This window comes from Adiantum capillus-veneris, chromosome 20, assembly GCF_014529385.1.
Source record: "Adiantum capillus-veneris isolate H3 chromosome 20, ASM1452938v2, whole genome shotgun sequence".
NCBI lineage: Eukaryota > Viridiplantae > Streptophyta > Polypodiopsida > Polypodiales > Pteridaceae > Adiantum > Adiantum capillus-veneris.
In genome coordinates this window covers 149,363,569-149,435,657 of record NC_140950.1, presented here as the reverse complement: position 1 = coordinate 149,435,657, position 72,089 = coordinate 149,363,569, and positions in this window count along the sequence as shown.

The window sequence follows — 72,089 nt, the reverse complement described above, 5'->3', positions numbered from 1 at the left end:
CAATTATTCTTGAAATTCCCTGGATGCGGACATACAAGGCAGTACCAAATTGGGATACGAATCAGCTCAAGCTATCACCTAAAAGCGGACAATTCATTATTCCAATTGCACCAAGCAAGGAGGAATGGAAAGACAATTACCAGCAAAGCAAACCACAAAGTAAACAATCTTCTTGATCCTATCGACAAGTAGCATGCAAGGAGTTAGGAAAATTTGGGTACCAAAATCACAGCTTAAGGACAAGCCGAATCAAATCTAGGTGCCCAAAACGTCATCGACAATATGAAAGACAGTTCCAAAGGTCAAAACCCAGAGACGAGCATCTCTGAGCAACGAACCTAACACAAAATGGTTTGGAAGAAAAAAGAGCACTTATCTATCCACAAACTAAAAAACCAATCAAGCAATGGAAAGCTAAGTCTCAGAAACCTCAACCACATCATTCTGACCAAGCCAAACCAAGATACCAATGGTGGGTAAAAGCTCGACAACAGTCATTCCTAATACCAAAAGATTAGGAAATCAGCTTGCTAATCCTTATGGCACAATCAAGCAAATAGCACATAGGCTACAAGATTTTCTCTTTGGAAGATAGCATCAGCAAGCCTCGACATCAGAAACCCTTGAGCTAATCACTCAAGACCCAACGCTTGCACAGCATAATGGTTTGAACTGCAATGATCTTTAAAGCATGATAGAGTCAACCAAGGCTATGCATAGACACGATTGTTAAACCCATGCACACAGTCGTCCCGTAGTATGCCATCTAGGAGGGGTGGAAGAATACTAAAGAATTAAGGGCAATGGTTGAAGAGGGAGGAAAAAAGTTTGATGTTAACGTGTGATTTTTTTGTAGAATTACCTAATAATGACCTTATAATTCATCAACATGGAAAATTTATGTGATAATATCTCCCCGATGAGTGTAAAGAGTGTATATACTATCAAAAAATACTCCTTTTTTGTTAATTTTCATCATTTTTCTTGATATTGAGACTTAAAAATGGAGAAATCCAGCAAAAAACAATAAATTTGTGTTTTTCAATGGATTTTTTTAATTACTGGATTTTCACTTTGCTTTTTTAGCGTATTTTGTTATTTTCTTTGATTTTGTCAATAAACAGGTCAAAAGTTAATAATAAATAGCAATGGAGCTCATATGGAAAAATTGAAGACACGGTGCTAATCAAAAAGACAAGGCAGACAAGCACAAAAAATTCAAATCAAATCGGAAGATGAAAGCGGGAAGCCTAAATTAGGCGGACATACCTACTTTTGCAGAATTCTTGCAGAATGAGCTACAGGAATCCGATTGGGGAAATTTTTGAGTCTAGCATAGATTTCATGGCCTAGTAGTGATTACAAGGAAATCTAGGAAAAATTGGTTCGGGAAGCCTGAGTATAGATACCCAAGGTAGGCTAAAATCACCTCATTTCCACTTGTTGTCTTTGAAGAGAGACCTTTCAACCCTCTTCGCACGTATTTTCCGTAGTCCACAGTCACCTGTTTTCAGCGCCGTCTCACATGAGACATGAGGGTAAGTTCTTTACTCATCAATGATCCATTTTGTATGGCCGGTAGCTAGTCTAAACCCCTAAAAAAAACCCTAGAATCCGAGCAGTGAACGAAGACGTACGACCAAAAATCGACCATAGCGGCCTGTTAGCTCAACCAAATCGGATGAGATTTGAACTGTAGCATGCCCCAACATAATAGAACACTTCTACATCAATAGTTGACCATTTGGCAAGGGTCAAGGGGGTCCCAAGTAGAAAATCTAAGTTTTTGGTAGATGCCAGAATTGGATTCTGACTCCACAGACAGCTTACCTATGAGGTCTATATACAATGTATATGATTGGTTTCGTAAAATCAATCAAGCAAAGCCCTCGAAAAGCAAAAAACGACTCGAAGGCTACAAAGCGTCAAATTCGACATACGAGGTCAAATTAACTCCAAATGGGTCAAAATTGGATGAGTTGCTTCACGACTATATTGCAGATAAGTCCATAGCCTCAAAAGTGACTAACCAACTCTACACGTAGTGTAGTCAGAGAAATCGGTGATTTCAGAGTCGACAAAGCACAAAGAGATGCCAGTAAGACCAAAACTTTACCAAATTCAAACTAGAACTTGTTTTAGGTGTATAGAATGTGTTTAAGTCAAAGTTTACAAGTTTTGTAAGAAAATGTTGACTGCTATAAATAATCACTATTTTTTACTTTTGCACTATTTTGGCTTGAAAATTCCATCATCACCTCACTATCACTTGTACACACCTACTACATGCCAAATTTCAAGTATAAGCCAAAATGATCAAATATAACTTGAAAAATTGCCAAAAAATGCAAAGAAGTCCTTGCAAGCCCACATTTTCTGATCCAAATCACCTCATATCACATACACAGGTCTATGCCATGCTTAGAACCAAGTTGTACCAAAAAATGTTTATTTTGGTAGAAAAATTAATAATCACGATTATTTTCTTTTTGGCCAAGATGAAGGAAATTTGCAACTTTGCCATCATAGATCCAAAGTACATGATTTCCTAATCCCACTAGCCATGTTTGAACAAATTTGGAGCTCAAAATCTCAAAAACTCTTTACATCTGTGGTTTTAGAGACCTAAAGCCCAAATCTGGCCCCATTTTCACCCTGTGCATCCAAATGAGCCCATATTTCACTCAGACTATCTATTTGGTATATACTTCAAGCCTGTAATACCAAATTTGTAAAAAGTTAAAAAAATTACTTAGCTGTAAATAATCGCAAATCCATAGCCTCAAGGGCAACAGCAACCAACCACCATGACGTAGCCGAAAGATACACAAGAGGCTGCAAAAACATCAAGGCAGCTAGCAAGAAATGAAGATTGGCAATCGAACGATGAAGTGATCCTGCAAGTCAACGCGTATGCCAAGCAAATGCAGGACATGACGAAAAGACTCTAAACAGCCGCACTTAGTCGTAGCACAAGGGCCAAAGAATTAGAGATGGGGATTGACACACTCTAAGGGGGAGCTAGATGATAGATTAAACGTCATCACCAATCTACAAAGGCAAGTGCAGGAGTTGAAAGCTGAAGCTGAACAACATCATCTAGCAAGGGATAAATAGCAAAAAGAGATGGAGGAGCTCGGTGATCTGCTTATAAAGTTGTCAGATGCTTGCAAAGTAAAAGATGAACAACTGATGGAATTTACCAACAAACTTCTAACAACAACCTTGTCAAATGGAGACACAGCCATCAGAAGAGCTAAGTGGCGAGGAGGAATTTCAAGTACACACAACCGAAACGGATACATTGCCAATGGTCCAGCTCTCAAAGGCTGAGGAAGATGCACTGAAAGGAAAGATTACACAAGAGATAGATGAGCAGTGGAAGGTAGCAATGGATTGCGAGCTAAGAGTTCTTCACTCTGTCAACGTTACACAAATCACTCCCAATCAAATCAATACGCAATGGCATTAGCAATCCCTGCCCTATCCTTTGATAAAGGTAGAGTTGCTCCAAGTCAAAGAGAGACTTTACAAAGACATGCAGGCAGAAGGCGTAGATCAAGACCACCCAAAGTGGAGGCTCATCTGGTTGAACAAGAATCCAAGGTATTTTATTATGTTCACAAGAGCACCTGCGGCCCTACAAAAGGACCCTAATTTCTATCATGTACCAAGAGTAAGGACCTGGCAAGCACATGAGGCACTAACAAAGAAGCAGCCAACTTGGCTGAACTACCTCAGATTGCCTCCTCCAGAAAAGGGACCATTGACAGAAGAGTACATGGTAAAAACTCTAACGGGTGCCATGTGCTTCTTCAAAAGTCTTCTGAATCTATTATGTGCAATGTTATATAAAATCTACCGAATGTTTCTCACTTGCGTCAAAGTTTTCCATGAGCTAGAGCAAGCAGGCACCCCGTGGATGTCATTCCTCGAGGGTAATAAAGGATTATGCTACAATATCAGTGGTCAACCTTTTGAAGAAGTCCTCTATGGCTTCTACGCCCGGTGCATGTTCTTACCATCACATAATATGCTAGCATTTGAGGAAGCATTCTACACAGTGTTCTTCACTTGGCGAACGAAGATATTTGGGCCAGTGATCAGCAACTTGATATCAAGATTTGTAGGCTACTCAACAGTGGAGCTGAAAAACAGAGTCACTATGTAGTTCTTGCAAGTGCTAGATAAAGAGAGCAAAATCAGATACCAAAAGGCACTAAATGCGTTTAAAGACCGCCTGGCCAGCCGTCAACCTAAAGACTACTTCAGTCCATAAAGTTGTCTCAAGGGACGACACACGCGAGGAGGGAGGGAATATTAGCAGTAAGCTAACACAGATACCATTTTTTGGAGATCTTATTGTAAAAATACATTATTTTTTATAAATTGAGAATATTGTAACTCCTATTTTTTGGATGAACCTTGTAATTGATGAGCCGGGGCTACAAGCTTTCAGATTGTATAAACCTGTCATTACCTATCTTTAGTTAGAGCTCCCAAATTACTAGTTTTGACCACCAAAAACCTTGGCTAAGGTATAAAAGCCAATTTTTGTAAGTTATTATTAAGTTTTGGATAATAAAATACATGTACAATGTGAGCTAACGGTGCTCACTTCTCTCCTTCTCGCGCTCCTAATCCCTCTCTGGTTGTCACATTGCAGTCACATTTATTGCATTGCAACCGTAGGTAAGAGCTCTACGCACTGAAGTAAACACTTCACGGTATTTTATAGCTTTTGGCATCGCCGATCATTTCATCATAAGTAGTGATTTACACTTCAAAATCAAAAACTAAGCATAAGCAGGGTATTGGGACATCATTCCTAAGCATTTAGATGCATTCTAGGTCGAAAACGACTAGGTCAAAAATCCACTGTTGTTAATAATCTCAATTTTTTTAGTTGACCTAAAGTGGAATTTGAGACCATTAGCATGTGTGCTTAGGTCTTGTATACATGTCCTAGAAGTTTCGTTACATTTAGATGTCATTTGATGCTCTAACGGATGTGATTTGTTTGTCGATGAGCGATTGGCTTTTGGTGATTTCATTCATTGAGTGTAGCTTGAGTGAGATGGGAGTTGTTTGGTGTTTTCTAAGAGTGACAACCTCTTGTAGCCTCTATGTACTAGTCGAGTCAACTTCGTCCCATGGATTGACAATTTAATTGTGGTTCTCACTAAATCTGCAATAAGATAGGATAGTGAGGTTACACGTTTCACAGTAACATACTCTCAGTTGTGTTCCTTGAGCTTCCTTCATCTTCTCCAAGTTGTGTGTGTTTTTCTACAGCCCTAATTCCAACAATTGGTATCAGAGTAGATTGCGTCCTCCCAGGCTTAGTTGCTAGCAGCTCCAGCACACGCCTACTCACTTTCTCCAATTTTTGTGAGCTTTGGCGAGCGTTCACAGGTCGTCAAAACTTTTAGGAATACTCGTAGAGCTGAGACTGCTCAGATTTTTGATTCGGACTCATTTCAACCTCCCTTTCCACTACAGCCAGGCATGCACAGGTAATTTTTTCATTTTGTACATAATTTTTGTTAGTGTCAAATACTGTATAAGAGGTCCCATACAGTCTGCTGCGGGTTGTGTTATATAGAACGTGATAGTCTCACTCAATTTCTCCTCATTTCAAGCAGTTTTCACATCAAGTGCATTTTCTATGGCTGACAACAACACAGATGTGTTCAAGATGTTTGCTGCTGAGGACAGATTGTATGGAGACAATTACCCTATGTGGGCTTACATGACATGTTCTTGTGTCAAAGGGCATCTAGAATATTGTGCAGGGCATTGATGTACATCCTGGTTTTGAGAATGTAGGTGATGTTGAGGATGTTGCAGGTCTTGTTGCAAGTATTGCTGCTATTAGAGTTGTTTTGCCTACGGCAGAACAAGCTCATTGGGATGTAAAGGATGCGCAATCTCATGCATTGATTGCATTTTTTGTGAAGTGCACAATTACTCCTCACATTCGTTCAACAAAATCTACAAAACAAGCTTGGGATATTATAGCAGGTCTTTATGCAAGCCACAATGAGGCTAAAATTGCTTTGCTGCGTAAAGAGTTAGAATCAAAGATTATGCATGAGGAAGATGATATGGACAATTTCCTTGCTGGTGTCAAGGATATCAATGATCAACTTATTTTTGCAGGTGAAGTCATTTCACACAGTTCCCTTGTGCATACTGTTCTTGATGCCTTACCAGATTCTTACCAGACTTTTGCTAGTACTTGGAGACTTATGACCCAAGGAAATACTGAAGTTTTCAAGTTTGATGCATTATGCACATTACTGTTGCAAGAGTCACTTTCCAAAAAAAACAGGACTAGACAGCATGCAGTTGAACTGGCTTTTATTGCTTCTCAAAGAAAGGGTGGTAACAACAATGCAGCCAGTTCTTATGGTTCTACTATGAGTGGCAAAACTTCTGTTCATAATGCTTCTGCAGGTAGTAATTTGTCTGGAAATTCTTGTGATAAGGTCAAAAAGAAGATTTGTTGTCATTATTGTAAAGCTAATGATCACTTGATCAAGCAGTGTCCTCAGTTGAAGGCCACAAATGCAGCCATTGTTGTTGAGTCTTCTGTGAAAGGAGATTGTGATGCTGATGTTGATGCAAAATGGGCTTTTAGTGCACAGTGCACTTACAATCCTCTTGTCATGATGCATGCATGTCAACTGCTACATATTCACATGTGTGGTATTTTGACGGTGGTGCTACAAATCACATTACCTCACATTGTGAATTGTTCACCTCTCTTGAGTCTGTCCCTCATGGGAATCCAGTCACTTGTGCCAACAATGCCTCTTATCCGCTTCACGGGGTTGGAAAGATTGTGCTTACTGCTGCAAACGAAACTTCTTTCACACATGTTGATGCACTTTATGTACCTGGGATCAAGAAGAATCTTTTTTCTGTATATGAACTTGCTAGACTTGGGCTTGTAATCAGATTTGTGGATGACAGATGTACAGTTCATGATCTCAATTTTTGTGATGAAATTGTTGCATATGTCCTTTTGTGCCATGGGCTATATAAGCTCACTTTGTATGACAAGTTTGGACAAAATTTTGCAAATATAGTTGCAGATTCAAGGGCTATTTCAAATGCGAAACTATGGCATGCACGTTTTGGGCATCTGAATTTTGCCAGTTTGCTGCGTTTGTAGAAATCTGATATGGTTGCTTCTTTCCTGCCTCTTGAATCACCTGTCAAACATGATTTTGAAGGCTGTATTTTGGGTAAGATGCAACGTTCTAAGTTTCCAAAGGATGGTTCAGTTAGGGCCACATGCAGGTTGCAGCTTGTGCATAGTGATGTTTGTGGGCCCATGAAAACTCCATCCTTGGGAAATTACCTTTACTTCATGACTTTCATTGATGATTACTCCAAGCATACATGAGTATTTCTGCTTAAAGCGAAGTCCGAAGTTTTTATGTGCTTCAAACAATTTCTAGCTATGGCTGAAAATGTATCAAAATGTATTATGGTCACCCTCCGTTCTGATCGAGGGGGGAGTATATGTCTCATGAATTTAATGCATTTCTGGCTAGTCATGGGATAAAACACCAATGTACAGTGCCTTCTACGCCTCAGCAAAATGGTGTTACTGAGAGGAAAAACATGTCACTTACGGAGATGGCATGATGTATGGTCAAAATTCAAGCTTTGCCGCATTTTTTTTGGCTTGAGGCCATCATGTGTGCTAGCAAGTTTCCTACAAAATCTTTGCAGTTTATTACTCCATATGAAGCATGGCATGATAGAAAGCCTTCTATTGAGCACATGCGTGTTTTCGGTTGTTTGGCATATGCTTTGGTGCCACAAACACAACACAAAAAATTGGATGATAAGGCTGTCAAATATATTTTTGCTGGTTATAGTGCTGAAAGCAAAGGTTATAGGTTGTATCATCCACAAACAAATCATATTTTGGTTTCACGGGATATAGTGTTTGTGGAAGATTTTGTTCAGCTCTTGCTATCATGTACTAGAGATAGCAATGTAAGCTCATAGGACATTTATGACACTTTGTTGCCTCTTTTCAGTGGTAGAAGTTCAAATGTTAATTCCAATGAGGCAAATGAATAGCCTATGGGGGTTTCCTGAAAATGTTACATAGCAGCCTATTACTGATGTAGATGTACATGATGTACTTGATGAGGTAAGGGCTGAAAATGAGCAGGCTAGAGGTATGCCAAAATGGTTGGTGCATACATTGTGTGATAGTAAATTGGATGCACCTTTTTCTAATTGTACTCATTCAGGCTCTTGCCATGCATCTTATGCATCAGATTGTTATGCTTTGGTTGTGTCTAGATTACATGTTGAGGAACCTCTATCTTTTGATGAAGCACATAACTCAAAACATTGGATGGCTGCCATCATGCAATCAGAATATGATGCACTTATAGAAAATGACACATGGACTTTATGTGATTTGCCTCATGGCAAAAAGGCCATTGGTACGAAATGGATTTACAAGTTGAAACACAAACCGGATGGCGAGATTGATCGCCATAAGGCTGGACTTGTTGCAAATGGTTATGCACAGCAAAAAGGCATAGATTATAGAGAGACTTTTTGTAAAGAATGAGGATGCAAGAGAGCTACACAAGACAAGCACAAAGCACACAGAGATGGAAAGCTTCTTCTTCTTCTTCACAGAAAAGAGAGTACAAAATGACTAAGTGCTAAAGCTGAAAAGTAGCACATATGTACATGCGGTCATTGAGTGTGAACTCGCTAGAAGCGTACTAGGCTGGCACTATAAGTGTAGTCCAGCTGTAGAATCACTGGCAGAGATCCTCCGTGTCGGTCACCTAACGCGCCAGTGAGTAAATGTCGTAAGCGGCCAAGATCCATAGTGGATGCCAGCTCAAGGTGTAGAGCTCGACATCTCAACACTCCCCCTCGAGCTCTGCATGTCGCAGAGTCCAAGCATAGTCCGGAAACGTCGAAGCTTCTCAGCTCCGAGGGCCTTGGTAAAGATATCCGCTATCTGCTCCTCTATGCTGACGTAGACCAAGTCGATGTCGCCCGCCAACACTCGCTCTCGAACGTAGTGGTAATGGACCTCTATGTGTTTGGTCCTGGCATGGAACACTGGGTTCCTAGCCAACTGCATGCTGCTGAGGTTGTCACAATGGATGAAAATCTACTGGTCCACCTGCACTCCCAAGTCCTCAAGTAATGTGCGTAGCCAAGCTACCTCGCACGCCGCAACTGCTGCACCTCTATACTCGGCCTCTGTGCTCGATAAAGCAACCGTAGGCTGCTTTTTGCTGCTCCAAGTAACAGCAGCACTCCCAAAAGAGAACATGAAGCCACTCGTAGATCTCCTATCAACAATGCTACCTGCCCAATCTGCATCTGTATACCCATACAATGCTAATGGTGCATCTGCTGCATAGAACAATGCGTAGTCAAGAGTCCTTTGCACATACCTAAGTGTGCGTCGTACTCCATCCAAATGTGGCTTCCTTGGAAGCTGCATGAACTGACTCTCCAAGCCTACTGTGTAGCTCAAGTCTGGCCTTGTGATAGTCAAGTAGATTAGACTACCCACCATCTTCCTGTACATATTGACATCCTCAACAACATCACCCTTCTCTGCACTCAGCTTTGCATTCACATCCAAGGGAATGGAAATCGGCTTACAATCAGCCATACCATACTTTGACAACATGTCCAAAGCATATTGTCTCTGTGACAGCCATACACCCTCTGGAGTCCTGATCACCTCAATGCCAAGAAAGTAGCGCAACTTGCCCAAATCTTTCATTTCAAACTCCTGTTTGAGAAGACCCTTCACATGGTCAATCTCCATAGCATTGTCACCAACAATAATAAGGTCATCTACATATATGGTAATGACCACAATCCCCACATCACTCTCACGTACATAGAGTGAATGATCAGCATGAGCTCTCCTAAAACCAATACTGACAAGATACTTGGCAATCCTGTCATACCATGCTCTAGAGCCCTGCTTCAAACCATACAAAGCTTTGAGAAGTCTGCATACATAATCTGGGTAACCTGGATCGACATAACCAGGTGGCTGATCCATATACACTTCCTCTTGCAACTCACCATTCAAGAAGGCATTCTTTACATCCATTTGATGCATAATCCATCCTCTAGATACAGCCACTGCTATGACAGCTCTCACAGTCGTCATCTTTGCCACTGGAGCAAAGGTCTCCTCATAGTCTATGCCATACGTTTGTGCATAACCCTTTGCGACCAGCCTTGCCTTGTGACGCTCAATGTTACCATCAGCCTTATGCTTGGTTTTATACACCCATTTACAGCCAATAGCTTTCTTGCCACTTGGCAATGGCACCAACTCCCATGTGTCATTTGCTTCCAATGCAGCCATCTCTTCATTCATTGAATCATCCCAATGCACATTTCCAACTGCATCCTCAAAACATGTGGGCTCCACATCCTGTATCACCTTAGCCATGTAGGCTTGGTGATGCGCTAGATACCCATCATAAGTCAATTTCTGAACTGGATTTCTGACTCTATTAGATCTGCGCGGTCCTTGGTCACTCCTTTGCCCTCTAGCATCTTCTTGTACTTTCCTTACACCAGGTGTCCTGACAGCCGGAATTCCAAATTCCTCATCAAGACTTTGTTCAGAACCATCTGAATCCATGTCTACATGTGAAAAACCTGATGATGCATCAACCATAAAGGGAGGTTCATCAACCTTTTCCTTTCCTTTTCGAGATACATTCCCTGTACCTGTTGGTGGAGTAACCTGCGTACGTAGTCTACCATTCCATGGTTTCTCAATAGAGCCACGAGAAGAGGACTCTTGTGGTCCACTCAAAACCTGTGACTGTGGCCTCACATTTTGTACAACCACATCATCTTTTACATCAGCCCCAATAGTGCCATGTGCATTACTGTACCAGCTGCTCATCTCGTCAAAGACTACATCTATGCTCACTCGTAATTCTCGTGTAGTAGGATTGTAGCACCTGTACCCCTTTTGTTCAAGGGAATATCCCACAAGAATACATTTCTCTGCTTTAGGATCCAATTTCCTACGCAACTCATCTGGTACATGCACGTAAGCTATGCAGCCAAACACTTTCAAGTGTGCCAAATCAGGCTTTGTACCTATAAACTTTTCCTCAGGTGTTACATCATGCACCGCAGCTGTAGGTGTCCTGTTCATAATGTACACAGCTGTATTTACAGCTTCAGCCCAGAAATGATGAGGCATGTTCTTCTCATTCATCAATGCACGTGCAACCTCTGCAATGTGCCTGTTTTTCCTTTCTACGACCCCATTCTGCTGTGGAGTATATCTGCATGTAAACTGCCTGTGTATACCATGCATTCGCAGAAAATCTGAAAAATCATTGGAGAAGTACTCTCCCCCTCCATCTGACCTCAATGTCTTGATTTGCATAGCTGTCTCCTTCTCAATCATGACTTTGAAGTCTTGAAAGTGACCAAACACTTCACTTTTGTTACGCATGAAGTAGACCCATACTTTCCTTGTATGGTCATCAATGAAAGAGACATAATACCTGCAACCATGTATACTTGCAGTATCGGTTGGACCCCAAACATCTGTGTGCACCACCTCAAGTGGATTTTTACATACATTACGCTCATGTGGAAATGAGCCCTTTGATTGTTTTCCAAACTGGCATGCTGCACACACTTTATGCATACCATCCACCTTGAATTTGGGCAAACCTTTTACAATCTGTTTTGATTGCATGCTGCGCAATCTCTGCTCATTGACATGGCCAATGCGTTTGTGCCAAATGTCAACATCAGCCACAACACCTGTGCCCTGTGCAAATAATGCAGCTTTTACCTCAGGCATGTCTACATTCAGTGTAAACATTCTGCCCACACATTTGCCCTCTGTGATCAGCTTACAGCCATTCTGGAAATCTTCTACATAACAGCCATTTGGATTGAAGCGAACCTGCAAACCCTGCTCAACCATTTGTCCAACAGAAACAAGATTCTTTGTAATGTTTGGGACATGAAGTACATCTGCTAAGTACTTTGATTTCCCACTCTTTGTATTTAGAGGTATGTCCCCTACATGAGCAATGGGGTGAGTTGTGTCATCTCCTGTCTGCACATAGCCTGACACATCTGGTTTGCGCATATCTCTAAACCACTCTCCACGAGACGTCATGTGATTAGAGGCACCTGAATCCACATACCAAACATCATCTTGGGTGGAATTCTCTGCAGTCATTGTATTCATTACATGTTGCATAACAAACATGCGCTCGTTTTTGTTGTCATCTGCATCTCTGCTAGTAGATGCATAGTTTCCCTGTTCTCTCTTTCTACTTGCTTTTCCCTTTGGACAGTCACGTGACATGTGACCTCTTTCACCACAAGTCCAACATTCTCTACTATCTGGAGTATGTTGCTACCTGCTTGATCCTGCACCACGAACTCTTTGACTCCCCCTGCCTTGAGACTGGTTTCCCCTGCCACTTGTATTGTTTTGATTTGATTGACCTTCCAGAAATTGGCCCCTGCAACCCCTTGGGCCTCGACCACGACCTCTACCTCTACCTCTGTTGGAGTTAGAATAGAAGGCCTGTTCAGAATTATTTCTGCCATGAGAAGAAGATGTGTCAAGGTTCTTCTCCTCAAGAATAAGCATAGAAATCAAATCTTGGAACACGGGGATGTCGTCTCTTGTATTCATGGAAGACCTAAAATGTACATACTCATCTCCTAGACCATCCAAGCATGCACGTACAATGTCATCATCTTCCACTGAGACTTTAATAGATCCAAGAGCCTCAATGATACTCTTGATCTTCAAGGCATAATCATTGATTGAGAGGTTGTTCCTCTTAACCTGATTTAGCTCCGACTTTAGTTGAAGCTTCCTGGACTTGGTGTTCACCTCGAACACTCTGCCTAAATTTCTCCATGCAATGGCGGGGGTTTCAGCATCCTGTAGATAGCCCATCATGCCATCTGTGATGCTCATAGAAAGCCAATACATCACTTTGCTCTGGCCTTGTTGCCAGTCCCTCAAAGCTTTCCTTTGTTCTGCTGTAGTATTTGCCTCGGGAATCTCTGGTTCCTTTTCATTGTCTCCTTCTACATAGTCCCAATAACCTTTTCCTTTTAGGAAATTTGTTATTCTGAACTTCCATGCAGGGTAGTTATTTTTCTCAAGCTTCTCAGTAACAATCTGACTGAAACCGTCAGACATCTTGAAGCAGTAAGACAAAATAGCTGCAATCTGCAAAAACCTGCAAATCTGCTGAACCTGCTATCGTGGTACCTGTAACGCTTTCTACACTCAACGAGTGTCCACAATCAAGCGTACATACAACCACTGTACTTGTACAATAAATCTCTGTATACTGCACTTTGGAGACCTATTCAGAAACTTGTGCGAAAAACCCCTAAATCTGGTCGTGATTTGCGAACGAAGGGATTGTGATGCTCTTGCTCTCTTAGCCTCTCTTGCCTGCACCAGGATCTGATACCATGTAAAGAATGAGGATGCAAGAGAGCTACACAAGACAAGCACAAAGCACACAGAGATGGAAAGCTTCTTCTTCTTCTTCACAGAAAAGAGAGTACAAAATGACTAAGTGCTAAAGCTGAAAAGTAGCACATACGTACATGCGGTCACTGAGTGTGAACTTGCTAGAAGCGTACTAGGCTGGCACTATAAGTGTAGTCCAGCTGTAGAATCACTGGCAGAGATCCTCCGTGTCGGTCACCTAACGCGCCAGTGAGTAAATGCCGTAAGCGGCCAAGATCCGTAGTGGATGCCAGCTCAAGGTGTAGAGCTCGACATCTCAACACTTTTGCTCCCACTTGCCGTATGACTACTCTGTATTTTCTATGTACATTGGAAGCTCATTCTGGTTGGGATGTACATCAATCAGACATTGTTACTGCTTTCTTGAATGGTGACATATTTGAGGAAGTCTATGTAACACAGCCTCGTGGTTTTGTCATATAAGGACAAGAGGACAAAGTGTGCAGATGTAAGAAGTCTTTGTATGGGTTGAAGCAATCTCCTCGTGCTTGGTATGAGAAAGCTGACACTCATTTGGTTAAACGAGGCTTTCGTAACAATCCAACAGAAAGCACATTGTATGTAAAGCATGAGGATGATGTACTTCTCATTGTGGTTCTTTATGATAACGATTTGCTGATCACTAGACCAAATGAGAGACATATTGCTGAATTTAAGTCTAATTTGAATGCTACTTTCAAGATGAAAGATTTGGGGTTGTTCCATCATTACTTGGGTATACAATTTAAGCAGTGTGATGGTGGTATTGCCTTGTGTCAGAAAAGTTACATAGAGACATTGCTATGTAAGTTTGGACTTGAGGATTACAAACCTATTGCCACTCCCATGGAAACAGGTTTGAATTTGAGTCTACATGATGCTGGCAATCCTGCTGATGTCACTCTTTACCAAACTGTTGTTGGTTGTCTCATATATGTATGCATTAGGAGGCCAGATATTAAGTTTGCAGCTTCACAGGTCAGCAAATTTATGCATATCCCAGGGTCTAAGCATTGGCAGGCTGTCAAGAGGATTTTTGGCTACCTTAGTGGCACTTTACATCTTGGCTTGTTTTATCCCAAAGGGGGATCATCGCCGCTAGACTTACATGCTTTTTCGAACTCTGATTGGACTGGTTGTTTTGACACGTGAGTGTCCACAAGTGGTTTTTGTTTCATGCTTGGCAGTTCATGTATATAATGGTTAATCAAGAAGCAACCTATTGTGGCCACTTCGAGTTGTGAGGCTAAGTGCAGGGCAATCTTCACAGCTACGGTTCAGTGTGTATGGCTCAGATACCTTATGGTTGATTTGGGTGTTGGACAGGACACTGCCAACACTATCTACACTAACAGTCAGAGCACATTGGCAGTTTGCAAGGAACCCAGTTTTTCATGCTCGCACAAAGCACATTGAGGTGCATTACCACTATGTCAGGGAGAGGCTCTCAGCATGAGAGATCAGGTTGGCTTATGTGCCAACACATGACAACCTTGCATATCTTTTTACAAAGTCATTGTCTCGTGAGAGAACTTTGAATCTTTCTGCAAAGCTTTGGACTGATTATGTCCTCGGGGCATGGCACTTCCCTTTACTCATGTGCCAACTCTTGTTCACCGCATCACTCCAAGGGGGATTTGTTACCATACATATACATGTGGTAGTAATGTGCGTGAACACACTAGGAACTTTGGGGCATTTTTCCCCTCTTTAGGAGGTTTTTTCCCGTGTGCATTGTATATACACCCATCACTCTAGGGCTATCTATCTTACCATTGCACACTAAGTAACATACTCTCAGTTGTGTGGCTTGAGCTTCCTTCGTCTTCTCCAAGATGTGTGCGTTTCTCTGCAACCCTAATTCCAACATTGGTCATGTGAAGCTTCAGATGCATAATGGCACTACTTTTGGGTTGTAGAATGTCCGACATGTGTCCAAGCTTATGAAGAGTTTTCTTTCTATAAAGAAATTGTATGACCTTGGTTACATCACAGTATTTGATAATCATTCTTGTTGATCTGCAAGAACAACCTTGTCATGATGAAAGGTCTTAAATACGGATTCATGTACTCTAAGTTTGTATCGAGTGTCAACGGACACTCTATCTATGTTGTCAAGATGCCTTCTACTGAGTTGTGGCATAGCCAGCTAGGGCATATTAGCCAAAAGGGAATGAAAAAACTTCAACATTTTGGCTACTTACTTACACGGATTTTCCATTGTGTGAGCATTGTCTATACGGCAAACATACTAGGTCCTCCATTGAACAAGAAACTAGGCAAACCCCTAGACTTAGTGCACAGTGATTTGTGTGGTACAATGCTACATAAGACTCTAGGGGGGGCATACTACTTTCTCACATTCATAGATGATTCTAAAAGATGTGGGTGTATCTCCTTAAGCATGAGGAAGAAGTCTTTTCTACGTTTCAAAAATTCCTCACCATGGTTGAGAACCAATCAGGAAAAAAGCTCAAAGATTGTTTCACAGACAATGGTGGAGAATATGTCTTCATGGAGTTCAAGGATTTTTGCAATTGAAGAGGCACTTGTAGGCAGTTTTCTACTCCGTACACACGTGCATAAAATGGGATAGCTGAAAGCATGAATCACACAATTCAAGAGCGAGTTATCTCTATGATTTCTATGGCAAAGCTTACTTGAGAGTTTTGGGGGGAAGCTGTTCTGATAGCATTGCACATTATCAATAGGTCGCCTAGCTCTGCTTTGATTTTCAATATTTTAGAGGAGTTATGGACTAGGAAAACACCAAGCTATGAGCATTTACGTGTGTTTGGATGTGAGGCATATGCACATGTGCCCAAAGAACTTCATCCCAAGTTGGATCCCAGGTTACACAAATGCATTTCTATCGGCTATGGTGCAGGTGGAGCAATGGGCAATCGTCTCTAGCATCCAGAATCCCGTGAAGTCATTTGGGAGCTCTCATGTGATTTTCAATGAATCAAAGATGCACAAGAAGGCCATTAAATAAATTGAGTACAAACGTGTTCGATTTGAGGATGTAGCCTCTAAACCAACGCAGTTTAGTAGTGATGTACCTAATCCTCAAGTGCAAGATATTACTATTGCTTTAGAGAGATCAGAGTCTAGCAGTCAGGCACCGAGACTCTATGAGAGAGTATCACTTGCTCTCGAGCGGTTTCAGCCAGGTATACACCACATTTTGGTCACTGACGCTGGAGAGACAACTTTCTACAAAGAAGCTATATAGATGGATGATATCATTAAGTGAGAGAAGGCTATGAAATCAGAATAAAATTTTATTGTGGCTAATGAGACATGGGATTTGGTTGAACTACCACAAGGAAAACATGCTTTAACTTGCAAGTGGGTATACAAGAATAAGTATACAGCGAAAGATCCCGAGCCTAGGTACAAGGATCGTCTAGTTGCCAAGGGTTTCAAGCAACAAAAAGGTGTTGATTTTGACAAGGTTTTTTCTCCAATAGTCAAGATGACTACACTTTGCACCGTGCTTGTTTTGTTTTCTACAAAGTGTAGTCATGATGACTACACTTTGCACCGTGCTTGTTTTGGTTTCTATTAAGGACATGGAACGTGTCCAAATGGACGTGAAAATTGCATTTCTTGACGGGGATCTAGATGAAGATGTCTACATGAAACAGTCAGAGGGTTTCGTATCTGAAACTCAAAAGCCAACAATAGTAGAATTTGTTTGTAGACTTGAAAAGGCACTCTATGGCCTCAAGCAATGTAGATCTAATGTGTGGAGAGTGCAAGAGAGGGATGGAGAGAAGGGGAAGGGGATGAGCATACACAGATCTTTGGTGGAGGTGTGAGAGGAAGAAACCATCTCACTCCTTATTCTTCATATAACCAATAAGAATAGATGGGATGCTGGCCATTACCTTTAGGCGGCCACTTGGACTAAAACCCTTACAATCTCCCACTTGAAGGCCAACGTGGCCCAAGTGGCTAAAATAATGTAAATACTATTATGTGCAATTGTACAAAACATGAAGCATGACCATAGCTTCACCCTACGCCCATCATCTCTATGCAATGTGTGAACCACTCTGAGGCTAAGCTCTTGGTAAGAGCATCCACTGGTTTTTCATCCGTGCGAACTTTAACTAGCTCAATGTGTTTGCTAGCCAAAATATCCCGTACCACATGATACCTGACCTCTATGTGTTTCGACTTGGAGTGAAACACGAGGTTCTTTGCTAACACAATCGCACTCTGGCTGTCATAATGTAGTACTAGAGTCTAGTGTATACCAAGGTCTCCCACTAGACAAGATAACCACACAACCTTGTTACTGGAACTGGAAGCTACAACATACTCTGGCTCAGTGGTGGAAGATAAAGTGCAATTTTGGATACATGATGTCCAAGAAACTGCCGCTCCAGCAAACAAGAAAACATGGGCCAGATGTGGATCGCTTTGTCCACACATCCCACATAATCCGCATCAGTGTATCCAACTATGGATGCATCACTTCTAAGCCCTTGATATATCTCAAGATGTGCTTCACTACGTCCCAATGCTTTCTACCTCGGATGTCCATTTCTTGCTGAAATCAAAGATATCAATAAGCAATTCATTGCTATAGGTGAAGTTATTATCGTCCATTCACTTACGTAGATTGTTTTGAATGCATTATTATATTTGTATGATACTATGTTTCTACTTGGAGGCTTGTTGCATAGAGCAATGATAATGTTGTTAAGTTTGATGTGTTGTTTACTTTGCTATTATGAGAGGCTATTTCAAGAGAAGACAAGGTTAAGCAATGTAAAATTGATCAGGTTTTTGTTGTTGCACAAAGAAGAGATAGCAATAATAGTGATGCTACTTCTAATGTTCTTTCTTTGCGTAGAAAATCATTTGTGACAAATGTCTCCCATAACAAGAAATGCATGTGATAGATCTATTGAAAGAGAAAAGAAAAAGTTATTGGTCATCTAATAAAGATATTTCCTAAACTAAAGGCTAGAGAGGCACATAAGAAAGAAAGTAATTCTTCTTCAAAAGTGGCCATTGTATAATCCTTTAAGCTTCCATTCATTTCCATTAGCAGTTTTGACACCAACTGTACCTTTGTTGACAGTTTCATAAGCTTCATCATCTCCCAAGTATACATACCAAAAATTAACGTTGGTGTAATGTTGGAAGTGATGCTTGTGCGATGTCACATGGAATGAATCCCCGGAGTCTACTATCCACAGAAATTAGACACATTGTGTAATGAGAGAATTAGAGGGTCTTGATCTACTTTACCTTCCACATTGACCTCCTATGTTGGCTTATTGTCTTGAGACTCCGACTCTTTCTTCTTCTTGGACCAACAATCCTTCTTGACATGGCCCTTCTTGATACAGTTCCAACATTCTAGAACTGACTTTGTCTGTGACTTGCTTTGCCTTGAGCGATCACGACCCTTTTGGTGTTTGAACCTCTCCTTCAATCTTCCCCTTGATTCCACTAACAATGCAGCACTTGATGATTCACATGTGCTTCTCCTTTGCATTTCCTTACTTAGGAGAACACCCACAACATCATCAAACATGAGAGTCTTTGTGTCCGAGATAGAGTTACTTACAACCATGACAAGGTTATCCCAATTATCCGGTAGAGACAAAATTGACCTTCACTGTTAGCCGAAGACGGGCAACCACACTCAACTGAAGACTGACGAAATGATAAAAGAAGAAAATCCTATGTAGTCATTCGCTGATTAAGAAAACCCATAAATTCACTTGTAAATACTTGGGGCTTGCAGAAGTTTCCAATTTTGTATATTATTTTTGCCATTAGACTAAGTAGGATTTCACTTTGGAATATGAGGTTTTGTATTGGGAAGGTATATATACTAAATTCTAACCTTAATAAAGAGGATCCTTTTGTTCATTCTATGAAGTGTCTGTGAGAAGCGTATTCTATGTACAAGAGAAAGTGAGATCTTATATTGAGGCTACGTGCACTGGTGGTTGGAATCAAGTACGGAGAAGTGCAGTGTATTGCCCCCGGAGAAAGCTACACGCCAATACCCACACTGCACGTGTACGACCCGGCTTTGCGAGATTGATCCGCAAGCTATTTCTAGGGATTCGGTAAGCAAACGGTGTCTGTTTTTGCATTTCAGCATATCCACGCGTTTGTATTGAGTAGAGATGCACATTAGGCACCTTAGTTTTTAGAAACGTTGACCTACAAAAACCTGTCAGACATCCTATGTGATTCTGCACTGGGTGTTTATGGGTAGGGTTTTGGGTCACGGACCTTAGGGAGAGTGGCCTATTGGTGTTAATAGGATATCCCTCAAGTTTTGTAGTGTTTCAAGAATATCTAATGGGTATTTGGCTCGTGGAAGCGTTGTAGGAAATCTCCTCCTGTGCACAATAGTAGGTTGTAACTTAGACATTGGGTAGAGACCTCTGTAGGAAGTAGTCAACAGTCGGTTGAGTGTAGGTTGACACCCTATGTTTGCTTCCACGTACCTACGAGTTGAGCTTCATCCTTAGCTGACAATTCTTGTTAGGTGAGTTCTCGTTGTGCTGATGTTCGTCGCGGCCTATCCGCCAACATTGGCGCCGCTGCCAGGGACAAAAATCCTAGGTAGGTGACCGAGACTAGTCCTTAAGGATAGGTATTCTTAGGCTTGCCAGAGTCTTATTTGACATTTAGATAGGATCAGAGGGTGGTGGACTCGCTAGGTCTTAGGAGGAGTCTAGGGAGCGTATGGCTGGCCTGGATCGTTCGTCTTAGGTAGTGCTAGATAGGAGTTAGATTGTGGTGTGGAGAGTAGGAGAAGGAGTGGTAGATGCGGTGAGAAGATAGCTTGAGAGTCCGTGAGAGGCCAGGAAGCAACCGAGGCACCAAAATCCCCATCTCACATGATGAGTAGGAGTAGGGTAAGTAGGACATCATGATTTCTGATCTAGAGCACTTCATGCATGTTATATTTGTTGTTACGCTCATCGAAGAAATATAAAAGATGGTAAATTGTGTTTAGAAGCTGAATTGAAGTCCAAAAGTTCATGTGATTATTGTTGAGAGGCCTGCAGAGCATAGGAAAGTCCACTCGCAAAAAAAACTAAATTCTAAGACAAAAGACATCCTACACGTAGGATGTCTACAGGGTGATTTGGAAGGAATTTTGAGAATCTGAGTTGACCAGAGTGTTTAGAAGGTAGGTTTTACCCTATTTTCACGTGGAAAGTGGAAGATTGACTATATCTTGACAGATTGTGACCAAAAGATATGAATTGCCAAACATGCTACCCAAATTGTGCCAAGGAATAATTTTGAGGCCAAAACCATAGGATGTCTTCATGTGCATGATCTACTTGATTTATTGAGTGCATGTGAAAGGTTTCATCTCAATTGAGTGAGAAAATTGGGGTTTAAACAGACTTTAGAGTTTTTTTTTTACAAAAAAAAGACTAGAATAGCTAAGTTTGGAGTCTTTTGACATTCAAACATAAATCTAAACACACCAAGGTGATCATCAAATCAAGGAAAAGCTGTGGGCCAAGTTGGGTTAAATTTTGATACAAAAGACATCCTATGCGTAGGATGTCTAATGCATGATTAAAAGGCCAAAATTATATTTGAGATGTACCAGGCTCTCGTATAGCCTTAGACAAACCTCCTAGTCAAGTTTGGTCCAATTTGGAGTTGAATTGACTGGTGAATTCATCAGAATAGACATTGGGCTTCTGGAACAGATTTCTGATTAGTGACCAGCTTATAGGTGTCCAAACCAAAAAGTGAGAACAGTTGTGAGCTCAGTATATCAAGGGAAAGCTACAGTGCAAATTTTATTTGAAACAGAGCAACAAGACATCCTACACGTAGGATGTCTACAAGGTCATTTTTAGGACAATATTAAAGTGTGGACATACAAGGAGGTTCTAGTTGACTTAAGGGTTCCAGAAGTGAAATTGGACTTTGTTTGACCTATTTATGGAGCAAAGACGAGAATTAAGACGTTACCTCTAGACTGACAAACACGTAGGTGGTGTACAGTTCAAGATTAATGGACCTAATCAAGAACATCAGAAGTGTATAGAGTACAGTAGTGGTTGGGATTAACACTCCAGTTATACCGATCATTACTAAGACCACCTCTAGCAGTTAAATTCTTTCATTTGATTGCCAAAATGAAACGCTTGTGTACAAGTATATTCAACAGCAAAGCAAGAAGTTGTGCAGAAATTAATCCCTTGCCAGGTGAGTGGTTGGATTTGTGATAAATTGCATTGCTAAGTTTGATAAATTTAAGATCAAGAAGACACATTCCAAGAGAACAAAAAGTGGCATGTGAGCAGAATAGCTTAGTATCCACTGAGGAGAGTGTAACTTAGGCAAGGATAGATCCATTAGCCCCAATCATTGAGGAAGTCAGTGATACTGAAACTTCATCAGACAAGTCCTTCTTCATGATGGGTAGTCAATAGCCAGGAGGCTTCTCCGCTGAAGGACCAATGCTAGGAGGAAGTACCTCCCAAAACCCTTTGAACAAGGCCAAGTTCACTATAATCTTCTTAGAAGGAACAAACCCTCGGGGAGCCCTAGTTTATTCTGGCCATCGGGGACGCAAGTGTATTTGTATAGAGGAACAACCTTCTCAAAGACTGGAGATAATTCAAGTCTATGATGATGGAGATAGATTCCGAGATGAAAGGGGGAACCACTATCTGATAGTTAGGAACCGTGAGGATTACAACAGGTATGGAGCTAATGTGGCAAAAAGAAAAATGGTCTCAGAAACTCAAGAGCCCCCTCCTCAAAATTGATTGACATGGAGCTCATTTTATGTATGATAAAAAAACAACCAGAGTCTCTACCTATAATGAGAATGTAGGAATTTACAAGCATGAGAGCGAGGGAGTAGTCTCTTATGTTTGATGCAAAGAACCCTAGCCAAATGAATTAAGTGATGACAAGGTTATTTACTTGTTCTCTTATGAAATTGCTATGGGGAAGGATATCATTTTTGTTGACAGGTACGAGCGAGAATACAAACGAATTCTGCGAGAGGAGGTAGATAAGGCAACAGTTCCAGAAACATCAACATATGCCCCCGAAGAAGTACCAAGGTCCACCTATACCCCTAGCAAGTCTACAAATCCATTTTCAGAAGAGTACAATGCAACATCACATTCTAACCGGCAACATACTTTCAACTATCAGAACCAGCAGGCAACCCAACCATCATTGCAGACATGGCTTCAACAAATACAACATTCGAACAAGACCTAAACAGAGGTGGTTATCCAGCCACACGAGGACTAAGATATTTACATGAACCACCACTCCATTCACATTACCAAGGCGAGAGTAAGCAGAAAACTCAAGAGTCAATAGAGCTCGGAAGACAACACATAGAACGAGAACAAAGAGAACAAGTTTGGAGAGATGAACCACCTCTTGTAAGAACCATCAAAAATTATGGCTTAGGAGCACCTCTGGCAGAGGAACCCTCCCACTACCGAAGGCCAGAAGAGTCATATTGAGGAGGACGAGGAGAACCAATGATGAGATTTGTAGACCATCGTAGAATTAGACCTTCTCAGGTGCAAAAATGGGTAAACAAGAAATACTCGGGAAACAGAGATCCTACGGATCATGTAGCAGCCTTTGTGCGTGTAATTAGAGCTAAAGTAGTTTTGGATTTTCCTACTCAATTTGTAGGGTTTGGACTTACCCTAGAAGGGATGCAACCACTTGGTTTGATTCGGTGGAGCGTAGAGATTTTGAGTCTATGGAGGAGGTTTTTGACGATTTTATTGAGGAATTCTCACAAAAGGGGATAGCTCATAATACACTCTCACAAATATATAAATTCAAACAAAAGAAAGGGGAATCTATGTGAAAGGTATCCCTACGACTAAAGATATATGTTAAGTTCTACCCAGTGGAAGAACTACCAACCCAGTCCAGACTTATGCTTATATTTATTCAAGGACTAAGAAACGCAAATCTCCAGAAGGACTTACATATGAAGAGGAGCACAACGTTAGATGAGTTAACTAAGGAAGATCTTTACCTTGTAGATAATTGTGTGGTCTACAAGGATCTTGATGACGACTCATCCTCACAACAAAGTGGAAGCAAGTCCACTAAGTCAGCATAGAAAGGAGAAGTAGCTGTAAGCCAAGAGCAACTGGTGGAAGAAGTGAGAAAAAAATTACTATGTATGCCAAGCCTCAGGCCAAGATGCTAGCTAAAGCAGACACCACATCGTTTGGGTGAATTCTGTCACAAGTTTGTACGTGCACCGTCTCAATCATCCGAAATGTTGAATTGCAATCAATTCATTCCACTGGAGGAATAGACAAGGACAGCCTCCCTCACCGCACAATTTGCCATTTCCATCCACCGCAAAAATCGTGGTCTGATAATCTGTCCTCCCATTAATGGTTGAATGCTGCCTCAGGCTAAGCAGACAAAGTGGTGTGCAATTGAACAAAAATGGACAAACCATTTGACGGAGGAATGTTATTATAACAAGGGATATGTGAGAGAGTGACCTTATGCTCCCCAAGCTCAAGTAGCATCTCCTCAAATCCCACCGATGCCTAGGTATCAAACAGGTAACCTACAGGACCTGTAGGAGTTGAAAGACCACAACCAGTATTAGGGCAACAACCACCCCTACCAGGAGTAAGATCGCTCAGCATAAGGTATGTACCGATGGTAAAGGAACCAGAAGAAAAGGCTTTGGTACCCATACATGCATATTACGAAGATCCCAATGGATATGCAGAAAATCATGTCTATTATCCACCTGAAGAGCCTAAGATGCAAGAACCTGGGAGCATGATTGGAAGTATGGGACCACCATCAGCTGCCCAGGCTGTAGGAGAAGAAAGATACAGCTTGGATGAACGAACAATGTTGTTTATAGCCAACGGAGGCATGGGCGGGCAGAGGCATGCTTACCAATAGAGAGGAGCTCAAGGAGAACCTCAACAGCCTAAGGGACCCTGCTACAAGTGTGGCGGAGATCACTGGCTAAGAGACTATCCCCACGATGACATCATTAGAGTCAATGCGTATTGCACCGAGTGTGGAATTACTCACTTGATTCCTGAATGCCCTAAGAACCCAAGCAAAGGAGCAAAAACTACTTTAAACATGCTGGAAGCAGTGCCATCCCAGCGGGGGGTCAGAAAATGAACAGTAATACCTATTCAGGTAGTCACATGGGCACAAGCTCAAAGAAGGAAAAACAAACCCATAATTGAAGATCCAAAGACCAATGCCCCTAGTGAAGAAATGAAAAATCAACGAAGCACTTGGAAAGCTACAAAGGTTCGTATGAAAGCCAGGAAGGAACGAGAGCAACTGGCTCTATTTGAGGAGCTAAAACGCACAAAGGATAGATTGGAGCGATTAGAGGATCTAACTAGTTTAAGTTCACCCACTGCTGCAACCATAGGCCCCAAGGAAATAGTGGAACTCCAAAGGGCAGGATTGGGAGGATCAGTACTAGTAGAAAAAGTAAATGAGCAGCTTGACGCACTTTTAAAAGAATACGAAGCCAGACTCAAAACCAACCATAACCAAGAGAAAAGATGGATGACTTATCCATATGCAGAACTAGAAAAACAGAGGTTGAAAATGTTTCATTAAATAATTGAAACAGCCCAATCCTTGATAGAAAACCCACCTAGTAAACCTCCAAGTTGGCACGAGGTGCCAGCTCCAACCCCTATCACACCAACTCTAGAGAAACAAGCAGACACAAAGGAGGAACTCACGACTGCCTCAGAGTCTAAGCGAAAACCTATCATAGTGTCAAATACAACAGATGGGACATTTGATGGTTTCCAACCCAAAACATCGACGGGGATGGGTAAAGAGTGGGACAGTCTAGATGACCTATGGAAGCAAATTCGGGAAGCAAATGAAGCTAATGGGGTAAATTACCGACTAAATCGTGCTGAGAAGGAGAAAAATGAGATCTTACCTCCCATTGAAGAATTTGAGGCAAGATCACAAATGAACTTTGATATGCATTCACAAGGGGGGGGGGACTAGGGGTCAATTAGCTCAGGGCACAGCCAACCTGACTCGCTAAAAACTCTACCCTCTTACCTAGGGGAGTATGAAGCTAAGTCTAAAGTGAGAGCAATCCCATCTCAAAGACTTTCTCCCAACAGAGTAATGGATTCACAAGGTTTGATTGAGTTACTGTCCACCCCTGTGGCATGCACAATCACGTTAGCCAAACTCCTCATGTTACGACCAAACATGTGGACCACCATAGGAAAATGATTAGAAAAATTTGGAGTAAAAGACCCTACCTCCAGGATTCAAGAAGCGATCAGAGAATTGGACAAGTCTCAACTAAACACTAGGCATGTACCTTTAAACAAGGTTGTAGAATATTGTGAGGGAGAAGATAGAAATACCACACTACCAGTAGAATTCCAGGGAGTAGTATCAAAGGCTATTCTCGACAGTGGAGCGGGATTTTCTATCGCCACCAAAGAAATCTGAAATCTGAAAAAAATGGGGAAAACCGGATTTGAGAGCAACGATAATGAAATTACAACTGGCAGATGGGTTCATGGAAAAGCCTCTAGGACTTTTAGAAAAAGTAATTGTCACCTCTTGCGGAATCGAGTATGAGCATACATTTGTAATAGTTGATTTTGACAAAAAGAACAATTATGAGATCATCTTGGGAAGACCGTTCATGAGATAATTAAAGATGTTACAAGATTGGGGTTATGACCACATATACCTCAGGCGTGGGGAGACTACAACCAAAATATACCTAAAAGACCATAGTTACAAAGATGTGAACTAGACACCAGTAGAAGAGTTTGATTCGGCTACGTTGGCAGGGTCCGAACTCCCAGCATGGTTAGGGCAGAAAAAAGAGCTATGGATGTGTGGAGCTTCACATTGTGGGAGCTTGAAAAGAGAGGAATGCATCTTAGACAGAGCTATTGAAGACAAGGATTATATTCCGAAACCTTTTTCCGAAGATGCATTAGAACCTATGGAATGGGAACACATACTAGCAATGTTGGATGTTTGTACCATTACAAATAGTCCAACGACAAAATTTTGTGATAAGGACGGCTAAGATGTAATACCCTATTACATGGTAAACCTTGTACCAATAGGAGATGAGAATGTAGACTCACAAGAACAAGAAAAGTTTTATGATTCCTCTGTGCATCTGGAATTAAGTAACGATGCATATAACAAGTGTTCAAACAGCTCAAGCGAGAGTAGGGAAACAACTGCAGATATCAAGTTTTATGATTTTGCAAATCAACACCCTAGACGCCATGAACGCTATAGAAAAAAAAGAGCTAAAAAACAAAATGAGAGAAAACCTGATGCCCAGGATAAAAGACAAAACGCACTATCTAATGCTAATCAAGGCAGAGGATTGTGTGCAAGACAAAATATCAGGGAGATTCTCAAGATTTTGAGAGATAAGGACACATGAGGACATAAAACAATCACGGAAAACTAAAACGGAAAAAAATTCAAGAAAAGCTCAACAATCAAAATGTGGAAACAAAAGGTCTAAAGTGGACCAAAATGGAGCGTAAAAAGAAATACCAAGAACTTAAACGGACGTTACGAGAGGTATGGACCACTAAGGTAGAAAGTGAAGGTAAGGAGGTACCATCTCACTATCGAAAATTCACCATCCAAAACAGAAAAATCATAATGAAACCACCAATAAGGGAAAGAATAAACCAGGAATCTTACGATGGGCCGGAAAATGCAAAACGAATTGACCTCGCTGTGCCAAGAGAAGAGCCTCGCTATGCCAAGAGAAGAGCCTCAGCCTGCCTATATAGCAACTGATTTAGGGCCTGAAGAAGAATAAATGCTAACACAGCTTCTCAAGAAGTATAAAGATGTGTTTTCATGGTCTTACAAAGACCTCAAGGGAATTGATTTATCGATATGCCAACATACAATTCCGTTAAAATCAGATGCCAAACCAAGCAAACAGCGTCCTTACACATATAGTGACACATTCGCTTAATGAATCAAAGAAGAGATTGACAAGCTGAAGGATACCAAATTCATCTATGAAATAGAGCATACAGATTGGGTGTCACCCGTTGTGGTTGTCTCCAAAAAGAACGGAAATTTGTGTGTGTGTGTGTGTGTGAACCTCAAAAAGGTAAACACAGCAACAATAAGGGATAATTATCCCTTGACAATCCCAGAATATGTGCTTCAGAGGGTAGCGGGAAAACATGCCTATTCATTTCTAGATGGGTTTTTGGGGTACAACCAATTGGCAATTGCAATAGAGGATCAACACAAAACCACATTTGCCACAAAATGGGGAATATATGCATATAGAGTTATGCCTTTTGGCCTAACCAATGCCCCAGCCACCTTCCAAAGGTTAATGACTCATGCATTCAAAGAATACCTCGAATATTCTTAGAAATATACATGGGTGATCTCTATGTCCACTCTCTTATTCAATAAGAACACATTGACCATTTACAAACGGTATTTGAGAAGTGCAGAACATATCGAATCTGTCTCAATCCGGAAAAGTGCATTTTTATGGTAAGGCAAGGCCGCATCTTAGGACATATTGTCTCAAGAAATGGCATAACTAATGACCTAGACAAAATTAGAGTCACAGAAGACTTGCCCAGGCCTACTAATGCCAAACAAGTACAATCTTTCATGGGACACTGCGGATATTATCAAAGATTCATATATATGTATGCAGTCATTGCATGACCACTATATCGCTTAATAGTCATTTTTTAATGGACTGAGGAGTGTGAAACTTCATTCAAAAATCTTAAGGAAACCCTTGTATCAGCACCTGTACTTAAAGCACCAAATTGGGAAAAGATATTCCATGTTCTCATTGATGCCTCTGCATACGCAATTGGGAGTATTCTCGCTCAACCTGGAGACGTGACAATGGATTTCCCAGTTCGTTATGCGAGCCGACAGCTAAATAGTGTAGAAAATAACTATACCACCATTGAAAGAGAGGGATTAGGAATGATATATGTTGTAAAGAAATTTCGGCATTATCTCCTTGCAAACAAATTTGTGTTCTTCACAGATCACCAAGCTCTTCTATATCTAGTAAATAAACCATGCAATACTGGGAGGATTGTATGCTGGTTTATTATATTGCTAGAGTTGACTTCACAATGGTAGTAAAAAAAGGTAAAATACATCTACGAGCGGATCATCTTTCAAGGCTACAAAACGGGGAAGCTCCTATTCTTTCCTTTGGAGGTAGATTTGACGAAAAGGAAGAGGGATCCAAAAAACAAACATTTCGACAAACAAAAAGCTTTCAATTGATTGTGGGACGACTATACCATCTAGGCTTGAACAAAATTCTACAATTATGCATAAATCCAGAGGAATTCGAGTGTTATCTTGAGGAAGCACACATCCAAGACTGTGCATTTCATTGTTCAGCAATGAAAACACACCAAAGATTGAAACACTTAGGAGTATATTGGCCAACTATGTATGCTGACACACATGCTTATGTTAACAAATGTATTATATGTAGTGTCAAACAACCGTTGGATCACGCGACATTGTTTCAGGTAACCATTGCACCTACATGGAGTCAATATATCATTGATTTCTTAACAACAAGGACATTTCCTAAAAACATAACAAAAGCACGACAAAGGGCTTAATTTAATTGAAAATCAAATCTACAAGCGAGGAAAGGACAATCAACTTAGAATCTGTGAAAGTGAAAGTGAATACCTGCTGATTCTAGAACACGCACATGGAGGAATAAATGGAGGCCATTTTTCAGGCGATAAGACAGCAAAAATTGTCTTAACCGCGGGGATATGGTGGCCTACATTGCACATGGATGCTGAGGAATTTGTAAAGCGTTGTGACGCATGTCAGCTCACTAAAGTGCCGATAGAAAGAGATGATATGCCACTACGGCCAATGATGGGAGCACGGGCATTTTCAAAATGGGGAATTGATTTTGTGGGGCCTATTTCACCCCCTACGTATCGCACCCATATGCAATATATCATCGTGGCTACGGACTATCTCACAAAATGGGTTGAAGCCAAAGCGACACAAAAAGCAGATGCAAGGACCACTGCACAATTTTTGTATGAGAATGTCTTTGTAAGATACGGATTACCAATACAAATTGTCAGTGATCGAGGAACACATTTTCTTAATAAATTCATTGAATACCTGCTAGAGAAATTCATGGTCATACATAAAAAATCTACTCCATATCATCCACAAGAAAATGGACAAGCTGAGGCCACAAATAAAATCCTATGTACTGTTTTGACTAAAATTGTATCAGAATCAAGGGCAGACTAGGATCAACAATTACACTCAGCACTATGGACATACAGGATAGCTTATAAAACATCGATTGAAACAACACCGTACAACATGGTGTTTGGTCTAAATGCTATACCCATAGAGTTTTTGACTCCAACTCTACGAGTGGTGAAACGCTTAGAATGGACAGGCCATGAATTCTCTTCAAGAATAGATGATCTTGAAAAGCTAGATGAACTTCGACTCAGAGCTGTAGCTTCGATCTATGCTCAGAAGAGAAGACAAAAGGAGTTTTTTGACAAGCATGTGCGCACGAAAGATTTTAAAATAGGTGATTATGTACTTATTTACACTTTGAAGCAACATGCCAAAAAACTTAAAAAGCGAGGGATGGGACTCTTTGTGATTAGTGACTTATCACAAAGCGGAGCCGTCAAACTTGCGACATTGGAAGGTGAAGAAATGTCAAATTGGATTAGGGGGTGTCGGTTAAAAAAGTATCACTTACCACTAACATAGGATATGCTTCAACAAATCCATCATGAAAAACAACAAAAAAAGGAGAAACAGAGGGTAAGAGAAGAAGCACAAGCAGAAGCAAAAGAACACATTGCAAAAAGAAAGCTTGTACGACAACAACAAAAAATTGGATCACCGTTGCAAATAAATTATATTCAATTAATGGATTTTAATGAAGACACAGTGGATCCAATAATTGCAGTCAAAGTGGGTAGCAACCAAGTTGGCTCAATGGCATTGCTTGATTTAGGAGCTCAAGCAAATCTGATTTCTTGTAAATTACATAAACACCTCAAGCTTGAAGAACAACTCCATCCTACTCAACAAGCACTGGAAAGTAGTACATCACATTCATTAAGCATGTTGGGCTAGACGATATTGCATATACAAATACATCAATATTTTATCCCCACAAGTTTTATGTGGTTGAGGATGCGAGCACACTACATCCAATGTTGTTGGGACAACCATGGCAGAAAGAGTATAATGTGCAGATAGATTGGAGTTCGAATACGGTCAAAATTTAGCAAGCACAACAACACTAGGTGGTAGCATTTTCTCAGACAACCCGAAAGAACCAGATAATGGTGCCACAATCACTTGATAAAGAACAAAAAAGATGGGTGCCACTTAACCAGCAAAAGATACCTATGAAGGATAACCAAGAAACTACCCACCGTATTCAATCAAAAAATGAGACACCACACGCAACAATGAATAGATCAAGATCAGCAATACGCAAACCATAGGTATGGGTATGGAAGGATGGAAGTGAACGAGCCTACAAACCACAATGCAATAGCAGACGACCTCCGAAAAACAATGTTAAACAAACACTGAACAGGGTCATAAAACAGATATGGTTACCAAAAAACATGCTCAATTTCCAACTACATGAGACACTCATTTGGATCCCCAAAGCGATGCTACAGGAACTTCCTTCAGTATAAGTACCACTAGCAGCCAAACAATCACTAAATCCGACATCGGCAAACCGATCTATGTTGGTGCCGATCAAAAGAACTACAATAACAACCAAAAAAGAAGCCATAAACCTACAAACTCCTCCAAATCAAAGCTACAAATGGAAATATAAAGAGAAAAAGATTATGGCCACATCAGCCACGACACTCCCATCCACGGAGACCACAAAGGCCATATCTACAATAGCGGCAAACCAAGACACTTTCGCAAAGAAGACGATTGAACAACGAGCAGCAGATTACAACTTTTGATTGCAAAGAAAATCTGCCAACCAAACCAAGAACACACAGGAAACCTCAACGTCGAATGCCAATAAGCATCTTGCTTATTCCCTCCTCTCGCACTGCATTAATTTTACCATGCATTGACTGAGTATGCATCAAGTAGGGCCACATTACAAGGCCGTGCATTAGCACGACTTTAACCCATGCACTGCACATACCCCGAGGCGATAACTTGTCGTCCGAGAGGACTCTGATTAGGAGGGGGGGAGGCATTCTCAATGCGAACCCGATGACCGTAAAAAGCAACAAAAAGGGCATGTTTTGACTATTTTTGAGGGGTTTACGTTTGATTGTGAAATTTTTTGGACTAACTTAAGTACATATGCCCTTATACAGCATTAATCTACATATGTATGAAGCCAAACTCCAAATTGAGGCCTATAGGTGTATGTATATATGTAAAAAAAGCCATTTTTCGGGCAAAATATTGGTAAAACGGAGAAATCCGGCCATAAAAATTACATGTGAGTGAACATAGTGTGTCGGGGTGAAGTTTTTGATTTATTTTGATTTTTGGGATTTTTTCGGGTTGAATTTGCTATTTTTCTTTTAATTTTACTAATTATTGGTAAAAAACTTCAAAAATACAAAAAGCAGGTAAAATGCAAACGTAATGAAAAACAAAAAAGATGAGGATGATCAGTGACTATAAGACAACCCAGGGTACAGTGTGGGTGCAATTATGAGAATGAAGCGGGAGGCGTGTTGTGGCCAGATTTTGACCGAATCGTCAAAATTCTCAGAAACTAGGCAAACGGAGTCCAAATGGGGAACTTTTTGAGTCTAAACCGTGTTTCACAAAAAGTTATGAGCACATGTAAAATTTCATGAAAAATGGTTCGAGGACCCCCATTATAAGATTTTTTCACTCCACTTAGAGCTCATTTCTACTATTTCACTTGTGAGAGAGAGCTCTAGCCACCTAGAGCGCACAGGACTTCCAACAGCTGATACGCCACGCACAGGCACCCGACGGCCACCAGATATGAGAGTTAGGCTCAGCACCTTATGCTCTTTGTGTATATTTGATGTTTTGTTGACAAGACTAGCATAGAACTCCAATAGGGTTTGTAGGGTAGAGGCCTATGAGCATAGGTAGCCACCTAACGGCTAACCCAATACCAACAAGACTTCATAGGGGGTTTACCCTAGCTTAGGAGACCAATCTTGGATGCCCAAAGGAGGCAAGAAAGCAACGGAGAAAACCCTGACACCTCAAGCCCTGCAAGAGACCACAAAGAGGAAAATCCGGCAAAAGTGACCCAAATGATACCAAAACTCATGGCTAGGAGCTTCTTGACGAGCTCTACAAGGCTACATAGGCCACATGGCCATAAGGTGACCCGAAGCAGGCCTAAGCTTCAGAAACGGCATCGAAAACGCAAAGCGTCACTTGGCTCTCATAGCCAAGCGAGGCGTTCGTTTACCACCAAACTTCACGAGCGGCTTACCAAGGCCTTCAACAACCAAGTCCTATGGTGGTAGACCACTACAAATTATTGGGGGCATGCAAACGCAGTCAGGGGCACTTCTAGAGCGACAAATTACCAAACAAAGCACAGGTGAAGCCAAAGCCAACAAGAACCACATGGCAAGGTTCCCCAAGGGTTCATGAAGCTATGTTGGTCATCGTCAAGAAATTTCATCGCGGAAAAGCGCTACAAGAGTCAAAAATCACCTCTGAGGCTCTGAAAGCCAAGAAGGGAGTTTCTAACTAACCATTTGATTTTTAATTGAAATAAGGCACAAAGGGGACTTAGGGAGGTCATATGCAAATAGTAGTAGGACTTGCTCCAAAAAAAGTGCATAGGAGACATCCTACACTTAGGATGTCTCAAGACCACTTTTGGGCACCCAACTCATCATTCAACCATGTACACAGCCTCTACATGTCATTTACATCTTATCCCTCAATTTTCACTCCATTTGGACCAAGTTTGACCTCTTATGCATCAAAAAACGCAAAGTCAGAGCATAGAGGCAAGAAATGGTCATAGACCTATCAAAAATGATCCAAATCAAGTGAAACTTGAACCACACACTCTTCATAACATGTCAAAGCTAACTATGAGGTCACATCTTCAAAATCATGAAAAAGACATCCTACGCGCGTAGTATGTCTCCAAGCTTGAAATGACCTACAGGTAGATTTTTTTATCTTCATACATCTTTATCACATTCATACAAGCCCACCCACCAAGTTTCAAGCCAAACAGATCACTTTTTGGCCTCATAGCTCCATAGATGGACTTTTTGGACTCTAAAGCACCAAAAATGGTCTTCCTACCCTCAAAACTTATTCAAATTCAAATCTAAGACCATGGTGATGATCCACAGGCTATGCCCTATCATAATGACAAGTTTCATGCAATTATAAGCAAAAACACATCCTACGTGTAGTATGTCTCTAGGGTCATATTGACCTACTGAGCAAAGTTTGACATCATGAATGTGATCAACATGCTACAAGAAGCCTACATATTAATTTTCAAGTCATTTGGATAACATTTGCTCATCATTACAGGACATCCTACTCATTTGTACACCAAAAGACTAAAATAGTCCAAAATTGCTCTTTTTGGTGTCTAAATCAAAATCCAAGCACATAGCTGTGATGTATAGCTCATAAGCTATCATCATGTCAAGTTTCAAGTCATTCTAATGAAAAAGGCATTCTACGCGTAGGATGTCTTTAGGCTTATTTTGCATCACAAATCCTACTATTTTCACTTGCAAGGCATGCTTAGTCCCTCTTGAGCTCATGTTTCAATTTTCAAGTCAATTGGATAGTTACAACTCAATTTATCCGCTAATCTGTAAAAAAACGCTAACTTTGGACTACTGAGTGCAACAAGATCCATGGAAGCCACTAAGTCGCCAGCAAAGAAGAAAAGAATGACCAACAAGGATTACCTGGATGAGGTGGAGCCATTTATAATACCAACAGGAGCCATAAATCCCACTACCACTTGGTTACAAAGCAGCTTACTTGAAGCAAACGACCTCAGAATATACCAAGGCATGTTCAAAGACCCAGAGGGTAATGCCATAGAGCTTGCAATGATACCACAGGAACTCAATGAGTTCACACGAAGGCTAGAGATAGTGTCTATCTTGGAAAAGTTAGACTTACACAATTATTTTGAGGCTTTGCCAGCAGGAATTGACATTCAGAGAGTCTGGGAATTCGTCACAACAATAAAGGAGAATGGAATAGCCAAGGTGACAGATCTGCAAGGAAAGAACAGAATGATTGTGATCATGCGAGAGGTGGTTGCAAGTGCCTTGAACATCTCTAATGCAGGAGACAGTGTCAACAAGAGGCGAGAAGAGGTGAAGGTATACAAGGAAACCAAGAAGAACTACACCTTCGAGGATATTGCGGATCCAATGGTGGCAACCATGTGCTAACTATACAACCAATATTTCCATATCTGCACCAAGAGGCCTCAAAAGTACAATGTGCCACCTGCAGCAATTGGAACAACATTCACATGGGCAATGAAGACAAGCATCCCAGGAGAGATAGATTATGCGGCATACCTGTAGTACCACATTGTGAGGATGGGAACCAAGAATCCCACATATATTGCAGTAGGGGAGATGCTCACCAAGGTAATACATGAAGCTCTAAATGATAAAGGCCAGTGGCCTCTTCCTCCATCACAGAATGAGTGGTTGAAGCTGACAGAAGACAAGGAAGAGGAGCAACCTACAGCTCCCAGGGTGACCACCATACTGAAAAGGAGGTTAGAGAAAATAGAAGAAGAGCCACCTCAGCCAAAGAAAGGAAAGAAAGCTACCATTCAAATGCCAGCAAAAGAGACTAAATCCCAGAAGGCCACTCGGCTAGAGAGGCTGATGGAGAGTTTCAGAGCTGAAAGAATGCTTAAAGGAGATCTAAGCGAACTATGGAAGACCTCACTTGAGGCCATGTCTGGATCTTCTCGAAGGACTAATAGGGATCACTTCAAAGATTATATAAAGAATTTTGAGATCATAGATGCGACGGCCGAGAATATTCCAATTATACCTTTTACCAAAGAAGAAGTTGATTAAATCTGAGAAGCCGCAAGACTCCAAGAAAGAAGAGGACAAAGAGAAAGAGCAGAAGAAAGAGTTTGAACCAAAGTCTGAGAAGCAAGATCCGAAAGCAAAAAACTATGGAATATTCTTGGATCTACTAGCTGCTAGATACACCCGAGAAGAGGCAGCTCATACAGCTTTTCAACTATCAACCCCTAAACTAGAAGAATACACGCTAAGCCTTTGTTTGGTGGAGCTAAAGGAGATTGCAACAGATACAACAGATTTGCAACCACAAGCTGAAGATTGGGAAGAAGTGATGCAGAGACTGCAAGGATTAAGAGCCAAATCAGTGGCCAAAGAGATTGAGTATGAAGGGCTGAAGTTGAGTGAAGTAAAGGTGAAAGATGAAGTGGAAACACTTCAGAAGCACCGTCAAGAGAAAATGTGCAGCCAAGCACAACTGCAAGCGAAACTAGAAGCAGCACTGAAGAAATGTCAAGAGTTAGAAAGTCAAAACCAAGAAACCACTCAGAAGCTAATGAACTCTGAAGAAGAGTACCAAAAAATCAGTAATGCTCTGACTGAAGCCGAAAAGGAAAGGGATGGGCTCACCCTACAGCTGGCGGAAGAGTCAAAAGAGATTGAGAGCTTGAGGGAGACCAAAGACAAAGCTGAAATATCACATGAGGCTAGCCAAGATGAGGTGATCGAACTAAAGGATCAAATCAAAGTGAAAGATCAAATGATTCAAAAGTTGAGAGCGTCTCCGGGCAGAGCAAGAGCTGCAGCTGCAACTAGTACTCTCCAAGATAAAGATGTGTTTGAAGAAGAAATGATAGAACTTCAAAAAGAGCTGACACTTGAAAAGAGGCAGAGAGTAATGCTAGCAGAGGGATCAATGATGGTACAAGGCATGTTAGAAGATGATAACAAATCATTGAAAGCAGAATTGGATAGGCTTCAGAAAAGACTAGAAGATGACACAAAGACGTTGCAGACAGAGAATGATGAGGTAAGACAGAATCTAGAGAAAGCTGATAGAGTCAATGCAGAACTTAATGACCTATTAGTAGCTGTGACATAACAAGATCAGTTAGTAAAAGCGACTTACAGAAGCAGCTGGACGAACTTAAGAGCCAAACAAGTGAAGAACCTCAACAAAGTCATGGGCCGGATGCTATGGAAGGAATTGATATAGAGAATGTGTCAGATCCGATGGAAACAACAATACAAGAGGACATTCCTGTGGGACCCTTACAAGAGCCCTGGGATTTGACACAAGAAGAAGAAAAAAATCTACAGAAAGCAATAGAAGCAGCCATAAAAGACACCGCCAAAGAAGCAATGTTGTGGGAGGAGAGGGTATTGAAGTCCATGACCATTCAGAGATTAGATGCAAATGTCATTCGACATGAATGGCTACAACCCTCTCTCCCTATCCTCTTCTAAAATACGAGGCTGCTACAATCAACAAGAGGATTAAAGAGGAGCCTATAGTTCCGTTGTACCATGAAGACATCACCAAACCAGAAGGTGTTAAGCTCATTGTGGACTCTCAACCAAAATAGAGGAAGGCATGGCTCACTAAATATCAACAGGATTTAGTACATTTGGTAGAGGCGCCTAAAATGATCAAGAGATGACCTCAGCTTGTGCCCTCTACCAAGGACGCGGACATGGAAGGAACATGAGCTGCTAAAGAGAAGCCACCCCACGTGGCTCAACTACGCGAAGCTGTCAGGCTTGAAGGCAGACGAGAAATGAGTGAGCAATACATGGTGAAAATCCTAATGGACGCCATTAAATTGTTCACTGGCTCGTCTGACCTCTCTTGCATTATGCTTAGAAAGATATGTAAAACACTTCTGGCAGTATTTGAGGTCTTCAAACTTGGACAAGAAAAAGACAGCATATTCTTCTTCCAAGACACTTATAGATGTACTTATGACCTGTCTGCTCAACCTTCCCATGAGGTGATACATGCCCTCATACCATCTCCAAGCCTTTGAAGAAGCCTTCTACACCGGATTCTTCACCATCGACACAGATATATTTGGCCCAACATTAGTGGCCCAACATGCACGGTATGAGTCTGTTTTGAAGATGCAGGACATCCTCCACTGAAGTAGCGGCTCTACCATCATGTCAGGGACGACGTGAGCTAGGAGGGGAAGGGTGTTAGCTAAAAACGGGCAGCCACACTCAACTGCAGACTGACGAAATGATAAAAGAAGGAAATCCTATGTAGTCATTCCCTAATTAAGAAAACTCGTAATTTCACTTGTAAATACTTGGGGCTTGCAGAATTTTCCAATTTTGTATACTTTTTTTTGCCATTAGACTAAGTAGGATTTCACTTTGGAACATGAGGTTTTGTATTGGGAAGGTACATATACCAAATTCTAACATTAATAAAGAGGACCTTTTTGTTCATTCTATGAAGTGTCTGTGAGAAGCGTATTCTGTGTACGAGAGAGAGTGAGAGCTTATCTTGACGCTACGTGCACACTGGTGGTCGGAATCAAGTATGGAGAAGTGCAGTGTGTTGCCGCCGAAGAGAGCTACACGCCAATACCCACACTGTGTGTATGGCCCGGCTTCGCGAGATTGATCCGCGAGCTATTTCTAGGGATTTGGTAAGCAAACGGTGTCTATTTTTGCATTTTAGCATATCCACGTGTTCGTATTGAATAGAGCTGCGCATTAGGCACCTTAGTTTTCCAAAATGTCGATCGCAAAAACCTGTCAGACATCCTACATGATTCTGCATTGGGTGTTTATGGGTAGGGTTTTGGGTCACAGACCTTAGGGAGAGTGGCCTATTGGTGTTAATAGGATATCCCTCAATTTTCGTAGCGTTTTGAGAACGTCTAATGGGTATTTGACTCATGGAAGCGCTGTAGGAAATCTCCTCATGTGCACAATAGTAGGCTGTAACTTAGATATTGGGTAGAGACCTCCGTAGGAAGTAGTCAATAGTTGGTCGAGTGTAGGTTGACACCCTATGCTTGCTTCCACGCACATGCGGGTCGAGCTTCTTCCTTAGTTGACAATTCTTGTTAGGTGAGTTCTCGCTGTGTTGTCATCTGTCGCGGCGTATCTGCGACGGACGACATTCACCGATCAAAGTTGACTTATGTTGGTGTTAAAGTCGTGTAGGTATTTTGAAATTGAACCACTCTTTGCCATTTTTAGATTGAATAAGTGCTTAATGAGAAATACCTTATTAGATGTCGATGGTTTCTTGTAGAGATCGTTGGCTGACTTCATCAAACCCTCCATGGTCTTCATCTTTGAAACATTGAAGGCCACCGTTGATGCAAAGCTTATCCGGATTGTTCCTAATGCCTTTTGGTCAAGGACAATACATGCTTCATCTGCCATTGTTGCAGGCTTCTTTGCAAGACTGCCTAGTGGCAAATAAAGGTTCTTTTGGTAGAGATAGTCTACAATCTGCATCTTCCAATGTTGGTAGTTTTTTCCGTTGAACTTCTCAATCTTGAGCTTTTCCACCATTACTCCCACTCAATTCAAGGAATCCTTCACTTGAGATACTTTAGATTTTGAGCAAATCTTGCTCTGATACATGCAAGCTAACCATGCTACAAAGGAGGCACAAAAGTCCCTGCAAAATACCAAAAACTACATACTTCAAGCCATAAAATTGATAAAACTGCATACCTCACGAGTCTTGTAGCACATAATTGGTCTTAAGAAACACACACAGAGAGAGAGAGAGAGAGAGAGAGAGAGAGAGAGAGAGAGAGAGAGAGAGAGAGAGAGAGAGAGAGAGACATAGAGCGAGAGAGAGTAAGAGAGAACGTGCAAACGCACCTTCAAGAGTGGAGTGCTACACAAGCACGGCAAGACAAAAGAGAGGATTAGGGGGGAGAAGAATAGACACAGGCGTTGGGTGCAATCTCTCCCCATGCAAGAGTGATAATTTCCCTCTTGCACGTATTTATTTATGGATTCTTCAATGCTCAAAAATAAATACACATTCATGGTGAAGTTGCTGCCATCAAACTTGCGGATGAAATACTCTTCCCTTTTTAAAGAAGGATCCATGGTTGACAAGAGGGTTTGAGAGGTTCCAAACTATGGCGAGAAGCTATAGAAATTTGGGCAAAATAATCTTTGTATCGAAAGTAAAATTTCAACCAAAATAGGCTCAAAACTACTAACTCGGTGTCAAAAGCATAAGAAACCGGCCAGATACATATCCTATGGCGAGGGTACTATAAGAGGGAAACTCTAGCTACCTATATCACCAAAGGTGTCTCAACATTTGAGAATACCCCAACTCAAAGAAAACCTCATGCTATTGACCCTCCAGAGTCTATGCAAACTCAAAGACACTAGCCATAGTCTCAGAAAGGTCTCTTTCAAAACTGATTCTTAAAAATGGTCGCGTAAACTACCAAGACTAGCCAAATATGACTCCACAAATAATGTGCATAGGTAGTATCCACAACATGTGCACATAGAATCTGCAAGTGACAAAACCCCTACTGGGATTAGGCTCTCAAAAGAGCAAACAATATAAAATTGTTCTCATGCCAAGGGTAGGACCAGGCACGGCCAAGGGCCAAGACGGACATGCAACCAAGGGGTTCCCTACATTTAGCAGGCCAAGGGTCTATATAGGGCATGGTTGGGTGGTGATGAACATGTTCCAGTTCCCTATGCCCTTTCACTGGTATCAGAGCCAGGGGAGAGGAAGGAGGATTGCAAAGGGCATGGAAGAAAGGTCTCTCTCTCTCTCTCTCTCTCTCTCTCTCTCTCTCTCTCTCTCTCTCTCTCTCTCTCTCTCTCTCTCTCTCTCTCTCTCTCTCTCTCTCTCTCTCTCTCTCTCTCTCTCTCTCTCTCTCTCTACCTTTGCAAGTCTATGGAGAATTTCTCTTTTTCTCATGCCTAGAAGGAGGAGGAAGAGCATGCTTGCATGCCATGCATGCTTAGTTGCAAAAGGGAGTCCGAGGTCGACATGAAAGCAAAGAAGTCGTGGGCATGGCCCCTTGAAGGCACAGAGCCAACAAGGTTGAGGCCGCGGGAAGTGCCCCTTAACTACAGAAGGGAGGAGCTCAAACTTGATGGTTTTAAGTGGGACCATTTCCAAATAGGGTCGCCTTGCCATGATGACCAAGGTTCATTTCTACCACGAGGGCCAAAATGATGTGCAAGGCATGCTGCGAGCTTGTCTTCTTTGACTGTGCTGTTTGCAGAAAACGCCATAGCTTTGATTGGCCTTCTTTCCCATTTAAACACCCAAGGCCAAGGGCCTTAGGGCACCAATTTTAAAAGGGTAAGGGAGAGAGCCCATGGACCAACCCCCCCCTCATTCAATCCGCCTCAGACTTCGGTTCCTCGGTAGGTTGCCATGTTGGCGGACGCAACCGATGATGCAGTAGCATAATTTTAGTAATCTTCAGTCAATTATAGCATGCACAGGATTTCAAGGCATTGTCACCTTGGCACGTACGTGATGCTGCAACGAGAAACTCTACATCCATGTCGAGCAAGTGATGAGGATTCACATGCATACAAGGACATATGTAAGTAGTGGCGACAATACGAAAATCCGGGCTGAAATCCACAAGCACCCTGAATTTTGACTCCGGTTCATGGAGAGATTTACCTTGATATTCTGTAGTCGATCATCAAAAATTGCATAAGGTGATTATGCAGGGTGTGCAAAAATCTTACAACTCGACTATAGCAATGATAGGAGTCGATAGCGAAGGCTCTATGGTCATGTTTTAAGTTTCCCATGAGTCGATGGTGAAGAAAGTGCTTGACCTTGGACAGGGACACGAACGGATTATCAGGTTTGCAATTTCATGTTCTTGAAATTTTTACATCTTTAAGTACACAATTGTATTGCAAGAGTATGTTCTTATGTTAATCTCGACCATGGTGTACTTGAGAGATTACCTGCGAGTCTAGTATGACCAAAGTTAACATGTTACGTCCAATTTTGGTAGTCATTACCATGATTTGGACTACGGAGCATGGCTCGAATAGAGATAACCTCTACAAGGTTTCTACAAGGCATGATTTTCTAGTAGTAGAGGCAACTCAATCATGGCATGTGCCTTTTAAGGCAACCGTGATTGGCAAGGCCGATCCTTAATGCATACCATGTTGCATTAAAATTTTGAAGATTGCCTACAAGCACGGCTTGTATTGAATTTTCAAATGATAACTATTTGTTGAATGTATGCTTTTAGTATGATGCTACTGGCTTACATTCTTGGCATGGCGATTAGACTCACGCATGTCTTGAGTCTACACTGCCTTGACTTGAAGCACAACTCATCGCAATTCAATTTGATGCAAATGCATAACCAATTTGCAATGTTTTTGGACTCTCAAGGAGATTGGCACATCCAGTTGCTCGACTTGATGCAGAGGGCAAGTTGCTTGGCATGGCCGACTCCTTGTCACTATTTCTAGCAGCTTCCAGAGGATGCTTGCCATACAATATTAGTTCATTTCAGTTGAAATTGCTTGACAAGGTCGATTCTTTTTCTCATGCTTTCTGTATGTCAATAGCCGCATCAGTTGGCTATTAGAACTAACAGATTTTGGTGAAGCAAGGCTTCAATTTAGGGATCTTCAATTGCGGCTTCTCCCATTTGGCATATGCTATGAGCATATGGATTTGGGAGGAATTAGCCAATGGGCTTGCAAGTTATTTTATTTTGTGAACGACGGGCATATATGGAGAAAGAGGGTGCGTTGTGTATACAACAACTTACACTCGTTGTATATATGACCATTCCCCCTCGCACAGCAGATATGGCTATGAGCCATCTAGGAGATAGCAGATATCGCTATGAGCCATCTGTATGAGAGCCAAATATGGCTATGAGCCATCTGTGAGCAAGGCTTCAATTCAGGAATCTTGCATTGAGAATTTTCATGTTTGGGGTATGCTATGAGCACACGCCCTTGGGGAATTTGTCCATATGCCTGTAGGATATTTCAAGGCGTGTATATGATACATAGGCCGGATTTCTCCCACGCAATAGAGCTAGTTATGATCTACATTGAGCAATTTTTTCCTTCGACATCTCCAAACAACTGGCTACAGCCAAGGTACTGCCCAATGACTTGGCATCACGGGTAGTGGCACACAAGTTTGGGGAACTGGCAAAATAGGCAATATCACTCCCTACTAGTACATCTGTGCAAGGCACTTATGGTTTTGGCTCTCACGTTTGAGGCCATCACTTTTTCCAAGGGCTTAAATTTTTGCATGCACAGCATGCTAGCTAGGTAGATTCAATTCTACCGCCTTATGCAATATGTTACCGCTATAACACCAAACACGTTGTCATGGGCAAGATAAGTTATGGATTGTTTGACACGAGTTTTGGTTGATGTCAACACACAACACCACTAAAAAGAACCTAAAACTTGGACTTGATTCACCGGCAAAGTGCCCTATTCAAGTCATCCTCGTACAATCACGACCCCATATACGATAGATGGTCAAGATTTGACTTGTGTTTTTTGTTGATTGTTGTATGCTTATAGAATAAGCTGCAACCCATCATAAGATGCACACGAGCACATGGATTGGGTACTCACTACATTAGGTTAAGAAACCTTCCTCAACCCAACATGCTACCTCTTTCTCTCTCTTTCTTATTTCTCTCAAGAATAATAAAAACTTTCTAAGAAGCTTTTGATACATATTTTGTCCATGAGTCAGCCTGAGCCAAGGTGCTCTAACTCTCAGCTAGAAATTAGGCAAGACGCTCTCTACATTAGTCTTCATTGTTTTGTTGATTGAACACTAATTGCCATAAGGACTATGAGCCACACATGCTGGTTACGAGTCATTGTCAAATCTCGGGTATGACCCAACTATGTCATTCCTTAGGTGATTGTTCTTAAGATCGAATAGATCTACCCAACACAAGCACTATGAGTGTCTATGGCAACACACTTTTGGGGTAAGACCCTGCGGGTGCTTACTAAATCACCCCATAAGCATTGAAGATCACAGCTTGATCTATTCTCGTTACACTTTCAAGGAAATAATTCCACAATCTATCATGTAGTAGCGGACAAATTCGACTTTTCAAGTTGATTCTCATCGTTTTGTACACAGTTAACTATGTTGGTTACCGTTACCTGCTAGTTGAGCAATTTCTACAAAGGGTCTTACCAAGGGTTTGACTACGTAAATTCTACGCAACGGGCTTGGATTGCACATGCAACACCCTGGGTTTCTAGTGCAATGTTGCTTGGTTTTTCCACAGGTGGGAGACGTGCTCCTGTGCATTTGAATATGGGTAACTGAACTTTCAGTTCAATCCCCAGGGCAATGCCAAGAGCATGTCAGAACAAGTATTTTGGGCCGTAGTGTCCAATGAACATTATGCTGTTATGAACCCACTTGTCAGATTCAATTTGGCACATGTTGTCACATGGGATACAACATGGTCTAGGGACTCAAGGAGTTCGGTTTAGCCAGTGTGGAGCAAGGCTAATGAGGGTCCCTCTCACTCCCATCGTAGAGTGTTTACAGTTACCTCCACACAAAAGTACATCTTGTACTTGTAGGATGTTCTTTTTTTAGACATCCTTAGTTGAGACATATTCCACATGTGGCGAATATGAGTCTCTGGGACTGACACTAGCGCCCACTATTTCAAATATGTGTCACGACAAAGTCCCTAGGTTAGAATGACTTGTTCAGATACAAGTACTACTAAACAACATTACAGATGGTTTTTTATACACATAGCAAGGCTCTAAGTTGTTAATGAAAACGTTTCATTGTTTGTCCCTAGAAGTGATTAACGTTTCACCTTCTAATATGGTTCAAACGTTTTAGCAAGGCTTGCAAATGATTGCAGTAGAAAGTATTTAGTTTCTTTTCGAAACTATTTAGATTCCTCTTTACTGTGTGCTATGCACATCACACCCGCCAGAAGTATTGGCAAGGATGATCATGGATATCAGGTTCGGATCTTTTTTTAGCTAAATGCATGCACACTAGGTGTTATGGGCCCTAGTGTTTAGCAAAGGCTGATTTGGAACGGCATGCATATTCATCAAGTTTTTTCTTATGAACGACTTTTGCACTCTATTTGGAGTATCTCTCTGAACTTACTTTTGGATCTACCAATCATCAATAGAGGTCATGGCTTGGTTTGGGTGCTTCTGAATTTTTCACATTAACCAAGATGGTTATTCATCAGGACATTTCTATTTTCTCGGCAATGTTGTATGATATTGTCATTCCCGTTTACGGGCCATCTGGGAAGACTGTCTGTAAATCGTGGGGAAAACACCTCAGTACTATCAGTTATCCAAGGGGATAGGCAGATTAAAAAGTGTAATCTTGTGCTGAAGGATGTGCAAAGCGCGTACATTAGCACCAAAAACAAGCGATCAAATTAGTAAGCATTTATTGCTCTACTTGGAGTTTGCTTACCATAAGTTAAAGCATGTTTGCAACTAGGTGTAGTCTCTTCATGTATAAATCAAGTTCTCAACCTTGAACACTAGTTATGGTGGGGTTGTTTACTGCTGAAATTGGAAAACAAGTCAAGGATTTAAACTTTGCTAATTAGATATTTTAGCGAGTTACTTTCATGGAAAGTGAAAAGAGGTACTCTTTAGGGTACATCTTGGTGTGATAACTCATGTGTGTTCTAAATAGAGTCTACACACTATGATTGGATAGGAATCGGTAACACAAGATGGTTGCAAATGGACAACAATGTGAAAAATCAAGATGTTACTCTTGGTTTCATTGAACCTCCTATTGAACCGTGTTCCGGTCAACCAAACAGTTGGATCCATGAAGGATGCCACTAAAAAAACATTAGTGTATCATCACTCTTGTTTTCAAGGACGAAAACACTTCTCCAAAGGGGGAGTAATGTCATGCCAAGGGTAGGACCATGCACGGTCAAGGGCCAGGACGGACAGGCAATCAAGGGGGTCCCTATATTTAGCAGGCCAAGGGTCTATATAGTGGATGGTTGGGTGGTGATGAGCATATTCCAGTTCCCCCTTTTCAACTGTAACCACTATGAAGACACCACCTGTATGGTTGTATCCCAAGACTACACCTCAGCTAGAAAATGTTTGTCGCCTGGATCTGCAATGAGTACACCACCTATAATGTCGATGCTGACAACTCCGCCTCTGAGCGATGTGCTTGGGAATGGCGTCTCTCAAGAGACCACAAAAAAGTGGTCGATGTGGGCTCAAAAATCCTCTAAAACTCTGCATGTCAATGTAGACTAGGAATGTCGGTGTCAATTTCCACCGCCGGACGAAAATGTATTTGATGTGGATGTCGGGCGTCACTCCTCTATGACAGAGGTACCTTGTCCGTGCATGCCATGAGTAAAACCATCAAGAAAGTCGATGCTTCCTTTCGCCGTCGGACGAAAGCGCTCGCCAATGTCAATAGTCGCCGAAGTCAATGTTGAAACGGCTCTAATGTCAAGAGCCGATGTCAAAGTCTAGCCGATGCCAAGTTGGAGAAAATGGAGTCAGAGATGATGGTAATGTCTCTATGTGTCTCTCACGTGCTTTCTCTACCTGTACGCCAATATCGTCAAGAAGTCAAGGCCGCCGATGTTGAATCCACCCTTGTCAATGTCGAAATGTCGACATCAAAACCCTGATCTCTCTCTCTCACACACACTCTATCTCTCAAGCTCACTTTCTTTCTCTCAAACTCTTTCTTTCTCCATAGCTTTGCTAGCTCTCAGCCTTGGTGTGTGTGTGTGTCTGTGTGTGTGTGTGTGTGTGTGAGCGGGGGGTCGGATGGTTGAGAGCGGTGTTGGGTTGTCAAGAGCTTGTGGAAACCAGCCCTTGAACACAAAAGTGTAATCTTGAAAGTTTTAAAAAAATTAATCCGATTTTTTTGCAATGCTCTATGTCTTCGGACGAGGTGTGTGTGTTGGGGGCGGGGGGGGGGGGGGGGGCAAATGCAAGGCCTGTTATGGATCCTCAGCTCTCTCTCCTTGCTTACCCAATTGCAACAAGCTCAAATTTGATGATCCTCTATGTGTGTGTGTGTGTGTGTGTGTGTGTGTGTGTGTGTGTGTGTGTGTGTGTGTGTGTGCGCGCGCGCACGCGTGCACGCAATCAAATACTCGCGCTTAGTGATTCTCCTTGCAAATCCTTGCTTGTACTACCCTGAGCTTATCTCCTCTGGTCGCAATTCTTGATTCTGCTACCGACTCACCTGCCTGCCACTCGGTGCTACTCCTTGCTACTCGATGCTCAAGCTTGTTCGATTCCATCTCCTGCTCGTTGTGAGCTTTGATTTCCTATGAGCTACTTCAACATTTCAAGTCTTTCTTAGCCTTGCTTGAATGCCTGCAAAGCTCTCCTTCGGTCCCGCTTGAATGCTTAGCCTTCCACAGTCGATCTTACTGCTTGCTGCAGATTGCTTCAAAAATCCCGACTCTACTATGTCGATTCCTTGCAAAGCTATTAAGCTCTCTTGCTACTCAACTTATCTGCAGAAGGTTTTCAACATTTCAAGGATTCCAATAACCTCAATTAGGAGAGCTGCACAGGTAGGGTGTAGTCGAGATCCGCTCGTGCTCTAATACAAGTTGTGGGGATCAAGGATCCCGTGCGGTGAGTGCAAGAGAGGGAAGGAGAGAAGGGGGAAGGGGATGGAGCAGGCACAATGGTTTGGATGAGTGGAGTAGGAAGTGAGAGTTATCGTCAACTCTCACTTTCTCTCCCTATATTCATTAGAGAGAAACCAAAGTTAGGGGGTGGTTCCCATGGCCACCTGGCCTACATCCCAACAATGACTTTGTCTCACTTTCTCGTTTGCTATTTTGACATTGTAGTTCATTTTACTACTATCTATGTGCATATCTTAGGACAAGAAAGTGAGGGAAACTATTTTCAAATTGAGAGAGTTAGTAAGGCACACCATATCTCCACTCAATTAAACTTTTCTATGTACACAATATCCTCAAAAACCACTTAGTATACACTTGTGTGTTATCTTGTAGATTTGTAAGCTCCAAAGAAATTCAAATAGATGTCATCCCTGCTACTCAAACACTTTCCGTGGAAACCGTGTGTTCCATTGAGGATGCATTTCCTTGATCCATTCTTCTTAGCCAAATCCACCGCTTGGTTCATGTGGTTGAGGAGAGCCCTATATGTGAAGTAGTGCATGCACGATGGATGTTCTTTTTAGAGAAATTTTTAAAGACTCTCAAAGATTTTGTGCGGCTATGGTTCCAGCGAGAGGCATGTATGGCCGAAGGATGGATCGTGCAAGAGATATTTGTTTACATTTTTTAGAGTTTTGGCATAAGTTGATCCCTCAATGCCTCGAATGTGTTCAGATGAGGAGAATGTAAGGATGACTTCACACTTGCCAAGTGGAAAGGGAAAATTATTTAACATGGGTAAGGATCTATCTCGAGTGGTCAATAACTTTTGCATCCTCAATGCAAAGGTTCTGACCAAGTGGGTGGACTTGTGGACAATGGCAAAGGCAAGGCATTTGTAGGAGAGGAAAGCACGGAAGCAAGCACATGGAGGTAGGAGGGCACCCCCAGTGCCTTGACACCTTGCATGTTTTCCTTATCTCTTGAGTTCCGAGTGGATTTCATGAGAGAATGACCGAAGCAAAATCATGCAGAGAAGACACCACCGACAAAGAATGGGAGTATGCACGAGGTTGTGCACCAAAGGTCTAGTTCTCATATAGTTAAACCATATTGTATAGTTTTTTCTTGATTTTATCTTCGTTATTGATAAAAGATTTTTTTTATATTTTATAGTGTCTTTCCTTTAACTCTATGTGGTCAAAGAGTCGACATTTTTGTACACACCACAATTGACGAGCATCGAACCACCATGGATTGTGGCATCATGGGAAACTTCAAAGATGATGATGAAGCCAGGTACTATGGGACTATTGAAATCACAAATCTATAGGATCTAGAAATAAATTTTTTAAATCCATGTTGCATACAGGACTCTGCACTAGGTGCAAGTAACCATTGAAAATATTGGGCACCTTTTCATCTCTTGCCCCTCCAACAACCTATCATGGCCCCTCTGGTTTTTGACTCGGGATTTGGAAACAATGGTTACTTGGAGATTTAGTTATTGTCCTCTACTCATGTTGGAGCACCCTAAGAGCTCAATTCCTTGAGTTGATATATTGAGACAAAGGAACGTACTTTTGTATGAGGGAGAGTTTGAGGCTAAGTGTCTAAGAAGCTCATTTTTTGATATTTATGTGCATGAAAGCCTTCTGTATAGAAATTTGACAAGCCTCTGGCAAAGAAGGGTGATGATCCTAGAAGAAGCTGCTGTATTGCTGAAACTTGTAAACCCTAACACCTACCTGACTAGCTTCATGAAGTCCCTAAAAATATGGAGAACTATAGATTAGCCTTGGAAATATCTTAACATTCTCTTGGTCAAGGTTCAAACCCAATTGTACCTTCACCCAACACTTTGATGGACACTGTAAATTACCTTTTTACTTTGTTAGCATATATATAGATTCAAAAATCTCACAAGACGTTTGTCCACATGACTAGGATTTTGTAACGATTGCATCATTATTTCTAAGAGCTCACGCTTTTTAATCATAGGAAAATTGCATGAGAAGTTCTTGATCAGCTTCATGTTCGAATTGTCATTACTATTATAGATAAGCCCAATGTGGCTATTGGAAGCACTCTATTGTTCTCAGCGCATGAGAAGTGAAGGCCTATTTCCAATTTTCTCCTCATGGAAAAGGGAAACAACATGTCCCAGAGAATTGGAGGCAAGTAGCAGCCCTATTGTGGCGAAGAGGGTGACAATGGCATACATGATTCAAACAAGCTTCCAAGGCTAGAGCTACCATTGATCAAGCTTGCTTGAAGTCGAGGAGAGCCGCAAGATGACAGTCAATAAGATTACTAGTCAGGGGCTATTGGAAAAAGTTATCATGCTTGGCAGTGCTTTGTTTGATGTCCTCACGAAATCATGAAAAACTCTTGATGGGCATTATGTCCAAAATGTTGATGTGCATTGATTGTAGGATATGCCCATCAAGAACCTTTTGTAATAGACCAAAGCTTCCTTGCCATAATGTCATGCTTGGCAATGCCTTGGTTGATATGTATGCCAAATGTGGTGTGCTTGAGAAAGTACAAAAAGTGCTTGAGGAGCTTCTTGTCTAGACTGTCGCCTCTTGGAATGCACTTATTGCCGGATGTGTGCAACAAGAGCAAATCCAAAAAGCTCTAGGCTATTTTCAACAGATGCAAAGCATTGGAATGCACTAGTCTCGGGGGATACGCACAACGGGAGCAGCGCCAAAAAGCTCAAGGATGTTTTTAGCTTCTTATCCAAAGAGTGGACTCTTGGAATGTATTGATTGCAGGATTTTCCATAGGAGAAAGATCTAGTCTATATTTAGTAGATGCAATCACCTATGCGTCCATCTTGAAGCATGTGGCTCTATGCAAGATGCTAATAAGGGCACAAAAATTCAGCCCAATATTGTTAATCAAGTGTTGTTGTGATAAACAAAATATGTCATGCTTGGCAATGCCTTGGTCGATATGTATGTCAAATGTGATGCAAGAAGGTCCAAATTCTTTGTTTAATCACTTGCTCTGATTCTCTTCATGGTAGTAGTACACAATGCCCAAAATGTATGGTGCAAAGCTGGAAAATCCTTAACTTGATGGCCTTTCAAGAGTCATCCCTGATAGGTGCCCTAGCATTGAATTTGTGAAGCTTTGTATCGTCATGGTCATGAGCACCCCAACCAAGGTACACTCATGAAAGCATGAGAAGTTCTTGATCGATTTCATGTCCCGACTGTCATTGATATTATAAATTAAGCTCATTGTGGTTGTTGCAAGGAAGCACTCTATTGTTCTCACCGGATGAGAAGCGAAGTCCCATTTCCAATCGTCCAAATGCAGTCACCTATGCTTGCACCTTGAAGGTGTCTGGTCTTATGCAAGACGTTGACATGGGTGAGAAAATTCACGATGAGATTACTAGTCAAGGCTAGAGCTACCATTGATCAAGCTTGCTTGAAGTCAAGGAGGGTTTCAAGATGGCAGTTGATGAGATTACTAGTAAAAAGCTTCTTGAAAAAGTTAGTGTGCTTGGCAGTGCTTTGCTCGATGTCCTCACAAAAGCACGAAAAACCCTTGATGGAAATTCTATCCAAAATGTTGGAGCACATTGATTGCAAGGTATGCCCATCAAGAACCTTTTGTAATAGGCCAAAGTTTCCCTGGCACAATGGCATGCTTCGCCATGGCTTTGTCGATATGTATGCCAAACGTGGTGCGCTGAGAAAGCACAACAAGTTCTTAAGGAGCTTCCCACCTGAAATGTTGCCTCTTGGACTGCACTAATTGCCAGATGTGCATAGCAAGAGCAGAGTCAAAAATCTATAGGTTATTTTCAATGGATGCAAAGCATTGGAATGCATTGGTCGAAGGATACACATAACAAGAGCAGGGCCAAAAAGCTCTAGGCTGTTTTCAGCTTCTTATCTAGAGTGTGGACTCTTGGAATGCACTGATTGCAAGATTTTCCACAGGACAAAGCTCTAGTCTATTTTCAATAGATGCACCTATGCATGCATCTTGAAGGCATGTGGCTCTATGCGAGATGTTGTTATGGGCACAAAAATTTAGCCTGATATTGTTAGTTAGAGTGTTGGTGAAAAACAAATTCGTGCTTGACAATGCCTTGGTCAATAGGCTATTTTCAGTGGATGCAAAGTAGGTGTATCTCTCCAAATTCAGACACCTATACTTCCTATCCGGAGTGTGGACTCTTGGTATGCACTGATTTAAAAAATTGACATTGCCCCACAGGGGCAGGGCCAGAAATCTCTCGTCTGTTTTCAATAGATGCGAAGCAAGGGCCTTTTTCCAAATTTTGTTTTCAAAAAGTAGCATATGCAGTGGTCATAGGATACACATAGTAGGAACAGGGCCAGAAAGCTCTAGGAAATTTTTAGCTTCCTATCCACAATGTGGACTCTTGGAATGCACTGATTGTTGGATTTGCCACAGAAGAAAGCTCTAGTTTGTTTTTAGCAGATGCAATCACCTATGCATCCATCTTGAAGGCATGTGGCTCTACACAAGATGTTGATATGGGCACAAAAATTCACATTTATATTGTTACTCAAAGGCTATTGAAAACAGATTTCATGCTTGGAACTCTCTTAGTTAATATGTATGCCAAATATGGTGCGCTTGAGCAAGCATAGAAGGTGCTTGAGGAGCTTCATGTTCGGAATTTCACCTGTTGGAATTCACGATACACGCGACAAGAGCAGGGCGGGAAAGCTCTAGGCTGTTTTCAGTGGATGCATCTCTCCAAGTTCAATCTAAATGCATATGCTTGCATGTTGAAGCTAGTGGCCTTATGCAAGCCGTTGACATGGGTGAGAGAATTAACGACAAGATACTTAGTCCAGTGCTCTTGGTGAAAAATGTCATGCTTGGTAGTGCTTTGGTTGATATGTATGCCAAATGTTGTACTATCACGAAAGCATGAAAAGTTCTTTATGGGCATTCTCTCTGGAATTTCATCACCTGCAACATGTTGGTTGCAAGATATGCCCAATATGCCTATTGCAAGAAATCCCTTGACTGTTTTAACGAATTTTTTTTCTCCAAATGCATTCACATGTGCTTGCACCTTGAAGGCCATAGGAGTGGACATGCAGCATATCAACAAACTCATTTGCAAAGCTTTAGCCAACATCATCGTATTGGTTACAACAATCGACAAATAAATGTCAAAACAAAAGGGTACGTAAAATACTCCGCATTCTTTACTCATTACTGACGATGTAGTGAAATGGATGCACTAAAAACTGTACCTTACCGTGGGAATGACACGTTCTATCGTATTAGAAAAATTGGGGAGGACTATGGAAATTACCCCATGCAAGGAGACTTGCATGTTTTCTTTTTTTTTTCTCAAACATAAAAAGAGAACAACATCTAAAAGTAAACATATTTCAAATGATCCATATCATCACTTCATATAAATTTTAACCCTTACGTTTCTTTTGCGAAGTACATAGCTCGAAATTCAGGCATCACAATTATAACGTACTAAAGACGGTATCAATTGAAAAACAAGAAAACATGCTTTAATGAAAGGTAACAAGCTCTCTCTCTCTCTCTCTCTCTCTCTCTCTCTCTCTCTCTCTCTCCCCCCAATTTGCTCTCTCCATTTTCTTCGCTAGAATGTTCATTCTTGTTGACTCTTCAAATGACACAATTATACTCACACAAATGACAAAATTGCACACAATAAACAGAGATTGAATCAAAGAATCAATACAATTTAAAAGCTAAGGACAAATTTAGACAAATCAAAATTGGGACATGAAGATCGTGGCGTTCTAAACACAGGAATCTCTCTCTCTCTCTCTCTCTCTCTCTCTCTCTCTCTCTCACGCTTTTTTCTTCTAAGTTCTCGTTTACAAATATGTACTCTTGACGTATATTCTTGTTGAATGTTTGGATGACAACAAAATGGTAAATACAATCTTGTATGTATGACAAGTGAATTAAAAAAATACCAATTTGCCCTCACTTCAATTCAGCACACATATAGCTAACAGCACTCTAGTTGTGTATATGCAGCCTTGACACGGGCTTGGTGTTGTAAAACTTCACGTGGATATGCTAACACTGCTAACTCACTTGGGTAGCAGCCAGTCTTAATATGTTGAAAGAAACTAAAGCCTACTAACGACGCACTCTAGTTGTGTATATGGAGCCTTGGACATGGGCTTGGCTCCCGGTTAAAAGAAACAACTAAGCCTGCACAGAGGCTGGAGCTGAGAGCAGCAAGCGCGAGGGCAAGTAGTGATGAGGGAGAGCAAGGAGACCGTTATGGGCGGATCAACACTATTTGTTGCAGGGCATGTCTGCGACCATGAGGTCGACGAGAACTGTCTTCCATCCACTCACACTCTTCTCCTTTCGGATTGCGCTCGTTTCAAGTTGCGTTGCCGAAGTAAGGGCCTTCAGTTGCAAACCTGTATTTATTCTCTCTGCGCATTACTTTCTTAGCTCTGCAGACTCCATGGTCTCTTTGGACTCTGTAGTGCAGTCGCCCCATGTTGAAACTCTCGTTCTTATCCTCAACCATTGCCTTCGCCTTGATAACATGGATGGACCGCAATCCTAGCAGCCTGTCAGAATCTAGGCATTTTAGAGCTCGCTAGGCAGGCCTTTGATTTTGCCATGGATATGGATGATACACAGACAGCGCTGTTTATTTTGATGTCAAAGTGTTACTTGAATATAACTAGCAAGAGAGAAGGAAGCTCATACGAGAATGAGGCATGTAAACAGGTGTGAAGGTATGGCTGGATTTGCTTCTTACGGGATGTATTTTTTACTTCAAGTAACCTTTAGGTTGTTAGCGTGAAGCAAGAGGGAGGCAGGTTTGTTTCTAAAGAAGGAAGGCTCAACTACTGGCTTTCAAGGCAGGCCACCAATTTGCTTTGTCTGCCTCTACACACATTTTATCTAGATTAGATCTAGGAGATTGCAGGCTTGTACACATCTTATTGAGATTTGCTCCTCGGACAATCATTATTGGGCTAAGCCCACTTCTAAACCATAAGTGCTGTAAGGTTGCATAAGTGGCTAAACCAAAGGTCTCTAACACCTTAAGGTTTTGGGTTCTAGATGTCTAGACGAGTTTGTGGAGACCTCGTAGTTATTTATGCCAGCAAACAGTACTAGGATGGGTGACCTTCTCAGAAGGTGCTGCCCCCTTGCCATATCAATCAATTACTTGTACACTAAATTTCCTGCTTGTCACTTGTGTAATGCACACATGCTTGTATACTCCAAATTTCTTGAATCCGTTCCCTTTTTAGGATGTGTGCTGCTTGTATGCCCCTAATTTCGTGATGCCCTTCCCTTTTGGGATATGTCGGTGTGCTTTACACAAGCGGCTAACTATAAGATGGAGATTAGTAGCCGACTTGGATATTACAAGCAGCATGTTAGCTTATTGGTTTCGGTTGAGGGTGCTGTAGAAAGAGATGAGATACGGTTGGTGTTGAGAATTAAGACTGTCTCCAATTCTGAAGCTGTGTATTGTGGTTGCAAGTATGTGGAATCAAAGAGGACTCAACTATGATCATGGCCAAACAGGTGGGAATCTAAAGTTGATTAGTTAATGGTTACTTCTCTATTTGCTAAGTATGGGTCTTGGTATATGCTTTTGTAATCTTTTTGGCAAAAGAAATTGACCTTTTTTAAGAGAAAGAGAGAGAATATCTTACTACACATTGTCACATGGCATACATTAAAAAAAGTAAACCCATCTTACACGGGTTAAAAAAACCTTGGCAACTCCCCTCTCTCAAAAGGTAGTGCCAACAAATGTCTAAAGTATGAGAGCTAGCAAATAAAGTTATTAGGGCTCCCCAATCTCAGAAAAATAAAAATTCTTTCAAAACACATGAAATGCCTAAGTGAAGGGTGAGTTTAGGAAATAAAAAGAGGATGAAGGTGGAAAGTCAAAAGATAGATGAAGGCAGAAAGTCAAAAGACATATGAAGGTGGAAAGTCAAAAGACCTTTTGTATCCATACAAAGAGGTGGTCAACTTTACATTGGTATATTTGTATTTCTCTTCTCCTTTATTTTCCCTTTAGCGTTTTCTTTTCTTTAAAGTGTCCTCTCTCTCTCTCTCTCTCTCTCTCTCTCTCTCTCTCTCTCTCTCTCTCTCATGTGCACGCAATGTTGTATTCGTCCTTCCTAGCTAACATTGTTGCAAATCTATGTGCTTCATCATTGCCCATTGCTATGTACTATAGACAATCTCATCGTTTTGTTGTTGTTGAGTGAATCTTTGAATTATGAATACCTTTTAATTTTTTTGAAGCCATTGAGAATACCTTTTGATTTTAAGTTATTAGAGAGAAATCATCTAAGATATCTAAAAGGAAGCAACTATGGCTTTTATGTCCATTTATAGTTGTTTACGCATTGTTGCTCTACTTTGGACAAGTTGAAGTGGAGACTAAACTTAGAGCCGGATCTCTCTGTGTATATGTGGTATTAGAGTCGCGTCCCACTTCATATTAGTGATATTTGCATGATTTACTTGATCGTTTAAAATAGTGTTCCTCCCTTGCATTAAGGAATAAAAGGATTTAAGTGGTATGACGGACCCATTTTGATATTGTGTCTCACTATTGCTTCAAAAAGTAATCTGATTGGTTGCACATTTTTCTTGTAAAAGTTTGTTGCTTGTTTGAGAATTGTTACCATATACATGTGGTAGTGATGTGTGTGTACACACTAGGACCGCCGGGGCATTTTTTTCCTCTTTAGAAGGTTTTTCCCCCCGTGCATTGTATATACGCCCATCACTCTAGGGCTATCTATCTTTCCATTGCACACTAAGAAACACACTCTCTATAGTGTGCCTTGAGCTTCCTTCGTCTTCTCCAAGCTGAGTGCGTTTAGAAGTAACCCTAATTCCAACATTTGGTATCAGAGCAAGTCACGTCCTCTCGGGCTTAGTCGCCAGCTGCTTCAGCACACGCCTGCTCACTTTCTCCGATTTCAGTGAGCTTTGGCGAGTGTTTGCATGTCGACAATAATTTTGGGCAAGCTTGAAGAGCTCGGTCTGCTCAGAATTTTGATTTGGGCTCATTTCGGCCTCCATTTCCACTACAAGGAGTACTGCACAGGCTATTTTGTCATTTTGTGTAGAATTTATGTCAGTGCCGTTTTCTGCATAACAGGTGCCTTATAGTCTTCTACGGTTTATCCTATATAGCACATGTTGTTCCCGCTCCGTTTCTCCTATTTTTGGGCAGTTTTCACATCAGGTGCAACATTTACCATGGCTTACAATAACAACACAGATGTGTTCAAGATGTTTGCTGATGAGGACAGGTTGGATGGGGACAACTACCCTATGTGGGCTTATATGATGCAACATGTTCTTGTGTCAAAGGGTGTCTGGAACATTGTGCAGGGCATTGATGTACGTCCTGGTTCTGAGGATGTAGGCAATGTTGAGGATGTTGCAGGTCTTGTTGCAAGGATTGCAGCTGTTAGAGTTGTTTTGCCTACGGCAAAACAAGCTCGTTGGGATGTTAAGGATGCGCAGGCTCATGCATTGATTGCGTTGTCTATAAAGCGCACCATAGTTCCTCACATCCGTTCAACAAAATCTGCAAAACAGGCTTGGGATATTCTAGCAGGTCTTTATGCAAGCCACAATGAGGCTAAATTGCTTTGCTACATAAAGAGCTGGAGTCGAAGATTATACATGAGGAAGATGATATGGACACTTTCCTTGCTAGTGTCAAGGATATCAATGAGCAACTCATGCAGGTGAAGTCATTTCAGACATTTCCCTTGTGCAGACTGTTCTTGATGCCTTACCAGATTCTTACCAGACTTTTGCTAGTTCTTGGAGACTTATGACCCAAGGAAATCTAGAAGTTGTCAAGTTTGATGCATTATGCACATTGCTGTTGCAAGAGTCACTTTACAGAAAAAACAGGACTAGGCAGCGTGCAGTTGAACAGGCTTTTATTGCTTCTCAAAGAAAGGGTGGTAACAGCAATGTAGCCACTTCTTATGGTTCTGCTGCGAGTGGAAAAACTTATGTTCACAATGCGTCTGCTGGCAGCACTTCGTCTAGCGATTCTGGTGATAAGGGAAAAAAGAAGATGTGTTGCCATTATTGTAAAGCTAATGATCACTTGATCAAGTCGCGTCCTAAGTTGAAGGCCAAAGAGGCTAAGAAGAAAGAGGGTGGTTCCACTGCAAATGCTGGTTCCACTACAAATGCAGCCATTATTGAGTCTTCTGTGAAAGGAGACTGTGTTGCTGATGTTGATGCAGAATGGGCTTTTAGCGCAGAGTGCACTTACAATCCTACTGTCCATGATGCATGCTTGTCAGTTACTGCAGATTCACATGTGTGGTATTTCGATAGCGGTGCTACAAAGCACATTACCTCACATCGTGAATTGTTTACCTCTCTTGAGTCTGTCCCTCATGGGAATTTAGTCACGTGTGCCAACAACACCTCTTATCCAGTTCAGGGAGTTGGAAAGATTGTGCTCACTGCTGCTAATGGCAGTTCCTTCACACTTGTTGATGCACTTTATGTACCTGGGATCACGAAGAATCTCTTGTCTGTATCCGTACTTGCTAGACTTGGACTTGTAGTCAAATTTGTGGATGACAGATGTACAGTTCATGATCTCAGGTTTGGTGATGAAATTGTTGCATCTGGCCTTTTGTGCCGTGGGCTATATAAGCTCACTTTGTATGACAAGTGTGGACAAAATTTTGCAAATGCTGTTGCAAATTCAAGGGCTATTTCAGATCCCGGGGGATTCACCATGGAGAACTTACCACACCACGTAAGTGCAGGGGAGGGGCTTTTTTTTACAAGTTACATAAGTGTATAAGTTAGGGGACATGTCCCTAATAATTTATCTCCCAAGATTAAAAATAAGGGAAGGGGTATCACATTTAGGGGGGGGGGGGGGGGGGGGGGGGGGGGGGGGGGGCGAGGGGGAGGGGATGAGAGAAAGTTTGTGTGTTTCAAAATCATGGCTTCCCAAAAGAGTCTTCCCTCAAACTTGTGAGTTAATAGCTACAAATATACATGCAAGAACTAGCACTGCTTTGTATCAATTGCTTGCTTTGTGATATAGTTCATTTGTTGAGGATGAAAGCTATAAAGAGCTAGTATATATGCAAATCTACATGGAGAACCTAACACAACTTTATAACCATGTTTTTTGAGTAATTTAGATGGGTTTAAATTGAACGAGTAGCTAGAGTGCAAGCTAAATGGGCACATAGTTTGAAAGTCAAACTAAGACACATTGAGGGTACATCTAGTTATCTACAGAAGTGGTTACTTTGTACGTTGCCAATCACTATGCTACACGCTTTTTCACTAGTTTTACTCAGCTAGATCATGTGAGACCTACATTTTATATTTAAAATAAGGGTATGATAGTTTTCTGCATTGATTATCGTATAAGCGTAGAAAGGGGGGTCATATTCTCTAATATGAGTCGTATATAGGGGTTTTATCAAAGTTGTCCGCTCGCAGGTGGCGTCCCATTTTGTATATAGAGTGAATCCCCCGGGTTTCATATGCAAAACTTTGGCATGCACGTTTTGGTCATCTGAATTTTGTCAGTTTGCTGCGTTTGCAGAAATCTAATATGGTTGCTTCTTTGCCACCTCTTGAAGCACTTGTCAAACATGTTTGTGAAGGCTTTATTTTGGGTAAGATGCAGCCTTCTAAATTTCCAAAGGATGGTTCAGTTCGGGCCACATGCAGGTTGCAGCTTGTGCATAGTGATGTTTGTGGGCCCATGCAAACTCCGTCCTTGGGCAAATACCTGTATCTCGTGACTTTCATTAATGATTGCTCCAGGCATGCATGGGTATTTTTGCTTAAAGCGAAGTCCGAAGTTTTTATGTGCTTCAAACAATTTCTGGTTATGGCTGAAAATGTCTTGAAATGTACTATGGTAACCCTCCGTTCCAATCGAGGAGGGGAGTATATGTCTCATGAATTTAATGAATTTATGTCTAGTCGTGGGATAAAACACCAATGTATAGTGCCTTATACACCTTAGCAAAATGGTGTTGCTGAGAGGAACAACAGGTCACTGACGGAAATGGCACGATGTATGGTCAAAAGTCAAGCTTTGCCGCATTCTTTTTGGCTTAATGCCATGATGTGTGCCACTTATGTAATTAACAGGTGTCCTACGAAAGCTTTGCAGTCTATTACTCCATATGAATCATGGCATGATAGAAAGCCTTCTATTGAGCACATGCGTGTTTTTGGCTGTTGGGCATATGCTTTGGTGCCACAAGTGTAGCACAGAAAATTGGATGATAAGGCTGTCAAATGTATTTATGTTGGTTATAGTGATGAAAGAAAAGGTTACAAGTTGTATCATCCGCAAACAAAACGTATTCTGGTTTCACAGGATGTAGTGTTTGTGGAAGATTCTGTTCAGCCCTTGCTATCATGTACTAGACACAGTAAAGTAAGCTCACAGGACATTTATGACACTTTGTTGCCTCTTTTCAGTGGTGGAAATACGAATGTAAGTTCCAATGAGGGAAATGTACAGCCTATGGGGGTTTCTGAAAATGTTTCAGATCAACCTATTACTGATGCAGATGTACATGATGTACTTGATGAGGAAAGGGCTGAAAATGAGCAGGCTAGAGGTATGCCAAAATGGCTGGTGCACACTTTGCGTGACAGTAAATTGGATGCACCTTTGTCTAGTCGTACTCATTTAGGCTCTCACCATGCATCTTATGCATCAGATTGTTATGCTTTGGTTGTGTCTAGTTTACATGATGTTGAGGAGCCTCTGTCTTTTGATGAAGCACAGAATTCAAAAAATTGGATGGTTGCCATGCAATCAGAATATGATGCACTTATAGAAAATGACACATGGACTTTATGTGATTTGCCTCCTGGCAAAAAGGCCATTGGTACGAAGTGGGTTTACAAGTTGAAACGCAAGCCGTATGGTGAGATCGATCGCCATAAGGCTCAACTTGTTGCAAAGGGTTATGCACAGCAAAAAGGCATAGATTATGAAGAGACTTTTGCTCCCACTTGTCGTATGACTACTGTGCGTTTTCTATGTGCATTGGCAGCTCATTTTGGTTGGGATGTACATCAATCAGACATTGTTACTGCTTTCTTGAATGGTGACATATTTGAGGAAGTTTATGTAACACAGCCTCGCGGTTTTGTCATAAAAGGACAAGAGGACAAAGTGTGAAAATGTAACAAGGCTTTGTATGGGTTGAAGCAATCTCCTTGTGCTTGGTATGAGAAAGCTAACACTCGTTTGGTCAAACAAGGCTTTTGTAAAAGTCCAACAGAAAGCACATTGTATGTAAAGCGTGAGGGTGATGTACTTCTCATTGTGGTTCTTTATGTTGATGATTTTCTGATCACTGGACCAAATGAGAGACATATTGCTGAATTTAAGCTGATTTGAATGCTACTTTCAAGATGAAAGATTTGGGGCTGTTGCATCATTACTTGGGTATACAGTTTAAGCAGTGTGATGGTGGTATTGCCTTGTGTCAAAAAAGTTACATAGAGACATTGTTATGTAAGTTTGGACTTGAGGATTGTAAACCTATTGCCACTCCCATGGAAACAGGTTTGAAGCTGAGTCTACATGATGATGGCGATCTTGCTGATGTCACTCTTTACCAAACTCTTGTTGGTTGCCTCATTTATGTATGCAACACGAGGCCGGATATTCAGTTTGCAGTCTCACAGGTCAGCAGATTTTCCGCTACCTTAGTGGCACTTTACATCTTGGCTTGGTTTATCCCAAGGGGGGATCATTGCCGCCATACTTACATGCTTTTTCGAACTCAGATTGGGCTGGTTGTTGTGACACGCGAGTGTCCACAAGTGGTTTTTGTTTCATGCTTGGAAGTTCATGTATATCATGGTTGATCAAGAAGCAACCTAATGTGGCCACTTCGAGTTGTGAGGCTGCGTACAGGGAAATCTTCACAGCTATGGGATAGTGTGTATGGCTCAGACGCCTTATGGCTGATTTGGGTGTTGGACAGGACACTGCCAACACTATCTACACTAATAGTCAGAGCGCATTGGCAGTTGGGAGGAATCCAGTTTTTCATGCTCGCACAAAGAACATTGAGGTGCATTACCACTATGTCAGAGAGAGGCTCTCAGCAGGAGAGATCAGCTTGGCTTATGTGCCAACACAGGACAACCTTACAGATCTTTTCACAAAGGCATTGTCTCGTGAGAAGCTTGAAGCTTTCCGCAAAGCTTTGGGCTTACTCCCCTTTGTGGACTGATCCTGTCCTCAGGGCATGGAACTTCCCTTTACTCATGTGCCATCTCTCGTTCACCGCATCACTCCAGGGGGGATTTATTACCATATACATGTGGGAGTGATGTGTGTGAACACACTAGGACCGCCGGGGCATTTTTTCCCTCTTTAGGAGGTTTTTTTCCTTGTGCATTGTATATACGCCCATCACTCTAGGGCTATCTATCTTTCCATTGCACACTAAGAAACACGCTCTCTATTGTGTGCCTTGAGCTTCCTTCATCTTCTCCAAGCTGTGTGTGTTTCTCTGCAACCCTAATTCCAAAAGGAATTTGCTTCATAGGTAGAGAGTTTTGATTTGTTAGCCTTCATGCTAATACACAAAAGAAAGGCAATATGAAGAGCATTACTACCTATACTAAATGTGTTTCCTTAAACTTGTCAATTTCAAATTGAACATGTGCGACTTGATTGCAGTAAAATCAACAAAATCTTGTTAATCTCACTAATGTGAAGTGGGACCCAACTCTAAGAGCTTCCCAAAGTGTATTTTGTCCAATAAATATTCATGCTTTTCTTTTCATTGATCGTGGACATTAAGAGAAAGTTGGACTCACTTTTGGGCCTTTCAGTTCTAGAGAGAGAGTGATGCTCGACCAATGAAGAAGAGGCTAATGTTACGTTGAGAATTGACATTTTGGAGCCAAGCTCTTTTAGAAAAAAGGGAGAAAATATTATTTTTGTTCATCAAATTGCACAATTTCATGCTTTCAAGGCATAAATGCCATAAGTCGTACTAACTCTGTACCGACGAATTTCAAAACTTTCATTGAAATCTCTAGTATTTATGTTCCCGCCTAAATATGACTTTGAGTAGCTCTACTTCCCTTTCAAAACTTTCTTCCCTTTTTCATATTTGTGCTAACTTTTCTGTGTATTCTAGTGTACACCATGGCTACTTCTCGAGGGCCTAGCACTACCATTGACTCTGTTAGCATTTTTAATAGTTATACTATAGATGATCAAGCATGGATACCATCTCGAATAACTATTGAAAGTTGGGTACTTCTGCAAACTAGGAGGAGGAAGAGGAGGCAACGCAATGATTTCATGGAGGCTTTCAAAGGACAAGTTAAAGAGTTTAAAGTGTGTGCACAAAGCAAGCGGGTGAAAGAGGTCCTCATACAACATGCTTTCCAGCATGCAGACCTTAAGTCTGCATGCTTTCCAACATGTAGACTTAAGTTTGCAAACATCTCCTCCAAGTTTTCCACGTCATTGACCCAACTGTAAGTTATTTTGAGTATCTCACTTAGTGCATGATTATATTCGAAGGTTAAGTGATGGATGTCATCATTGGTATGTTTCAGATATTTATCCATTGGATAGGACAGATTGGCAACCAGTTGAGAGCATAGTTGGGATTTTTGATGCTTTCCATGCATTTATTGGTGAGCAAATGTATCGAGGAAGACAACATAAGGAACTTGCAGATAATAGAATATTCTTTTATGATATGTTATATTTGGAACCGAGAACTTCCTTTGGTTGGGGTTGTGTAGCTCCTTTGTCACTTCCATCCTTTGACAGCAAGGATTGGTCTTCACCAGCTTCACAAAGCAATGAAAGCTTTAGGAATAGGTTGTTTCAGGATATACAAAAGTCCCTCAAGTATTCAATTGCCACAAAAATAGTTCGGCTCGCACTATTTATACCTCTTGAAGTGTTTGTAGATTTCTTCTTCGATGAGAAAATAATAACTACAACAACAATGTTCATTTGCAAGTCTGAGAGCTGTTTGGACTTTTTAGATAATAATTGGGATAGGAAACAGTCACACGGCAAAATCTGTATTTTGCAAAAGAAGTCCATAATTTGCAAGTTTATTATAAGCTCTTAAAATTTCATAGTGGTGTTTTACTATTTTAGATATTATCTTCTTAGTGGGCAGCTTAATCCACTTGACCAAGATACAGAGTCTAGCCTCGAGAAAAAACCTTTATCAATGGAGCTCTACTTTCGAGACAGCCTACTTACTGTGATGGAGACAATGTCAAGCACAACTCTTGCACAGCTCAGGGTAGATCTCACATGTGAAGAACTTCCACTTTTGCAGGAATTGTATGCATTCAGTCTCACAATAGAAAGGTGCTTACTAAATGGATGAATTTTGATTGTCTTTAATACATTGAGACATAGAATCTAACTCTTTTTTCTTCTCAGATTCCAAAACACAAGGAGAAAACAAAATTGTGCAAGGAGTCCCTCTCAAATAGACTTTACTTAATTGCTTCCACTAGAAGCTAGGTCACATACATTGTGCACGCAATGAGCTTTGATGCCATGCAAACCATGATGTACTCTTCAAAATGACTAATGCAGAGACATTTTGTGCCGCTCAAACAATGTTTGAAAAATGTACACTTCTCATTGTCTCACAACTTTACAAATTGTGTTGTTTGTATCAAGATGTATACAAAGAAAGGTAGTTATTGCTCCCTTCCCCTGCTACTGCTCCCCTGTCCTCTCCCCCCGTTGGTGTCACTTCCCCTGCCCTCTCCCCTGGTTGCTGCTACTGCTCCCCTACCTTCTTTCCCGATTGCTGCTTCTTGTCCCTCGGGGGACTCTGGTCTCAGGCATCCTTTCGCGTCGTTCGAAATCATGGGCCTCTTCCATGGCTTCCCATGAATCTTGCACATGTGAAGCTTTCCTCTATTCTTGCTCTTGCCACTGACGTGTAGCCCATTTCTCTACTTCTATGGTGTCCGCATAATATTGATTGATTGCTTCTTGCATATTTCAAACCTCCTCTTAAGTCTGATGGTAGCGCTGCGTCATTTCTTCAATGCAAGCCTATTCGAACTCCTCCGCTCTCGCCCCTTCCTCTCTTGTACGTCTCGATGGCCAGTGTACAGAAAAATGTCTCACATCTTTGGGGATGTAATTATGTAATTGAAGTTCCTATAGAAGCATGATAATAAGAAAGTAATACAAACGTTGCAGCAACAAACAATGAAACAACACGATTACTTACATTTGGTACATCCAAAATTTGACTAAGGAGCAACAAGGCATTCAAACAATTTCACCAGCCACAGCTATAGTCATCAACCGCGTGGGCACGGTGACCCGTTCGTGTCGGATGGTAGTCCCTAGATCATGTTCTAACAAAACATGTTTACACAACATACAAATTTTTTCGTGGCACTACATACGTAACCACTTGAGTCACTAACACATTACAAAGAGATACTACTTCCAAATGTATTTAGATGTGCCTTATGTTTTTACACGATCGTGAAACAACCTGCTTTCCCCAGAGTTTGCGTAGTAGACAATCTTATCTTCAAGGTCAAATAACAACAAACTCCAATGATCACTACACCAAAATCATCAAAGATGAGGAGAAAGATCCTAAATCCCACATGGTTTCTACAAGGCAAGAAGAAACTCACGATTGATTGTATGCAGTGACTAGAAAATACGCTAGATCAAAATTGACTCTGCTAAACCATAATAGGCGAGTCAGTAGATCTATTACGTATATTTAATTGTTCTGAACATCAACGGGTAGAAGCGAGATAGCGTACCTAACATGAATCAATGGCAGAGATTAGATATTTCAACGGGTTGTCAAACACATGAGTCAAGACCAAGTGATTGGGGCACCTATCAAATTCCATAAGCCACTGAATTGCTTTGTATTGACCCATGTCTTAGCGGTAGTGAGCCATCTAATGAACCAAGCGTGAATTATAAAGAAAATCTTGAGACGTAACACATAGCAACATTGACGATTGCCGCGAAAACATGGGTCAATACCGAGCGAGTGGTATAACTATCCAATTCCATAAGCCACTGACTCGCTTGATATTGACCCATATCTTAGCAGTAGTGAGCCATCTAATGAACCAAGCATGACTTATAAAGAAAATCTTGAGACGTAACACACAGCAATGTTGACGACTGCCGCTAAGACATGGGTCAATACCGAGCGAGTGGTATAACTATCCAATTCCATAAGCCACTAACTCGCTTGGTATTTACCCATGTCTTGGTGGAAGTGAGCCATTTAATGAACCAAGCATGACTTATAAAGAGCTTGAGAAGTACCACATAGCAATGTTGACGACCACATCTGTTGCATTGGAGTTGGAGAAACTGCGCATGCATAGGAAGTCTTGTTGATCGAGGTTGAAAATGCAAGCCTCCTCTGACCTTCCAGGCAATAGTATGTGTTACCATATACATGTGGTACTGATGTGTGTGAACACACTAGGACCATCGGGGCATTTTTCCCCTCTTTAGGAAGTTTTATCCCCCGAGCATTGTATATACGCCCATCACTCTAGGGCTATCTATCTTTCCATTGCACACTAAGTAACACACTCTCTATTGTGTGCCTTGAGTTTCCTTCGTCTTGTCCAAGCTGTGTGTGTTTCTCTGCAACCCTAATTCCAACAATTGGTATCAAAGCACGTTACGTCCTCCCGGGCTTAGTCGCCAGCTGCTCCAGCACACGCGTGCTCACTTTCTCCAATTACAGTGAGGTTTGGCCTCTGTTCGGCCTCCGTTTCCACTAAAGGCAGGTCTGCACAGGTAATTTCATCATTTTGTGTATAATTTCTGTCAATGTTGTTTTCTGCATATCAGGTGCCTTATAGTCTTCTACGGTTTTGCTATACAACACGTGTTGTTTCCGCTCTGTTTCTCCTATTTTTGGACAGTTTTCACATCAAGTGCAGCATTCACTATGGCTGACAACAACAACACAGATGTGTTCAAGATGTTTGCTGCTGAGGACAGGTTGGATGTGGACAATTACCCTATGTGGGCTTATATGATGCAACACGTTCTTGTGTCAAAGGGAGCTTGGAATATTGTGCAGGGCATTGATGTACATCCTGGTTCTGAGGATGTAGGCCATGTTGAGGATGTTGCAAGTCTTGCTGCAAGGATTGCAACTATTAGAGTTGTTTTGCCTACGGCATAACAAGCTCGTTGGGATGTAAAGGATGTGCAGGCTCATGCATTGATTGCGTTGTCTATGAAACGCACCATTGTTCCTCACATCCGTTGAGCAAAATCTGCAAAACAGGCTTGGGATATTCTGGCTGGTCTTTGTGCAAGTCGCAATGAGGCTAAAATTGCTTTGCTGCGTAAAGAGCTGGAGTCGAAGATTATGCATAACGAAGATGATATAGACACTTTACTTTCTAGTGTCAAGGATATCAATGAGTAGCTTATTTCTGCAGGTGAAGTCATTTCAGACAGTTCCCTTGTGCAGACTATTCCTGATGCCTTACAAGATTCTTACCAGACTTTTGCTAGTACTTGGAGACTTATGACCCAAGGAAATCCAGAAGGTGTCAAGTTTGATGCATTGTGCACATTGCTGTTGAAAGAGTCACTTTCCAGAAAAACCAGTACTAGACAACGTGCAGTTGAACAGGCTTTTATTGCTTCTCAAATAAAGGGTGGTAACAACAATGCAGCCACTTCTTATGGTTCTGCTGCGAGTGGAAAAACTTCTGTTCACAATGTGTCTGCTGGCAGCACTTCGTCTAGCAATTCTGGTGATAACGGAAAAAAGAAGATGCATTGCCATTATTGTAAAGCTAATGATCACTTGATCAGGTTGCGTCCTAAGTTGAAGGCCAAATTAGAGGCTAAGAAGAAAGAGGGTGGTTTCACTACAAATGTTGGTTCCACTACAAATGCAGCCATTGTTGAGTCTTCTGTGAAAGGAGAGTGTGTTGTTGATGTTGATGTAGAATGGGCTTTTAGCATAGAGTGCACTTACAATCCTAACGTCCATGATGCATGCTTGCCAGTTGCTACAGATTCACATGTGTGGTATTTCGACAGTGGTGCTACAAAGCACATTACCTCACATCGTGAATTGTTCACCTCTCTCGAGTCTGTCCCTCATGGGAATTCAGTCACTTGTGCCAACAATGCCTCTTATCCAGTTCAGGGAGTTGGAAAGATTGTGCTTACTACTGCAAATGGAACTTCCTTCACACTTCTTGATGCACTTACGTACCTTGGATCAAGAAGAATCTCTTGTATGTATCCGCACTTGCTAGACTTGGACTTGTAGTAAAATTTGTGGATGACAGATGTACAATTCATGATCTCAGTTTTAGTGATGAAATTGTTGCATCTGGCCTTTTGTGTCGTGGGCTGTATAAGGTCACTTTGTATGACAAGTGTGGACAAAATTTTGCAAATGCTATTGTAGATTCAAGGGCTATTTTGGATGCAAAACTTTGGCATGCACATTTTGGTCATCTGAATTTTGCCAGTTTGCTGTGTTTGCAAAAATCTGATATGGTTGCTTCTTTGCTGCCTCTTGAAGCACTTGTCAAGCATGTTTGTGAAGGCTGTATTTTCGGTAAGATGCAACGGTCTAAGTTTCCAAAGGATTGTTCAGTTCGGGCCACATGGAGGTTGCAGCTTGTGCATAGTGATGTTTGTAGGCCCATGCAAACTCCGTCCTTGGGCAAATACCTGTACTTCGTGACTTTCATTCATGATTACTCCAAGAATGCATGGGTATTTCCTCTTAAAATGAAGTCCGAAGTTCTTATGTGCTTCAAACAGTTTCTGGCTATGGCTGAAAATGTCTCGAAATGTACTATGGGCACCCTCCATTCGGATCGAGGGGGGGAGTATATGTCTCGTGAATTTAATGAATTTCTGGCTAGTCGTGGGATAAAACACCAATGTACAGTGCCTTATACACTTCAGCAAAATGGTGTTGCTAAGAAGAAAAATAGGTCACTGACGGAAATGGGACAATGTATGGTCAAAAGTCAAGCTTTGCCGCATTCTTTTTGGCTTGAGGCCATCATGTGTGCCACTTATGTACTAAACAGGTGTCCTACGAAAGCTTTGCAGTCTATTACTCCATATGAAGCATGGCATGATAGAAAGCCTTCTATTGAGCACATGCGTGTTTTTGGCTGTTTGGCATATGCTTTGGTGCCACAAACACAGCGCAGAAAATTGGATGATAATTATGTCAAATGTATTTTTGTTGATTATAGTGCTGAAAGCAAAGGTTACAGGTTGTATCATCCGCAAAAAAAACGTATTTTGGTTTCACGGGATGTAGTGTTTGTGGAAGATTCTGTTCAGCCCTTGCTGTCATGCACTAGAGACAATAATGTGAACTCACAGGACATTTATGACGCTTTGTTGCCTCTTTTCAATGGTGGAAACACAAATGTAAGTTCCAATGAGGCAAATGTACAGCCTGTTGATAAAGCATAGAATTCAAAAAATTGGATGGTTGCCATGCAATCAGAATATGATGCACTTATAGAAAATGACACATGGACTTTATGTGATTTTCCTCCTGGCAAAAAGGCCATTGGTATGAAGTGGGTTTACAAGTTGAAACGCAAGCCGGATGGTGAGATCGATCGCCATAAGGCTTGACTTGTTGCAAAGGGTTATGCACAACAAAAAGGCATTGATTATGAAGAGACTTTTACTCCCACTTGTCGTATGACTACTGTGCGTTTTCTATGTGCATTGGCAGCTCATTTTGGTTTGGATGTACATCAATCAGACATTGTTACTACTTTCTTGAATGGTGACATATTTGAGGAAGTCTATGTAACACAGCCTCGCGGTTTTGTCATAAAAGGACAAGAGGACAAAGTGTGCAGATGTAAGAAGGCTTTGTATGGGTTGAAGCAATATCCTCGTGCTTGGTATGAGAAAGCTGACACTCATTTGGTTAAACAAGGATTTCGTAACAGTCCCATAGAAAGCACATTGTATGTAAAGCATGAGGATGATGTACTTCTCATTGTGGTTCTTTATGATAACGATTTGCTGATCACTGGACCAAATGAGAGACATATTGCTGAATTTAAGGCTGATTTGAATGCTACTTTTAAGATGAAAGATTTGGGGTTGTTGCATCATTACTTGGGTATACAATTTAAGCAATGTGATGGTGGTATTGCCTTGTGTCAGAAAAGTTACATAGAGACATTGCTATGTAAGTTTGGACTTGAGGATTACAAACCCATTGCCACTCCCATGGAAATAGGTTTGAAGTTTAGTCTACATGATGCTGGCGATCTTGCTGATGTCACTCTTTACCAAACTGATGTTGGTTGTCTCATTTATGTATGCATTAGGAGGCCAGATATTTAGTTTGCAGTTTCACAGGTCTGCAGATTTATACATAGCCCAGGGTCTAAGCATTGGCAGGTTGTCAAGAGGATTTTCTGCTACCTTAGTGGCACTTTACATCTTGGCTTGTTTTATCCCAAAGGGGGATCATTGCCGCCAGACTTACATGCTTTTTCGAACTCAGATTGGGCTGGTTGTTTTGACACACGAGTGTCCACAAGTGGTTTTTGTTTCATGCTTGGCAGTTCATGTATATCATGGTTAAGCAAGATGCAACCTACTGGGGCCACTTCAAGTTGTGAGGCTGGGTACAAGGCAATCTTCACAGCTACGGTTGAGTGTGTATGGCTCAGACACCTTATGGTTGATTTGGGTGTTGGACAGGACACTGCCAACACTATCTACACTAACAGTCAGAGCACATTGGCAGTTACGAGGAACCCAGTTTTTCATGCGCGCACAAAGCACATTGAGGTGCATTAGCACTATGTCACGGAGAGGCTCTCAGCAAGAGAGATCGGCTTGGCTTATGTGCCAACACAGGACAACCTTGCAGATCTTTTCACAAAGGCATTGTCTCGTGAGAAGCTTGAATCTTTCCACAAAACTTTGGGCTTACTTCCCTTTGTGGATTGATCCTGTCCTCAGGGCATGGCACTTCCCTTTACTCATGTGCCAGCTCTTGTTCACTGCATCACTCCAGGGGGGATTTGTTACCATATACATGTGGTAGTGATGTGTGTGAACACACTACGACCGCCGGGGCATTTTTTCCCTCTTTAGGAGGTTTTTTCCCCCGAGCATTGTATATACGCCCATCACTCTAGGGCTATCTATCTTTCCATTGCACACTAAGTAACACACTCTCTATTGTGTGCCTTGAGCTTCCTTTGTCTTCTCCAAGCTGTGTGTGTTTCTCTACAACCCTAATTCCAATAGTATATGTGCATGCAGAGATGCTGCGCTGATCAGAACTTGCAACTCCTCCTCGTTTTCTTCATTGATTTGATCTAAAATAATCAACTCGTTTGATGGTACTTGGGAAGCAGAGGTTTTCCCTTGCCTTTCTTGAGCTTTATCCGTGGCTGCCTCATTCTCCTCCCGTAATGGCACAAGCTCCTCCCTTACTGGCACAGGCTCCTCCCTTACTGGCTCCGGATCCTCCCTAACTGGCTTTGGATCCTCCATGCCTTGCTATATAGTTCCTCCATAACTATCTTTGTTTCTTCCATGACTACCTCGGGGTCCACCCTGGCCTGCTCATGCCCCTCTGTGGCTCGCTCAACCTGCCCATCTGTTTCGTTTCTCTCAACCCATGATCGTGTCCTTCTGTTTTTGAATTCATCCCTAGAAGGCTCTGTCTGTCCTGCACGAGGACGGAGAGGGGGGATGTTAAGAATATCCATGGTTCTACTATCCCGGATAGGTACTGGCTAAAGCAGCCCATCATAGTGGAAGTGTAGCCTGTCTTCTGAAATTTATTGCAATCAAAAAAGTGCATTGTTGGCCCATTGAAAGCCCACTCTCCAATGCTCACAAATCTCTCACACTACTCGCTGGAAAGAAAGACGTGGAATGGCCGGTTGCATGTGTCGTTTGATCCTTCGCAACTCTTGCAGGACACCTCTGTGCGCCGCATATCGGCGTCTTCTTGCTTGAGCATGCAAAGAGTCACATGTTGCCCTTCTAGGCATGGCCTTTGCACGAGGCATCTCTACAAATAGCATAACAAAAAATTATGTCATTGGTTTCACAAGGGACTTAAGATTTCTAGGGTTAGCACAAAGTGAAGGAGTGCACCAAATACGGTTGTATTGCGTCTACTCGCTTGGTACTGACCTCAAAAAAGTATAATAGCAAACATCATTAATAAAGATGATGGTCAGTACCAAGAGAACAGGTGCAACGAACAGAGTTTTCTTTCCCTTATTCGCTTGGTACTGACCTCAAAAAAGTATAATAGCAAACATCATTAATGAAGACGATGGTCAGTACCAAGCAAACAGGCGCAACGAACAGAGTTTTCCTTCTTTTATTTGATTGGTACTGACCTCAGAAAATTATAATAGCAAACATCATTAATAAAGACGATGGTCAATACCAAGCGAACAGGTGCAACGAATAGAGTTTGCCTTCCATTATTCGCTTTGTACTAACCTCAGAAAAGTATAATAGCAAACATCATTAATAAAGACGATGGTCAGTACCAAGTGAACAGCTGCAACAATGGTCATTACCAAGCGAACAGATGCAATGAACGGAGTATGCCTTCCCTTATTCGCTCGGTGTTGACCTTACAAAATACAAGTGCACAAAAGTGTAGTAGCATACCTCTTCATTGTGTGTAGAGTTATGTGTCACTAAAG